The sequence below is a fragment of the Aythya ferina genome (genome assembly GCF_964211825.1).
Source record: "Aythya ferina genome assembly, chromosome: 2".
Taxonomy (NCBI): domain Eukaryota; kingdom Metazoa; phylum Chordata; class Aves; order Anseriformes; family Anatidae; genus Aythya; species Aythya ferina.
This window is the reverse complement of record NC_140297.1, coordinates 134,750,030-134,822,118: the sequence shown is the minus strand read 5'-3', so window position 1 is coordinate 134,822,118 and position 72,089 is coordinate 134,750,030. Positions and strand designations below refer to the sequence as shown.

At 39.1% G+C, this 72,089-nt stretch overlaps 2 protein-coding genes and 1 long non-coding RNA gene across 4 annotated transcripts; 1 reads left to right on the top strand and 2 right to left on the bottom strand.

The window, feature by feature from the left end:
• Positions 1–11,606: 11,606 nt before the first annotated feature.
• Positions 11,607–35,197, bottom strand: LOC311430924 (Y+L amino acid transporter 2-like). Of its 2 annotated transcripts, XM_084507886.1 has the most exons (11): positions 34,424–35,194; positions 34,252–34,346; positions 27,097–27,614; positions 24,400–24,525; positions 21,816–21,960; positions 20,723–20,846; positions 19,803–19,906; positions 19,260–19,356; positions 17,781–17,930; positions 16,009–16,192; positions 11,607–15,292 (listed from the first exon to the last, which is right to left on the bottom strand). In XM_084507886.1, exons 3-11 carry the CDS (start codon positions 27,596–27,598, stop codon positions 15,201–15,203), a joined length of 1,524 nt encoding a protein of 507 aa, XP_084364012.1. In that variant the 5' UTR covers positions 27,599–27,614; positions 34,252–34,346; positions 34,424–35,194; the 3' UTR covers positions 11,607–15,200. The 2 variants fall into 2 exon arrangements, with proteins under 2 accessions (XP_084364012.1, XP_084364013.1); XM_084507887.1 differs by lacking the exon at positions 34,252–34,346 and having other exon boundaries at positions 34,424–35,197.
• A 6,274-nt stretch (positions 35,198–41,471) lies between these two features.
• Positions 41,472–63,119, bottom strand: RIPK2 (receptor interacting serine/threonine kinase 2). Its single transcript, XM_084509654.1, has 11 exons — positions 62,801–63,119; positions 59,690–59,843; positions 58,425–58,580; positions 56,042–56,199; positions 53,184–53,233; positions 52,703–52,864; positions 49,423–49,508; positions 49,176–49,265; positions 48,419–48,524; positions 43,994–44,173; positions 41,472–42,292 (listed from the first exon to the last, which is right to left on the bottom strand). Exons 1-11 carry the CDS (start codon positions 62,989–62,991, stop codon positions 41,967–41,969), a joined length of 1,659 nt encoding a protein of 552 aa, XP_084365780.1. The 5' UTR covers positions 62,992–63,119; the 3' UTR covers positions 41,472–41,966.
• A 10-nt stretch (positions 63,120–63,129) lies between these two features.
• On the top strand, positions 63,130–67,386 carry LOC311431781. Its single transcript, XR_014689640.1, has 3 exons — positions 63,130–63,294; positions 64,215–65,331; positions 65,884–67,386. It is a non-coding gene; the product is annotated as an uncharacterized lncRNA (long non-coding RNA).
• The last annotated feature ends 4,703 nt before the right edge of the window (positions 67,387–72,089 follow it).

Sequence of the window (72,089 nt, the reverse complement as noted above, 5' to 3'; positions counted from 1 at the left end):
TTCATTGTTGATTTGGATAATGATTTATAACTCAATTATCTTTGGTTTATCTTAAGCTGTCCCATGATGTTGCTTGCTGTTTCAGCCAAAATTTTTTCCTTAAATTCTCATTTTTCATCCTCCAGATATGTATCCTGCCCTTACAGGATCAAATTATCCGAAAGAGGGAAGTCTTTAGAGTTTCATTTTACAGATAGTAAAGGTGGGTGGCTTACCTTTGCGTTGCTTTTAACATCAGTATTAAACTGAGTAATTGTAAAAATACTAGTACTAAACCATGGAAGATTTATTGAAGTGATGCTATAGTTACTTTTTGTTTGGTTTGTGTGATCTCAAAACTTCTTTCTGCTCTCCTTTGAGGTTGCTTATTACATTATGGAGAACATTATTTAATTGATTTGACTTGACAGCAGTCAATGCATGACAGACGAAACCCTAAAAGAATTTTTTTGGTAGTTTTTGTGAGCAATCCACATGCCAGCAGTGAATAGAAGATGCACAGAACTGTGTGTGCACATAGAGTCACAGAATCACTGATGTCAGCAGGGATCTCTGGAGATCATCTAGCTCACCTTTGTAGCTCTTACATACTCCTTGTTTTGCATATTGAATTCCATGTTATGCTCCATTTTTGTATAGGATATTTCACAATTCCATGCACTGCGTTTATTGTGTAGCGTTCCTTGCCCAGCTCATTCTTCCCCTTGCAGCTTAATGGTCTGGCTGGAAAATGGAAGTCATGAACCCTCCAGTTCTGCCCTGGGTGGTAACTCCTGGTGTAACTTTGAAAACCCCTAACTTTATTTTCTAATTTTGTCTATCTTTAAAATGAGATCACCAATGCAGAATTGCTCAACATTTCTGTTACTATTAAATGGTTAACCTTACAATTATGAATACTGCAAGCACTGTTGCATTTCTTCAGATTTGATCGAGTCGTGTTTTATTTTATTTTTAAGAGACATATTATTACGAATATTAGATAAATTAAAATGCTTGAAGAAAAAAAAAAAAAAGCAAAAAACTTCCAAATATGAACTATTGGCTCAGGAAAATAAAACTAATGGAAAATACTGTAAATCTTAGCCTTTGAAGCCACTAATTAAGGTCCAGGTTTTGGAGGCTTGACTGGAGGCATAATTCTTCAATGTTTGGGGATGACAGTATTTTATAAGAGAACTTCTACAAAGCTGTAGTATTCCATAACGGAACATAAGAGAAAAGAGCTATCAGTTATTTTGCAAATGACAGTGAAACTCGAACCCATTGTGTCCCACAGAAGATCTTGGCAGTCTCTGGTTACTGATCCCAAGAACTTCCAGCTTGGGGTTGAGTTCGGGAAGCGCTTTTTTCTGAGGATAGATTGGTTAAAAATTTAGAGTGGTAAAGAGGGTCTAAGTCACAGGGCAGACCGTGGATTTGGGAAGATGAAGAAATAACTTATTCACAGGGAAATAATATGAGAATAATAATAGTAAAGAAGCATGGGATGTTGTAGCAGTTCTTAATCTGTAGTACTTCCTGACCTGGAAACTGGATCACTCTCTGCTTCTCACCAGAAGTTAGCCACATCCAAATCAACTTTTTTTTTTTTTTTTTTTTCTCCATCCTGCACTAAAGTGAGAAATATAGAAGAGCCTGAGGAATTTAGCAATGGTATTGTAGTGTGCAAGTATTCTCAGCAGTTAGGGAACACTAATAAAAGAATAAAAGCTCTTATGACATGTGTTTTATAGTCAGATTTCAAAATACAGAGCAGATTTTTTGGTAGTTTTTGTTTGTTTGTTTGTTTCCAAAATCGCAGCTTATGTCATCACAAAGCTTCACATAGCATTTTCTATATTTCCCATCTGTCTCCATCCAGAGTTTTTTCATTCTTTCCAAGTTGAGACATACATTTTTGTAAACCATCTGTAAAGATAATGCTGTATATTTAATACAGCATATAACATGACACTAATTCATAATGCTTTTTGGAAGACTAAACAGTCTCTGGAAATCAGCAGCCCCTGAGCTTATAGCTGTAGTGTCCCTCCCAAGTGTCCAACAGTGTCAGAGACTTTTGAGGGTCCTCTTTATCCTCTGAAAGAACAGAGCTCAGGGCTTGGGCTCCCACTGCAGGCATTGCCAGATGCCAGCCTTGCCAAATATCCCAGACCAGGTGGGATTTCCCATATGGCATAGCCAGGTCCCATGCAGGACACAGCTCCTGAACCCACCCAGCGCTCTCTGGAGGACATGGGGCTCAGCACGTGGGACATGCAGCTGCCCCGTGGAGCTGCTGGGAAGGACCACTGTGCTTTGTCCATCTGCCCTGCACCGGCCGGCTGCCAGCATTGTGCCCAAAAGCTCTGCGATGGCCCTTCCCAGGACAACACAGGGCTGTTTCTGCTGAGAGTATGGCTACCTGTGCAGGAGTATCTTCTCTAGCAAGCTGTCACATGCAATTGCCACTGACCCCAGAGCACTGCTGCGCTGGTGAGGCTTTTTCTTGCACTGACGTAGCAAAATGGCTGCTGCAGGTACATCAGTCAGGGGTTCAAACTCTTCTGCAGCTCCAACTGATGCAGCTGCATTGATGGTTGTTGTCTGAGATTTACAGGTAGAAAATAGTAGGGAAAAAAAAAGAGAATATTGGCATATTTAATGCTGCCATACAGCTTCTTACATTTAATTTTGCCACTTAGGACTGTTGAAATATTATATAAAGAAATACAAATATTTAACTGGGCAAATACATCATAATCTTGTTCTTTTGCCAATATATATATTTTTTAATGCATCATTTAGCTTAGTGACAAGGTACATGTTCTTGTACCTTGTACAAGATTTTTTTTTCCCTCTTCCTGATTTATATTTACCTTTGGGCTCTAGAAATCGTGTTCCTGAATATGTTTGAGTGATTATTTCCTATCTGAGATATACATGTATTAAACAAACAAATAAACAAAAAAAACCCTCCAGTTGACCCATATAGTGCTATAAAGTGTTTGGATTTGTAATTTATAGAAGAGCTTTTGTTCCATGTTTAACAGTAATGGAATGTATAGTTTTGTTGTTATCTGAGTTCTGTCCAATTCTTCTGTAGTAAAGTGAAAGCTAAAAGCTATTTATTTCAGTGGGAGTTACACTAGTATTTCCTTTAACAAAAGGGGTAATTAGTAATAACAATTAATTAGAAAATGCAATATTAATCAGCAGTGTTTAAAGAGATGACATACAAATAGCCATATAGCAATTACCCCCCTCTCCAAAAAAAAAGGTAAAAAAAAGTAAAGGTTTCTTCATTATATTGTTTTTCATGTCTCCAGATGTAGACTACACATATTCAAGTATGGGTTGAATTTGGAGCAAACAAACTGCAAAACATCCTTGGTGAGAAGATAACAAAGTAAGGTTTTCATTACAGAAAGAAAATTTTCAAACATTCTTAGACCCAATTTGAACTTTGTTCATAATATAATGGGGAGGAGACAGACATCTTAAATGCTAATGTATGTACCTTTTTTTGTTTTGTTTTGTTTTGTTTTCAGTAAGCACATTCAGCTTATTTAATGGAGATTCACCAATTTCAATCGCTGTGAATCTTAACAGTCCAATTCAGCATCCATTGCTTGGTAAAATCTCGTTAAAAGTAGAAATCCCGACATGCACTGCAGAAATGCAGTATTGTGAACTGATTACCTAAAGAACGCTGGTGTAAAACCTGTAGAGACATAGTAAGCCAAAGAAAACTTGTTCAGTGTGCTTTAGGGGAAAGTGGTGACTCAGCTTGACTTCTAGCAGCATTCACATACAGATCTATATAACTCCATGTGAAAGTCCTCTACTCTTCTTTCTTAATCAAGCAAGTCTGTATTGCACACACCAGTGTTACTGCTAGGTATGCCAGTCACAGGCTTTCAGAGAGCTTTTATGGCTTGTACACATACAGCTTCAAATCTGTTGCATCATAAACTCTTCTGGTTACTTAACCAGTTGCCCTATTTATGCTCACAGACTGCTCAGACTAATGTCAATGTCTGAATATATAAAACTAATCCTGTTTTCTCCATCACCTTATTTTTCAGATACCAGGAAATTAGATTTTGTGTGTCTCACAGGTAGGAAGTCCTTGTCTGCACATTACAGCATGGCAAAGAAAGTCAAAGAGGTAAGTCATTTGTCAAGGACACACCAGGAGACGGTGAGATAGCTGGGAAGAGCTATTTTCTGCTGCTGAGCCTCTGTGCTTTAACCCCAGGATTGTACAAATGAATGCTGGCAGAAACCTGACCTGAAAATAGCAGATTTTCAGTGAAGATCACTAATGAGGATTTTAATTAGTTGAGTAAGCCAGTGTCAATACAACCAGTAAACCGAACTCCATGACCTAACAGCCTACTTCTTCCTGAAGGAAGCAGTATTCTAGACGAGTGTGAATCAGGCCTTTTAGCTATTTTTTACAACTTATTGGCACAAGTCTTGCTTCATTAACTTTTCTTATTTTTATTTATTTATTTATTTATTTATTTATTTATTTTAATTCATTTAAGTAGCATTGTTCTGTTTGGGGTGTAGATCCATTCTGAATGCGCTCACCTGGATGAGGGTGGCCAGCGATTTCCATCAAGGGCCTCGTGTTTCAATCCGGGGACCTTGCTAGCCCAGTGTCATCTTCTCCCCTGGTGGCTGGACTTTCCCTGCCCATCTCTCTCCAGTCTGCCAGCTTGAACTGCAGTGAACCCCCTCTGCTGCAAGGGGAACATGCAGCACTCTGCCAATGATGGTGCCAGTGCTCCTCCACAGAACTGCTGAAAGTTTTCTGTTCCAAGGATCTGGCAACAACTGAATAAACTTTCCAGCAAACCTCTCACTCCAGTATCTGATTTTTTATTGTTTTTGCACATTATTTATTGTGAAAGTCTTGGCCGTAGCTGCATGATTACAGCTTTAAATGTACCTAGACATATTCTGTGATGCAACAGGGTTTCTGTACATTTTTGAAGCATCATACTCACTGGTGGAAACAGATTATTCAGTTGGGTCAATTTGTTAGTACCATGGTGTGAAATCGAGGTTACAGCAAGTCAAGGACACATTCTAGCTGAATGTTTGTCAATATACAAGGAAACAGCGAACTTTTGGACTTGCAAATAGCTTAGGATGGCTGTGAGTGTTACACACAATAGTTTTGCATCAGTCACTAGTAACCACAAGTGCAATACGATGTGCAAACACTGAACAGATTTCCAGATCCCAGAGAGTTTATTAACATAGGAGATAGTAATATGGAAGATAGGGAGCAGGAAGGCTGAATTATGGCAGGATGGAGAATTGTGTGATAGCTGGCCATGATCAGGACAGCAGCAAGAAGGAATGAGCAAGACACAAAGGAAAAACAGGTAAATAAATTTCATTGCAAGCTCCCTAGCAAGGGAGGAGAACAGCTGGAGAGAAAAAGCGATGTGGGAAGGAGAAAAGAGCACCGCTTTGCTGGACTCTGCTAGACGAGCTGCAGAATGTTCCTGTGACAACTGCACTGAGAAAACTGTGCCAGCCTGGGAATGCACTGTATAAAATGGTTGTAGGACAAAGCTAGTGCTGGTAGCAAGATTTATTTTACCATCAGATTTGGCTGCCTTCCTCAGTAACTGTGCAGGAATAGCTCCCAAACAAATGGAGTCTGCTCAGAGCTAAGAAAGGCCTGCTGGTGGAAAAGATGTGTTGGTGAGGGCTATCAGAGGCCTTCACTACTCAGTTCCACTGGCAAATCTGCATTTCGTACAAATTCCTGTAAGAAGTAAATACAGTGCAGACAGAAAAGCACATAGAGAAGTGGAAATGTTCAAGAAACTTATTCCAGCACCACTGCTGGAATCATCTGCTGCATCTGTCCTTCCTAATCCCCTCACCACTGGGCAAGGAAGGAGTGTAGAGTACTTTTAGTGAATGAAATCCAACAATATTGCAAACGTCAGTTTTCTTTGCCTGATAGCTAAGGAGAAGGACAGACTCTCTCTTCCATGATGATTTGGAGATGAGGTTCTCTGTCAGGAGCAGGTTTGATCCTGCCATGGAGATGAACTCCTTGGGTCTGATTGAAGTCCTTTTTACCTGTTTTCAATGACTCCATGGCATGGCTTCTATTACAAAAAAATATCAGTGATGCTTCAATTTTTCAAGCTGGAAGGAGTTACACATAAATGCAGTTCCATTTGGCTAATGATACACACATGACAGTTGTTTATGCAGATCTGAAAGCAGATTTTGCTTAAATAGTTATTTTACTCTAGTCTCTAAATATATCTCCTTCTGCAGTTCCTGGGCAACTTCCATGCTGTACTGTAAAGGATGGCACAGCTGAAATCTGTTTTGAAATATGTTTATTAAGAGGGGTTGCCTGTGACTAATGGTTCTAGCTTAAATTTTGACCTTGCCTTCACCTTAACTGTGTAGGAAATCACAAAGATTATGATCCTACAAGTTGCTGTCTCTCTTTCTCCCAACACCTCTCGGGCCTGAGAATACAGAGCAAAATTGTCAGACTAGGTCTTATGATAAAGAAAAAAAGATTGAAATTAAATCAGAGCACAATGACTACCAACTAAAGCTTAATTAACATAGCCAATAAAGGACTACAGGTACAGAAACTAAGTCAATAATCTTTTAAAACCCTTCAGAAGGTTTCTAGGTGCTATTGGAAATGAAAAGCTAAATGCACAAGAGATGCTACAAGCAACAAAAGATAAAAAGTAAAAGATATTGTAAATTACTTCCTCATGTCTAGGTTATACAGGCTATTAAGTGGCAATAGAGCAGTGTCAATTTGTATGAACTTCTGCCATTTATAGAGGATGAGAACGTGGTTCTATTTTTATCCAGCATCAGTGGTGTTCTGGTAATTAAAAAATATCGCAGCTCCAAACAATTTTCTAACTCAGTAACTTCATTTCCACCCTTTTACCTGAGTTCAGAGTGAATTGCAGAAAATGATAATAAAAATCTCTACTGCTCACCAATTTGCTCTAAGCAAATTCTGTGAAAATTACTAGATTTATTTTTCATGTTTGAAATTTTATGCAGTGGCAGGATATTTATGCAGAAGGAGTGGCAGCTTCTAATGGCACATGTAAATGTGCTTTGCAGGGGCAAGAAGCTTGCATACATGTCCAGGTCTTATGCACCTTGCTAAATACAACCCACAAACCTTTGGGGCCTATTTTGTATCTTTTAGAGCCTTTTCTAGAGCCTTCTTTCACCTCCCACCTTATCCTTCCCTTCTCAGAGAAGGTCAGATCAATTGTTTTTGATTTTTCTCTGCCTTGTGGGGCTTTCCTACTGATTCACTAGCTCAGGTCTCAAACCACTCTCTTCATTGTATGGAAAGCTGCAAGGAAGTTAAATCACTGCAAGGAGGCCTATAACATCCACCAGATGTTATAGCACAGAGGACTACAGTTACTGCTGTAAGTGCTGAAGTGGAGCTGCCTCCTCAAAATATGCTTGGTCAAATTTTCAGCTCAAATAACACATTTTGGCTCTAAAACCATTGGTTTGATTTTTGATCAATTTCTTATATGCTCAAAGGTACTGGTTTGATTTCAGACCCTGTTCTAATACTTATCACACTCACCCAGCTATCAATGAGTAAGTTCTCTGTGTAAAAGGTAAAGACAGCATATGAAAGTAATATGAAGAAGAAATTTGAAGGAAAAACTTGGTCCTTCTTTTAAGAGTGTATCCTGTTTATTCTTAAAATGGAAGTGTCTGAGCTTCCTTGATTGTAAGGCTATAATGAAAACTAAAAGGGAGTTAGTAGGTACCAATTATAATGAACAGTCTGCATGGGCACCAAACCTGCAATTATAATTTGCAGGTTAAGTGATCACACCACACAAAATCTAGGAACATAATGAAGGATTTGTTCAAACTTAATTAGGGCAAGTCATTACAACAATTGTGAGGGGGAGGAGGGGAAGAAGGAGGCAATGAAAATAAATTGCTGTCCTTAAAGTTGTATAACGTATATTAACTCTCAAATGAGTCTAACTGTGGTATTGAAAAGGTAAGGAAGAAAGATTAGGAAAAAATAACAAAGAAAAGAAATTGAAAAAAAATAAACTGTTGGTGTATGAAGGGAAAAAAGGAAAAACAAAAACAACAACTTTCTTAAATCTTTGTATGTTTTCTGCTAGTATGGCTGCTGCAGAAAGGTTGGTATTGTCCTTGCACACCAGTGCTGATTTTTTCCCTGGTTCCACATCAGCTCCTTTACTGTTGGCTCTCTGTGCACTTCTATTGTGAGATTTGGAAGGACTTTAATGAAGGAGGTGAAGGGCAGTGATGAGAAGATAGGGCCAGAAGTGGCCATTAGCCAGACTTGAGAACTGCAGGGTGATCACAGCTGCACTCTGACTTTCCTCTCTGACTTTCATAATTAATGTGATGATTAAAATCTGTTTATTTCTGGCTTTAAACTGTTCCATGTTTTCAGTTACATCCTAACGTGACTCTTGATTCCGTAGTATTTTCTGCTTTTACTCCTTTCATTACTGACCATTGGAAACAAAGATAATAAAAAGAGAAAGGCTTAGGAAAAATGCATTTTTTTGGTCATTTAAAAAAAAAAAAAAAAAGAAAAAAAAATAAAAATGTTAATTACAAATCTCCATTGACTGTAATAGTTTTTAACCACTGTGAAATGGTCAGACTAATTCTTGCTATATTGATATATAAAAATCTGTTAACACTGCTCACCCCTAAGCTAAAATAGTGTTACTGTGAGAGTATGTTTGTCTGAACAAGGCTGGAATAGTTCCAGTAAAGCTGGCATGAGTTTTAACAATCTCCGCGCTGCGTTTCTTTGCAGGTTGCATCCAACAGTATGGCAGCATATTTCTTACAATGACTCACTAAACCAGATACTTCATGTAGTCTGCTTCTGAAATGCCTTAAGTAAAGCCAAAAGAAATTGTTTCCTAGATCCTCTTCTTTGTCCCACATTCCCACAGTTTAAACCTGTTTTGGCAGCCATTTATTCCATGACTAGTCCCACAGGCAGCAGCTAGATTACTTGTGAAGCCATTTGTAAAAGTAAATGTTTTCTGCATTCAAAGTCAAAATGTTTACTTATGTTGCCTTGATAAATTGTAGGAGCAAAAGTCTGTCTAACAAAGGAGAGGGGATAAATCTCAGTCACATTTCTCCTTATGATTCCCTGAAGCTGTCTTGGGCAGTTTGGTCTTAACTGGTTTCTAGCATTCTGTCTGTTGGGGGAATAAACCTATGCCTTGTTTGTTCAAGGTACTCAGTTGATTTTCTTGGTGTAGAATCTTATTGTGGAGGAAAATAATTGCTGACTGCTGAACAGAATTAATATTCTAATTCTTATAACTCCAGAGAGATTTAATCTCCCCACTTCTCATTCTCTGCTGCTCCTGAGCTGCCAGAAAAAGGAGGTTTACAGCAACATCTAAGGCTGGTCAGACTCTGCACTCTGAAAGCTTGTTGTCCAGGTTCTTACCTGGAAAAAGAACAAATTCTTGACTTGTTGCTCTATTCATTCTCACCTTCAGCCATGAGGTAAATTATAGGATATTTTCCATGTATATTTTGGGTCAGCTAGAATTGCTGCAGCACCAGTAACTTCTTCCTCAGATCAGTGTGAGTCCATGCCTGAATGTGGGTCCCACAGAAGAAGGAAGAGGCAAAGTTTGTGCAGTGAAAGGTGTAAGATGACTCTGTCATAACTAACAGGAGTGCTATGATGCGGTTAGCCAAGCCTAGCAAGCAACCTAACAGGGTTCAGAAACCACACAGCTGACAAACGAGGGCATGAATGGAAAGTGGGAAGACTGTCAAGTCTGCTACTACTTACTCATTTCTGGGAAAGAATAGCTGAGACATATGGAGTGAGGTCAATAGGCCAGTAGGCATCTCTACCATCCGGATTTATAGCAAAACTACAGCTAATACAGCTGCCTGAGAGGAAAATAAGCACAGTGAAGAAAGGAACATGAACCACCCACACCCTTCCCCACTTGCTACCTTTTGCTAGGAACTGCTTGCAGTTCTTGCCCCTTCTGTGTATACCCTTGTAACCATTACTGCCAGGAGCTAATTCAGAGCACCTTAATGTAATGACAGAACTACTGGCAGCAGGTGGATATGATAAACTTGTCAGCAGCTCAGGCGAAAGGCAAGGATAGCTTGATATTCCACTAAGTGGGTAGAGCTACGGAATTACTCTAGAAGGTAGTTAGAGCAAAATTTAATCTAACTATGATATGGAAAAATCATATATATATATTTATTTATATATGTAGAACAAAAGCCTTAGCTGACTGTGTACTGATATCACTTTGGCAGAAGTCTGCAGACAACTGATTTGAACTAAGTGCTGTATTTTCTGAAGAGTGTCTTTTTAAATAGGTCTTTACTACCAAACAGTAGGGAGACTAGGAGATTTCACAGGTTTTATTTGAGAAAAATAAAAAAATAATAAAAAAAAGAAAATGAAATAGGGGATCTCTGATGTCAGATAATGGCTCCAATGTTCAAACAGATCAATGTTTTTCATTTCCACAAAAGAGTTAATTTATTAGCTATTATTAGCTTTATTATATTTAATGTGGAAGTCCAAAAGCGGTGTTCATCATTCTTTTGAATTAGATATTTATACATGGTATTATATACTGGAAATAGTATTAGAAAAAAATCTTTCTTCTAATTCAAGCACAAAGGCATCCTATAAGGAGATGGGAATGTTTGAACTTTAACCTCGTCTTCATCTAAATTTGCAGCAGGCTGTTATACAGCATCACTCAGAATGTGTGGCTGACATTCTTCACTGGAGCTAAGCCTGTCCCTCTTAGGACTGTTGCTGTGAGCACGAATATACACACCGCTCTGATTCTACTGCTCTGAACATGTCTCAAAATCATGTTCGGTCTCCTTTTCGTGAGCGCATCAAGCAAAGGGCATCTCCCTCTTGTGGAGGAAAATGTAACACCACGGGAAATTTTACATTATGCTTCAGAGACCACACACACGTTGAGCCAGAATGAACCTAGCTCCTAAGACAGCAAAAGAGGTGTGAATTTCTTTGTAGCTTTCCTTTTTATGATGGGCAAGAGCAGAAAAAAAACAGGTATCATCATCCTAACAAGGATGCTTTGATTCAAGTTCATACTGCAACATTACATCCAGATTCTGAACTTTTTCTCTTGCATTACAGTAAAGGCATATATAAACAGGTTAGGCATTTTATTCAGCAGCTTATCTTTGAACTTATGGTCATTACCAGAAAATTTGCCTTTCTTCTATTTATAAACAGCTTTTTGCACTTCCACTGAAAAGATGAAGGATTTATTACAACCTTAAACCAGTGAATATTCCTTTCTTCATTCTGGTTTCTGTATGTCAGTAGTGTTCTTAAACAACTTCCCCCCCCCCCCCCCCCAATTTAAACTCTGCCCTATGTCCAGCAGGGGTGGCTCACAGCTGTTTTTAGCTCTGTGAAATGAGCATTTTTGAGCACTAATTAATTACATTGCTGAATTAATCTTTGTTCTGTTTATATGCTCAAGTATATTCAGTTGACACACAGCACATTTTCGGTGACCACCCCTTAAATGCCAAGTCATTTCTACTGTGTTTTTATCCAATTGTAGCATGAAACAGCTAATTTCTATGTATTCTTTCTGTCAGGAGAGGATCAATTCATGATCATTTGCTTTAATGTTAACCTCTCTTGTTTCAAAACCACGGCCACGTAAAACAAATTCCATGCGTTTCCTTTGACTATAATACTGACCTGTGTAGGTAGCTAATAACCAGATATTTAGTAGCCCACTCAACTTTTGTGTTTTTCAGTGACATCCATTACATTAAGTATGTGCTCCTGAACAAGCACTTCTAAATTTCTTGCGGCTTTAAGTCAGGCTCCCAGAACACAAGACAAATAAATTATTTGGCATCTTGTTTACTTTTTCACTTTATTTTGTTTATTCCCTCAGTCAACTTTCTTTTTTATTTTTAGAGCTTTTGAGCTGCAGGCCACCATGAGGCCTCCCCTCAGTCTCCTCTGCTCTGGACTGAACAAAGTAAGGGACCTCAGATGCTCCTCGTATGTCTTCCCCTCTAGACCCTTCACCGTCTTTGCGGCCCTTCTTCAGACACTCCATGGTAGTTTTATGTCCTTCTGATACTGTGGCACCGAAACTGCACACAACACCTGAGGTGAGGCCGCACAGTGCAGAGCACAATCCCTTCCCTCAACTGGCTGGCAGTGCTGGGCCTGAGGCACCCCAGGGCAGGGTCAGCTGTCCTGGCTGCCAGGGCACACTTAATTCAAATTCAACTTGCTGTCAACCAGAACCCTCAGATCCCTTTCCACTGAGCTGCTCCCCAGCCTCTCATACCACAGTCTGTATTTACAGCCAAGGTTGCCCCGTCCCAGGTGCAGAATCCAGCATGGAGCAACCCTGGTACAGACTGGGGGGTGAGGGGAAAAAAAAGAACTGGAGTTTCATTGTTTTCCCAATAAGCCAACTTACAAGAGGTAAGGTAGGGCAAGTTTCACTTGTAATACTATTTTTATGCCTTAAAACCACACAACTATTGCATTTGCCAAGGATCAAATGTTGATTTATTTAAATACTTCAGCATCTAGGACTTGGCTTTAGATATTTGAAAATAACTTACATATATTATTTGTAAGGAGTGAAAAATCAACAAACACATGAACATTTTTGAGATTCCAATGTCCATACACAATTTCAATAACATTATTCACATTTATAGCTTTGCATCTGACTACTGATATTCTTAACATGTCTCCTGTCCCGAAAGAAAGAAAATGGAGGCTTGTGTGTTATGCCCAGAAAGTTAACAGATTCATGCAAAAACAGATTCAGGAGGAAAAAAAAAAAAAAAAAAAGTTTATCAGCTCAGAATTCTCTATGGAAATGGTCTTAGTTCATAGACTTTATAGACTTAGTTCATAGACTACCTTTGGTACCTGCTATCTGTTACCACCTGAGACATCACCTCATTTGTCTCAAATCACTTAGTAGCTTTGGTCCTGTTATGAATAACTTCAGAGGATGGTGCAGTGCTGTCCTGGTATGACACATAGCTCAGCACTAAGCACAGCTTTGAACTCTGGGGAGACAGATTGTCAGATTTTGCTTGGTACTGACTTCTAGGGTTTGTACTCTCTGCGTGCTCTGATAAAATCTGAGACCTTGATTCCATTATTCACCCGATGCCTTTAAAAAACGAGGTGAGAATGCAGTATTTCTGTAAAACTGTATAGCAGGATCAACATAGTGCTATACTGTAACAGAGGCGCTTGTGTATGCATAAGCGGGAGTGTTCTGAGCTGGGCAAGCTAAATCACACCCTTTCCCTCTTAATGTTTTGTGACTGTGATACTAAAGTGATTTTAGTGCATGAAAGTCATAGCTTCGAAAAAGCAAACCATGCAGCTCTGATAGCTTCATGTTTACCTTGGTTTAGTGCATTTTTATCATTTGTACTCTGAATCAAAAGAAAGTCCCACCACAACTGCCATAATGGATGGCATAGAAACGCAAATAGAAGGTTTCACAGGAGACCTGTCAGCAAGCACAGGGCTGGAGATGCGTGGAATTATCATCTGGCAAACAACCTTAACATCATATGGAAGGGATGAAGAGAGGTTTCAGAAGCCACAATTGCCTTCTTCCATATTCCATTCGTCTTTCTCAGGGCTGACATAAATAAAAGACAATAATGCTAGAAGCTACAGGGATTTGTATAAGATTTAAAAAAGTACCTTACTTGGGATTAATTGAATAGGAATGATAAAAATTCAAATTATAAACAATATATGTTACATTCAAATATAATTACAGAAGAAGTATGACTTGCCAACAAGCATAACAAATGGTGTTATATATCAGCAAAGCAGACTAGAAATGGACCATCAATTTTTTTAGCCTAGGTGCCAAAGTTGGTTGTTTCTTTTCTTTTTCATGACAGTTATTTCATCTTCCATTTTGGGCAGCTAATTAGGACTGGTTTCACATTCTGTGTGCCAAACTGAAAAATGTTCAAGAGATTGAATGTAGTTCTTCACTGTCCTTTTATTTCATGACATATGCTGGTGGGTGCAATTGTCCAGCTGTGCGATGGGCATCTGAACGATGTGGAGAGCAGGCAGTGGGTGCAGGAGGCTCTCTGTATGCTGAAGAGCAGAGCTGCAGTTTGCTGTGCCAGCAGGAACTGCTGAGGCCAGTCCTGGGCAACCTGTGTTTGGTGGCCCTGCTTGAGCAGAGGGATGGACCAGGAGACTTCCAGAGGCCAACATCAACAATTCTGTGACTCTGATAGATCAGCCTGCAGGGTTGGGCCGTGGCTCAAAGGATTTTCTAAATATCAGTTGTTTTTAATTTCACCTTATGAATTCCTTAAATAAGTTCTACTGTGCAAAAAAAATGATGTGGTTTATGGGGCCACACTTGATACTTCTAGGCAAGCAGTGGACACTATGGGAATGTGTTTTCCCCAAATATAGATTAGCATTGAAAATACTGATTCTGCAAAAGGGTAATGAATGTGGTATATCACCAAAGGAAATTTTCTCACAAAACTTAAATGACTGAAAATTTTCATTTTTTCCATTTGGTACCATATATATGCTGGGAATTATGCATTAGAATAGTCTAATGCTAATTCTACAATGATTCAAAGAATATCTATCGGTATTAACTATATGTTTTTTATTTTGGCTAAGAATTTAATAATATTATTAGAAGTGCATTATGGTTTCTACTTCCCAACTCAGGTTTTGAATCTTGCAAATATTTGGTTTGATTTTTGTTAAATTTGTCAATTTATTTGTTAGGATTCTGATGGGATTTAATAGTTTTCATTTCACTTTTGCAATTATCTAATACTTAGCACTTATCTACTGATAAATATTTGTTCATAAGGTGCTTTATAGTTTCAAAATGTTACTCAATAACTGTTAACAGATGTTTTTTGTTATAAATTGTAAAACAGAGGATGACAAGTGGTTTATAAAACAAGAACAAATTTGTAGACATCAAACTGATGCATAGGACGATTGTTAGTGCTTTAGTTTAACTGAGGATACAGGGAGGACTTCAGGTTATAAAAAATGCTCCAGATAGGACGTGTCAAGGTGCAACTCTCAATGTCAAGGTGCAGATCTATTTGCTCTTGGCTTCTGTAGGTTCCATGTCTATGTCCAGGTCTGACAGTGCACAGAGAAAGAGCAGTTGAACGCATTTTGTTGTTTTAACTGTAACAGAGAACAAAAATGTGTAGCTGAGACAAAGTTATAATATCTTAGACATATATGTCAATTTTGAAGTATTGGAAAGACTACACAGATATTAGGAAAATCTTAAAAGAATAACGAATTGTATTAAACATATGTAATGAATAGATTAATGCAAAATAATAATAATAAAAAATAATTATACACTAAGTCTCTCTTATTTGGACCAATATTTCCATCAGACTGTCAGATTGACATCTGAGTTTAAAATGAATATAGATATTAAAGTTTTGCTTTTCAAGACCGACTGAACTTGAAGGGTAGAATCTAGCCTTCAGGCCATTTCATAATTTAGGAAAATGTATGGACTCTTCTGACTCAGATATTCCACTCCGTGAGGAGGAAGTGAAACAATGGCGTCCTGGTATTTCTGCCTTCCAAGATATCAAACTGTATGCGTTTATTCTTCACAATCCTAGAGGACTGTTATTGAGCCAACATTTTGAAATGGCTCAACACCATCAATGACCATATTACATCCACATATTGGACTGGTTTGTGCAATTATGCATAGCTTTGTTTTCAGGGCCATGTGAAGAAGCAAATGATCTCAGACAAGCTGTGCACAGCGTAGCAAAACTTAATAGGGAAAAAAGAATTTAGCAAAAATTGTTCTTTCTTCTGATCAAGAATTCAGGATTCTGGCACAGTGACTAAGACAAGATGGTATCTCTTACCAGAAAGCCACTGCAGACATCTAGGCCTTCTTTCAAAAGGCAGGTGGACTCCCAAATAATATGCAGGAATGCCTGAGAGGGCAATACCAATGCCAATAAGGGAATTGATTGTGTCACTGTAGAGAGGAACTATGACCAGGAAAAGGGAACATAAACAGTATATGATAGGGAAGAAGAGGTTCAGCTGTGGAAACAAAAATAAATAAATGAATCAACATTTAATAAAAGAAACAGTAAATATTCTACTGGAAAACATAATGTCAAGCTTTACAGATTAAAATTAGACAAGTCAATAGTAAAAATATAAATACTGACTACGTGACTACTATGTGCTGTCTATATCTTTTGAATGGTTACAGTCACATAAGTACAATTATGCTAGTGCATGCTGCTGAGAGCCTCTTGTTTGGTACAAGCCTGTGTATCTGACCATTTGGGAGTTTTCAGACCTGTACAAGCACAGCTCCCTTCCACATTAGTAAGAGACAAATCTTTGAAAGCAGTATTTTAAAATTAATAATAACGTAATGGGTAATTTTCCCTCTAAATTCAATCACAAATTTTTAATTGTAAATTTGAAATAGAAGAAACTCAGCTGGGCTTTCAGTCACCATTTTGATTCTACAAAACCTAATGGCTGATTTACAACCATTTTGCTGGGGTACTTAGCAATTATATCACAAATAAGGGAAATTGCAATAACTTCTTTATGGAATTCATTTTCACTAGAATGTTTTTCAGTGGCTGCAGTAATAAGCCTGCCTCAAGATGGCATTTGAATACTAGATGAAATCTGGAGAGTTTACTGGTAGAAATATTTATATTTCCTTATAAAAGTTAAAAATGGAGTAGGTGTTTAGCATACTTAACTCCTTTGTTTGAACCATGTTTTTTATAATCAGGATATTGCATTTAAACAGAAAAAAAAAGTGCTGGTAAAGAGAGCATGGGAGGTTAGGAAGACAGAGTAACAAGGAAGAAATATTTAGAAAGGCTTGAAAAGATGTGGTGTTCATCTGGATTTTTCATAATTTTGCTGCATTGCTGCAGGGCTGAGATGCAGGTCATGAAACTAGGAGAGTGCAGTGAAACAGGAGCCAGCATGTAGCTTTTTGTGCCTGGGGAAAGCTTTGGGTGCCCATCCCTGCTTCCCTGGGTTCCTGGATTAAACTAGAAACATACTGTATGTGTGTTTTATTTTTGTGCTGGCTCCCTTTCCTAACTGTTAGCCAGATGCCCTTCTGCAGGCAGTTATTAAGCTAGCATCTCACTGCCTATGACCTATGCAGCAGGAGGACTGAATGCCTATTATTCAAGCTTTTGAACTTCTGCATGAGCAGAATTTGGGCTGTTTATGGGCTTTGGAGGGATTCTTGCTGAATTTTTAAGTTTGAGCAGAGTGTGAACTTCCCTGAGCCCCCATCACATATTGAGTTTCCCTGTAAACAAAACCTAAAGGATCAAGAATGGGCCAAGAACCCCAAATATTTATTTAGTCTATTTATACTGAAAAGTCAGATTACATTTTCATGAAAAGAAAAAAGATAAACTGAAAATATCATTTCAACCTTACAAAGTAGCAGAACAAATGTTCTTGTGAAAACTCAGATAAGTTTTGCTCCTTTATTTCTTATCTTGTATGCTAACAGGATTTCTATGGCTGAAATAAATAGCCTATAACATAACTGGTAATGTTATGGTTCTGGTAGTATGGGTAACATAAACATGTGCATTAGCTGGCTGTTGCAGCTTATTTCCTCTCATTTACTTACTTTAATAGGCCGTGGCCTATGTGGCTGAGTATATCGCAGATATATTAGCCCTGCGATAGACAGACCCACAAAGAGCCAGTAGTTGAAACAGTAGTAGTTAATGAGGAGGAAGACATCTTCCACGAGGAGATATAGCAAAGTCATTAAGCCCTAGAGATAATAAAAAGAAAGACTTCTTAATGGGAAAATAAATACATCATCTATAATAAAGAGGTACTAAAGTTGTAAAAGGACCTGTTTCAAACACATTTAGCTATTTAGCATCTTTGTCGGCCACATGTACAGTGGGATTGAGTACACCCTCAGAAAGATTCCCGATAACACCAAGCTGTGTGGTGCTGGAGAGGATTGCTAAGAACCCTTCTGTAGGCAACAGCTTACTTTGCTCTTCTGGTTGTCTTTAGTTTGAAAACTAGCTTTTAATTTAATTTCTCTTTTGGAGGCACTCACAGTGCACTCATAGATTGAAACCGTTAGAGTAAATTCTGTGGTATGCAGGTGTGCTATATACTCTGCATGGCAAGGATAAAATGAAACCTAAAATAGAAATTCAATGCCTGCTTTTACAAAAACAAGGAACAGAAGTATACAGTCTTCTTCTGATGCACAGAAAAAAAAATCCACTGGGAAAAAGGGGAATGGTGGTGTACTACAGGAGTACACACAGCTCATCACACTAGTGCAAATAGAATTTGTCCAAGAAGAGTATCCATAACGAGACAATAACTATTAATAAACTATCTGGTGTCAAACAGGACCTGTATGATGCTGTATGTAACACAGGGTAAGGGGAGATACCAAATAAAATACACGTTCAAATAAAAAGCAATAAAACTCTCTTGAATGATTTCACTTTCTCTGCTTGTATGCACAAGCATCCTCCCCATCCCCCCCATTTTAATCTACTAGATTTATGGATTATTTATTAAAATCATTTGCACTAATTCTGTGGGCTACACTCCCTTGCTTTTTTGTCCTGACATTTATTTGTATTGTGAGAGCAGGAAAATGTAAATATGGGTATAGGCATCCAACAATAGGAATTTAAATTGAAATGCTTTAGCCCAAGTGTTTCTACAGCCCTAGAAAATCAGCCTATAGGAGGGTCTGAGAGATCTTTCTATCATTTTCTTCTCCCATGGACACTCTGAAGACTCACATAAAGACTTAATTCCTGTCTACGTGTTACAAAGTTAGACAATCTTTTAGCAGGGCTTCTGCTGTTAATTTTGATTACTTGCAAAGAGTGCACATAATGTGAAACAGGCAATTCTCTTTCCACTGAAGAAAACCCACCAGAAAAAATAACACCTCCTACCTCTACCCTCAATGAATTTTAGAAATCCTGACCAGTTGAGGAAGAACTCCCCACCCACCTCAAGAGAAAGCAGGGAGGATGTGGAGCAGTTCCCAGGGCTCCATCCCCAGTGCTGCATCCCCAACAAACCACACCAGGCACTGGGCCAGGCTTTCACTTACATTAAAGAGAAGAGCAGGGACTGGTGTGAAACACTTTATGTGAATCAAGCTCAGACTGTCTGGGAGGTGTCCTTCTCTGGCTCCAACATAAAAAAGCCTAAAAGAAGACAAAACCAAAACCACCACCAAAAACAAACACAGACACAAGCACACAAAACCCAGACAGTTAGCTGAGGAATATGTTATTGCTTTTCGACAAAGACAACATTATTTTTTTACTCTATTGTAAATGCTGCTTTTTTCTCCTGTGCCTTTAGTTTATCAGCTGGTGCTGATCACCAACTGCTGGCACAAGATAACATGCCAGATTATAACAACCCCTACAGAATAAATGAACAATTCACCATGGCAAAAAATGTCACTTTTATAATGCAAATAATTCAGATTAATAGCAAATGATTCACACAGAATCACAGAATCACAGAATTTCTAGGTTGGAAGAGACCTCAAGATCATCGAGTCCAACCTCTGACCTAACGCTAGCAGTCCCCACTAAACCATATCCCTAAGCTCTACATCTAAAATATATCTTATATTTCATACCTAGATGCTGCAATTATTGAAGAGTTTAACCCACTGTAGCAGGACATGGCCACAGCTATAGGAATTATCCACTTAGCATAACTAAGGGTTTCACTGCCAAACGTCTGCAATGGAAAAAGAAAACAATAGTGAGGCCCATTACATTAAACATATGGACAATCCTGGGAAGCTCTTATGAGAACACAGCAGCCTAAATATAGTGTCACAGCCATTGCTTTTCTCTAACGCTGGCAATGACTTGGAAAATTAGAAATTGGATAAAATGATCAATATAAAAATGAAAATGACAGATAAATTAAAAAAGGATTTTGGAAAAATCAAGCTGAAAGCAACTTAATGGATGAAGATGTATTGATTACAATGTAATCTGACAAATCCTGGTTTCATTAATCCATGATTTATAATTGCACTTTTGTATAAAATATTGAAAAGTTTTTTTTTAAAAAAACATTTCACTGCATATTTTTGTGTTGAAAATATTGCTGCAGTCCTACAGCACTCAAAGTCACCCGATGTACATTAGAATTAAAACCAAAAAAAAAAAAACAACCAACCAACCAAAGAAACAAAAAAAAAACCCACACCCAAATCCTGGTTCTTAAATTACCAAAATTTTCCAAAGCTCTTTCTCTGCTTGGCTTTAGTGAAAACATCTTTTATAGTGAATATTGTTATGTGCAGGATTTACAAAGTATAAAAGAGTATTTTAAAAGAGCAGATGAACCTTATATGCAACTTCTAATATACCAGGACTCCTATACATACACACATACAAATTAAAACAAAGCAAAAATCATCAATGTGGAAATACTTCAATTGTTTTGCTAATAAGTATGCTACCTGAGATTTTTCCACAGGGGAAAAGTATGGAGCTTACTTACATACAGTAACTTTTGTTTTTATCATTTTAGTTAACTTACGACAGCCACTGCATCACTTGTGAGGAGAGCTGACATGTCCAGCACTACATAGTATGCTATATTAGTCATCAAGTAGATAATAGTCACAATAGGCATGGAAATTGCAATAGAAAGTGGTAAATTCCTGCAAAAGGAAAATGGCAAAATTATTCCACATTTTTTCAATAAAAAATTGTTCCCAAATTCAAACATTTCTAAATGTATACCTCCATCACTTTTGTGCAATCCAACATTTTTTAATCATGAGGTTACAAAATAAAGTGCAGCCATGTGTAGAACAATTCCATAAGCAGCTTAGTTGGCTGGTTGTGGGTCTGTCACAAATTTTAGAGAAAAATTGTGCATTTGTAGCTGAAAACTATAAACTGTTTTTTATATAAAGCAGTGTAAGAGAGCACTTAAGCAATGAGATTAATATACATGCTTAGGTGTTTTATTGATCGTAGTATTTTTTCCTAACTCATAACCTTTGTATGTCCCAAAACAAGGTGGACTATATCAGTGGGGTGGACATCCCTACAGAGAGGAGCAGGTGGCATTTCCAGTGCTACTGTAGACTTTTTTCATTTCTTGGTTAACATTTCATCTTTAGCAAATTTAAACAGTTAAGCTGTATTTCACATGATAAAACAGTCATAAACTTGACACAGTCTTACTCTATTAGTGGCAAAAGCAGCCCTGGAAAATAAAGTAATGGCTTTGTCTGACAAAGTAATTGACAAAAGTAATCTGACAAAATAAAGTAATTGCTTTGTCTGACAAGTGGGAGGTTTTAGAAGGCTGGGTGGACCCACACTTTTCTCTGCTTTCAGCAGAAATTTATTCTCGTCCTGCTTTAAAAATTCTGCCCGAAAGTGTAAGGTGTAAAATACGTACGTGTAGGAAAATGATTTATTCGTGTGATACAGTTGGTGAGAGATTACTATAATCCATAAGAGTTCTTGCACTTACTAGTACTTTTGGAAATAAGAGTTTTTGTAGAGAAAATGGTTGGAATAACTTCCATCAGAAACAAATAGAAAGCAGCTTGTCCTACCGTTGCCTGCCTTAGCAGAACACTTTCCTGTGCTCTGAAAGCAGAACATGCATTTACCTCTCAGGATTCTTCATTTCCTCGGTGACATAATTCAGGGTGTCCCACCCCGAGTAGGAAAAGAGGGCAGAGTATAGAGCCAGCGCGATCATTCCTGGGTCTGTTGCTGAGCCCTCGAAGGGAGCTTTCAGGTTTTCTGTTTCTCCTGTACAAAGAGCAGATACAATTTACCTATTACTCGTCAAAGGTTAGGACCTAGAAAGACCCTATACTAAACGTCTCACCTGCCCCCCAAATAAAACCCATTCAATGCTTGTTTCATTACTATACCTCAAAGTTGCATTTTTACTTGACAGATAGGAGAGGCATACAGACATTCAGACAGCAACAGGGAGACAGCAGAACATGTTTCCCCATGCTTGTTATTAGGACGTTACTTGTGAAATTCTACCAGAACTCACAGCTTCCCCTGCCTGGCACTGACCCCAAGGAGGGTGATGTGCTGAAGTGGCATTACACCCTCTCAGCCAGGGAGAAATGGTTTGGAAACCCAATTTTAATTCTCGAATCTGTCTCACATTTCCTCCTCTCCTAACCATGCCTTTATTGTCACCAGAGGAATTGTGACCAGTGGAGTGAGAACTTCTTGGGACACCATTCTCAGTAGGATGCTCTCTCCCACAAAGCAGTTCCCTAAAATTAAGAGAAGACACAGGAAAATCTTTTCTTTCACAATTGTCCTCTAGTTTAGATCAATCAGATGAGACAACAACCTGCATAAAGCTGCAAAATAGAAGAAATGTTCATGAAACTGCATGAATCTTCACTGCAGTGCTGAAAAGAGGAAGAAAGGCCTGTCTGAATTTGCAGAGGAAAGCGAACTATCTAACATAAATGGAAGTGGGTTTAGGTATTAAGGAAGACAGAAATACACTGAAACCTCTATTAGGGAAGAAAGTAAGGTCTTTCCTATAAAATGAAGCAACTTCACCATGTGGTTAAACTAAGGAATATACTGATACCACAAAAGCAATGCAATTGTTGAAGAACAGTAAATAGCAGTTTTTCACATTCATAAAAGTCTTTTTCTCTGGAGAATGCAAGAATCAAGGAAAGTGAACCTACACTACCCAAACGTGCTTCAGCAACATGGCTGAAGAAAATGGCAGGAAGGAACAAATAAAGGAAAAAATCCAATAGGATCAAGAAAAGCTTTCTAACTGTCAAACCTACTCAAAATTAGATACATTCACACTTTTTTTTTTTTTTAAAAAAAAAAAGAGGCATATCTGAGCACATCAGAAGGAGTATGGCAAGGCTAAAATGTGACAATTGTTCTTTCCATTGAATCATAGCATCACAGACTGAAGCAGCTGTTGAGTTTAAAAGAGGGCATTGACCTGGTCACAACTTCCTCCAGAAGTCTAGATCATTTCTCCTGCCAGTCCTTGCTGTATTTAAACGCCTGGTTCTGTTCAGACAAAGTAGAGATGAGACCTTTACCACTATTACAAGCCCTCAGCATTTTGCACTCCTTGCAGGATGGCTTCCTCTCTGCCTTTTTCCCTCCTGACCCCAGGTAACAACGTAAAGGAACCAACCTCAGGACTGCATTTATTTATTCAGATTTCTTTAGGCTTGAACAAATGTATGACAACTGACATGCACCACTATAGCTAAAGAAATAAAACAAAAACAAACAAAAAAACACAACACCCTCCCTAAGTCTGGTGTAGCTTTACAGTATAATAACTGGAGCCAAGGAAAGGAGAAGGCCAGAAAATATAGGAAAACAAGCTCTCTTGTTAGGTTTTACAAGCTAGTTTCTGCAGAAGAAAAAGACAATTCCTAAACCAAAGAGGGAAAACCATCTCTGTTTTAACTGAATAAAGACACAATGGCTATTTAGGGATTTCTTGGGAAAGGAAAATGAAAAAGAAACCTTAGTAACTAAGCAACAGAGTTGGAAGAGACTTCACTGCACCAGAGCCCAAACTAATAAAATCAAATCTGTTGTCATATGCAAAAATCAGAAGTAGCACTGGAATAAACGATCATTTTGCTGTTATGCAAATACAGTTCAGCCCAGTTACTGCTCATAAAAGATGGCTCATCCATCCTGTGATGCCTTACGATACCACAGTGATTCACAGGAGAGCAGTATTACAGCATTGTCCCCTGTTTCTAGGAATGAGCACACCCTCTCACCACTGACTAGGGGCTCATTCCTGTAGCTGAAGAAAAGAGCAAGTTCCTTCTTCCTCTGATATCTGCTATGCTGCAGTGCCCCAGAAGAAGGAGCAACACTAGTCTACTAACTTTCACTAGCATGAGACAGAGACACTGAGGCTAACTTTAATCTGGTTAACACCAAACTGATGTTAATTCAACTGCTATCTGCTATTCAGCCTTGCAGTGTAGGACTTGGTGTGCACTGGTTTGCCACAATAAGGACAGAAGAATAATTAAACCACTGGTGCTTAGTGAGCCATAAAATTTCTCTAATCTTCCTATGACAGACAACTTTTTCTGAATAAATAATACTTTGTATACAAGTCTTATAGCGTCTGATCCTCCTGCGTGGATTCTGAAATTCATGTATGGTTCATTTTTAAGAATTTGCATAAAGTAAAAATATTCTTACCTTTACCAATTTTGTAAAGGCCAACAGCTATCACCAAGATAAGAGCCATAACTTTCGCATACGTGAAAACATCTTGTACGCGAGTTCCCCACTTCACATTCACACAATTAATAAATGTTAAGGAACCTGTAGAGAAATGTAATATGTATGAGAGGAGCACAGTATGTTTGGCATCACTATTTCAAATGTTCCTTACAGAGAGCACTTTTCTTTCAAGAAATACAACAGAATCAAATGCCAACATTCCAGGACCACCTAGATTTATGAAGATGAATGAAATACCTGTGATGCTTACTCCAAGACAAGAGATAGGAAGAAATTACCAAATTTTGAATTTTAGGATAATCCCTGTTCCTTTTAAATAATCTATAAACCTTTAAATTTTCTTAAAATTAACAGGGTTGCTCACATGTAGATGTGATTTCTTTACATCCATTTTTTGCACTGAAGTTCTCCTTGAATCAGACTGAAATTCTCCTGAAGCTCTCCTTGCTGATTCAAGCTCTAGTTACATAAAGAGTAAGGACAGCTTTTGCACCAAGGGGTTTGGATGCTCTTTGCAGGACACTGAGCTCAAAATGAAAATGCTCAAAATGAAAACCACTTAGAAGCCTTTCTTTATAGTGAGGAAATTAGCATCCAACTGCAGATGCTCATAGGACTTTTGTCTTCATTGTCACAAGCAGCTCTACATATTTGACTGGGTGTCCAGCCAGCTGTCAAAGTAATGATGCACCTAACTCTTTATGGAATCAGGACCTGATTTGTCCTTAGTATTCCGTATTAACATATCAACATTGTGCAATAGGAACAAAATTTTATTTTTATTCTGGTGTTAAAAACCCCAAGAGGTCATATAATAATTGTTCCTACTCCGTGTCAGGTTTGAATATAAGTTAAACATGCCTGTAAATAAAGGACTGCTGAAAATCTTGCTCTAGTAAATGTGGCATAGACATTGAAATATGTTTTATGCTCTGTAATTAAAAAAAAAATATCTCTTTTCAAGGATTTAACAACATATGTCTCATTTAAAAATAAAGTAATATATACCAGTAAGTGCTAGAATTGGAGCAAGTATTTCTAAAAAAGCATAGAATATGTGTTGACTGAAGTTTTTAATACTGAACATTTATGCATCTTTCATGATGCTATAAAGTGCTATTTGAAACACAGCAAAGGATACATTTACTTCATATGTATGTAACACAACATGTATTATGTGCTTCAGTGTCATTAAATTCAAGGCAGCAGTATCTTTCCATAAGATTCCCAGTAAATCATACAATGTACAGATGTAAATGTTCTCTGCACTGTCTTGGTGAGGTGCCAGCTAAATCTACTGCTCCCAAGCCTTATCAAAATTGTTCAAGCTAGTAATAAGCTTGCTATCTGACACTGCATATCACAGTCAATATAATAAACTGTAATTTTCCCAGCAGTCTGGGCTGCTACCCAAAATGCTGGTTGTAGGCCTGGTCAGCTAATTTTCTGTATGAGAAAGCAGCAGCTGCCAGCCACACCTGGTGCATGAGCTCATGGAAATCAGAGGTACTAGAGTACACTGCGGATGATTCACATGAAGACTACAGCAGGAATAACTAATAAAAAAAAAAAAAAAAAAGGGGGAAGAAAAAAAGGCTTGAAGAAACATCAGTATTTGAAGACTGGTTTTCTTAAGTGACTTCAAGAGAGGCATGTAGAACACTGGGAAAATTAATTTTGGTCTAATAAATAAATGCTTTCCTGTGCAAGTGGAGACTTTCAGCTGATAAAAGTTTTTTTTGGAAAAGGGTTAGTTGCCTTTTAGAGTGTGGAGTGGCCACGATGGTCTCAAGTTATATCATGGAGCCTTCTTCAGAAGTGAACTTCTTCTGTACCATGCTGGTGAGAGTCGGGGCTACAGAGAGAACATCTTTGCAGAACTGTCAGTATACATTATACTAACTTTAAATTACCCATCCCTTTAGAAGTTTTTGTTGCTATACAATTTAAGCCATTTAAAAAAAAGATCATACTATAGCATAGTGGGGAAGGGAAGGGAAGGGAAGGGAAGGGAAGGGAAGGGAAGGGAAGGGAAGGGAAGGGAAGGGAAGGGAAGGGAAGGGAAGGGAAGGGAAGGGAAGGGAAGGGAAGGGAAGGGAAGGGAAGGGAAGGGAAGGGAAGGGAAGGGAAGGGAAGGGAAGGGAAGGGAAGGGAAGGGAAGGGAAGGGAAGGGAAGGGAAGAATGACCTATCTTGACAAATTTTATGGAAAAGAATTTGAATACTGTCCATCTACTGGAGGATAGACTTGTTAACACTTATCCCTGAGGAGTATGTGGTCGCTACTCAATTTTTCCTGAGACAAAACTCATATTAGGCAGAATATTTTTTAATTTCATCTTAAATGATTTGCAAGATATAGGGGAGAGAGGACATAGACCATGCATGGGCTGCAAATTAGACCCATGATTCACAGAGATATGTTTAATCGGCAACCACAATTTCCCTCAATTTGTTGGAATTCTCCTCTTCCTTCTAATAATCTCAGCCTCAAATAAAATACAAAACAAAAAGCATATGAGTTCCTCAGAATATGTTCTATGGAGGCAATAATTATTTTCATGAAAAATAAAGGCATAAAAATTCTGAAAAATATCCCTGTGCACCTACAATTATATATATATATTTTTCTAGCAATCATAACTTTACTTACAAATACAAGCAGCTGCAATCAACCTAACTGCATCATATGGTGGCTCGCAATGAGGAAAAATTGGTTGAACAATATAGTTAGCAAATGTGATTGCTATCACGGCCTGAGTTGTTGGTTCGATAATTAGCAAAGAAGACCACAGTCTGATGAAGGCCACAAAGGCACCAAATGCTTCCAGGATGTAGGCATAGCTGGCTCCAGATTTAACAATGGATGTTCCCAATTCAGCATAACACAAAGCTCCAAACAGTGAAAACATTCCGCCAAGAGCCCAGATGATTAGAGAGAGTCCGTAGGAAGCACTGTACATTAAAACCCCTCTGGGAGATACAAATATCCCAGAGCCAATCATGTTCCCGACAATTAAAGAAACTCCATTTAGTAATGTAATTTCTTTTTTCATCTGCATTTTATCACTTGTGTCTGCCATATCGTCCATTTCAGCTTTTCCAGTCTTGGATTTGGATTTTTTATTGCAGCATATTCGCCAGGGTGCCGGCATCTTCAACTACCATTACCTGGAAACAAGAGGAGAGGACATCTTTGGTAAAGCATGTGGCATCAGAGACATGAGTAAGATAATTACTGTACAAGACACAAATGGTACAAAGAACAACTGTTTTGCCTGCTTTCATCTTGTAGTCCAGGAACCACATACTAGTGGATCTTCGTACCTTTCACCCTTGCGTACCTTTTTAATGGATGAATGAGAGGTCACTGTCCTTGGTCACAGATCCTGTAACTTTCCTTTCTTCATTTCACATTCCTGAAATTGAACTCTGAGTTCACCTTTGTCATCTGTATTGACTTGTAAGTCTACATGATGCTACTGAATTAATCTTAGGGAAGAAAGAGATACCCTTCCTATGGAAACATCCTCTAATAGAACTGAAGTGTCCCACACAGGTATACCTCTCCCTAAATTATGCTGATATCCCAGGAAGAACTTTGTTTCATTATTCATATATATATATATATACATATATATATAAATCAAATCATATACATCTGAAAATTGTCTACTGAAGAACACAGGAAAAAGAAAAAAATATATACTCAAAAGCTCCAGCTTCAGGTGGTTAATGTTAATGTGAGGATGAGGAAAAGAGCTTTAGCTGTTTGTTCCAAGAGATGAGATTACGGCTGCAGTGAATAATGCATCTTGTTTAGTTATTAACCTCACTTGACTTCTGGGCGAAAGCCACTCGCATGCACAGGGATTGAATTTTGAACACCCTGTTCCTGGAACACGTTCATACAAGGGAGCCCAATATAACATGTTTGTGAGAGCTTCCAGCACCACTGCTCGCAGGGCAAGATCCAAATGCAGCAGGAGCTGGGGAAAACTACCCAACTGTGTAGTTGCAGAGATAAATCAGCCTCGTGCACACATCACACCCCTCAGGCACTGCAGTGGTGAGGGATGCGATGGGGAAGGGAAATGTAGCAGCCTGGATGGCAGTGATTGTCCCCTGACTACAGACATTCTTGGGTCAGGCTTACTCATACCAATGCTTGCTTAGAACAATGACCTTTTTTTGGTGCCTGCCTCAAGAGAAATTAAATTCTCTCTCCTTTTCCCTCCCTCACTACAAAGCACTTCCAAAGAAAACTTCCTCAAAATCCTATGAGATAAAGCAAAGCTGTGTGTGTAGTGCAGAACAAAACTCTTCCACATGACACTGGCTGAAAACATTTGATTGCAAATATGTTGTTAAACTGTGGATCAATAACCATTAAAAAAAATAATCCTAAACCTGAAAATTTTTCTTTCCTTTGTAATGTATGTCTGTTGTAGCAGCCCTGAATAATTTATAATGATGCATTCCTTTATAGCTTTTTTTGGGGGGCAACTCCTTTGCCCCATCCCTGGAGGTGTTCAAGACTAGGTAGGATGAGGCCCTGGGAAACCTGATGTAATGGGTGGCATCCCTGCCCTTGGCTGTCACTGCATTTGAATATTTATCTGGATATATATCTGATACATATTTTAATATATCTTTGAGATCCCTTCCAACCCAAGCCATTCTGTGACTCTATGAACTCAGTCTCCTAGTTGATCAAATAACTAATGAGGCCTGATGAGGATTAAAGATTAAAAGATGTCAAACTCTCTTTAAAGATTAAATGCTTTCCTCATCCCAAATGTACTTCTTTAACCGCAGAAGCACTGGGGGAACAATGAAGTAAAATTAAATATTAATTTTTGCCATAGGTGTTCAAGCATGACAGCTGAGTCTTCCACCCTGTGCTGACCTTTTCTTCACACACAGGTGGTTCCTTTTACTTTTCACTTTGTCCCTCGAAGAACAAAAAACATCACCTTGGTCTGGGGGAGAAATTTCAGGCATCAAATACACCAGTCATGTGTTTCCCTTAAAATTCCTAATGAGCATACCCAGTTTCTTACCACTGACACAAGTTTTATGATGTTGGGAAAAAAGAAAGAAGGGAAAAGGAGAGAAGAGAGATGGGGGTGGAAAGGAGAGGAGAGTTAATATTTCCAGAAGCTCCTGTCTCTGTTTCTGTTCTCCATGGCTACACAAGATGTTGGCAGGAGCCCTGTCCTGTGACTGCAGCTGTCTGGACAGCCCATCAGGACAGCAACACACTGGAACTTCAGGCAGAGCTTGGTTTAACTCTTAAAATCCACAATTTGGCAGCATACTTGGTATAAAATTACATTGTGCTTTTTCTGCCTGATCTGGGCTTTTTTATATGCATTTTTTTTTTTTTCCTGGCTCATTCACAGCTCTGGGTCTGAGCCAAAATGCACAAGTGTGGGCACAGCTCAAAGGGAGTCAGAATTTGAAATGCAGCTGTTCCTGAGATGATCTGAACGTGGAGCTATGCAAGCAGAGTGATCAAACCAGCGGCTATCTGTTTTCCTTAAATGAAGTCTCATTGATAATTGAGATAAAGTTGTTTGCCTGTAAAGTAAGACACATAATGCAATTGATAGGTTGTCAGTAGTACAGGTAACTTACGTGCATGATATCAAACCTGAACTTTGATGCTTAGTTAAAGATTAAATTATTTTTTTCAGTAACAATGTTCTGCATATTTTTCTTCTCTTGTGCTAGCAAAAGATTATTTCAGATCTCTAAAAATGTGTAACCAGAGCTGTGCAGGGAAATATTTATTTCATAAATAAGTGACCTTGGATAAAAACATTTTGAAAGAAAAAAATTAGAACAAGAAAAAGTTCAAACTTCTGTACTTTGGGAAATGCTACATTAGCAAAACTTTTAACCAGACACTGAGTTAAGTTTACAAATAGGAGCAGCCTGAGAATCAAAGGATAAGAGATTCATTTTCCATATTGAAGAGGTGTGAATGTGCTTGAGCTCCCCAATTTATGTCAGCTGAAACTCTGCAAGAAAGTAGCTCCCTAAGGACAAAGCCTTTTGGGGAGCCTTGCTCCCTCCCTGCTCCAAGTCGCAGTATTCCCACTAGATTTGACAGTGCACTAGTCTCATTCAGTAGGGTCATGATATTGAAGTTTTTCCCTCTTTCTTTCCTTCTTTAGGACTATGTCTTCCTTAAATAAACAAGGTTTTACTTAGGACTCATACTAGTTCCCAGCAAGATATTAAGAAAATTAGGAACCGTTTTCCTGTACAAATGTTCCTGCAGAATAGCAGAACTACGACGCTTGTCACAAGTGCAAAGATTTTACTGCTGTTACAATCCAGAGAATGGCAAAAACATTTGAAAGGGTGCCATGGTCTATTGCCATGGTCTAATCCTTTCCCATATTTATAGCTTCTGTTATTTTATTCCTACCAACCCTGACCCACAGTCTTGTCTTTTGCCTTGCCATACTATCATTAATGTCACTTCACCTTCATGTGTCATGTACTCTTCAGCCTGTTGTCTCCCCCTCTTGGGACCATCATTACTGCTTCTGCCTTGAACTGCTGAGCAGAAAAGCTTACATTAAGACTCACGGGTCAAATACGATTCTGTTCACTGTCACTTAGGCATCTCTGTAGGTGATATTTCAAGGCACATAATCCAAGCAAAAGCCAGTACTACCTAATGTCTGGGAGGGCTTTCATGATGGGGACACCTATCACAGCTATACCAAGTTGACTTCTTACATGGGGTGGCCATATTCAGTTGCAAAAACCTTCATTATAATAGGCAACAAATCCTTACAGTAAATTATTTAGCAGACAGGAAATCAGAATGGCTTCCTAAAAGTGCCATTCTGAGATTTAATGTATGCAGTAATTAAAAAAGGGAGGTTCTTTCCATTCTGGCATTCCTCTTTAACATGGCAGAAAGTGCAAAGACTAACTTCATTGCAATAAGAAAACTTTATGACATCGAAAATGTATGTACAGGTATTTCAGTCACTCTTGTGTTTGACATCTGAAATGCAGGGCATAAAGGCTTCATGGCATGAGGGGAAGTCCATACTTTATGAGTCCCTATGGACTGTGGAAATTAGAGGCTCAGACAGGTATGAGCATGCTGATGCGCCTCAGAGGCTTCATCAGGCAAGTGAAACAGCTGCAAACACTTGCTTGTGCCTTGGCTGGCAAATCATCTCCACCACAGAACTCTAAAATCCTGTTTGCATACAGGTCCTGTTCTTTCTTAGGGGCAAATTGAAGAAAATTTTCCCCTTGGAGAGGAAGTAAAAAGCCTTGAGCACAAATAGGCATGATGGCCCTGAATTGTTTGCAGTCTCATGTAAAGGAGCACAACAACTATCTGTACAAAAAGCAGCAGAAAGGAAATTGTAGACTGTCAGCTGGGAAGTTAAGAAAAATGATACCATAAAGAGATAATTGTCAACAGACAATTTTTAATTTTTTTTTTTCACCTCAAGTCACCACCAGAATTCATGTAAAAGTGAAGAAGGAAGGGACAGTTTACTACAGCTTACTAATAGTTGAGAACCAAAGCTGAACTAAAGCCAATTCTTCCATAAATTACATAAATTAGCTCAGGACTGGTTTGGCAGGGTAGGATTTTCTCAAACACTTCCCCATCCTTCAGGGATCTACAGCCTAATGAGTGACTGCCTCCTTTTTGAGGAGATAATTAACCTTTGCCAAATGATTGAGCAAGGCTTGGTCAGGTGTTATGGAAGTGTGACGTCTAAAGGACCGCTCACAGAGACTTCCAGAGGGACTGAGCTGCATTAGGCTGCTTTGAAATTCCCAGCTTTTAGTTCAAGAAATACTAGTAGATAGCTTAGAGGATCTTTTTGATGGCCAACATAGTTCCCCTTAACAGATTCCCTTACAAAAGGAGGGCATTTAGAAGGTCATATCCTATCAACAATGCTGGAAACATGCTAGGCATCAAATTTACTACTTAATGCTATTTCAAATAACTTCACAGTCTTTAAAGTACTTGATTATCTACTGCCATGTAATTTCTCAATAATGAAAGTCTGCTATGCTATCAATAAACACAGAAAATTCAAACCAGGCAATAAAACTGAAAAAAAAGAAAAAAAAAAAGGTTTCCTAGTTTTCAGTTAGATAATGAATGATGTTAAAGATATCTAAAAACAAAATCTAGAATATTTTAAATATGTCTGCATTATAAGCCAATATTTGTGTAGAAAGACATTAAAAAAATTGTGAGAAGTCTCAGTATCTTCTTCAAGTACATTCTGGCTATTTTTTTCCTGTGTGTAGTAGAACAATCAAAAATGAGGAAAACAAAACAAAATAACATCAAAAATACAGAATATATTAAAAAAACAACCAATCAAATGAAAAACAACAACAACAACAACCAACATATACCTTTATATTAATAGCTACTATGGAAGGAAATCAGATGAGCCTGAAGTTTTCATCATGACCAAAAATGTGTGGATCAAACTTCAAAACACTGTTCCTAGGCATGAACTTCAGCAAATCTTAAAGGGAATATTAATGATAAATAATACTGTCGAACATTTTCCAGTGTGAGGGAAGATGAAGCAAACAAAACAACATTATGCATTAAGAAGGAACAGCATGAAATAAAACAGCAATTGAAAAAAAAATCACTTTGATCTCCTCTGAAGAAAACATCCCACTCAGTAGGAAGTGATCAGCTTTCCTTTTGTTTTTTAAATTTTATGTTTATAAAAATATTTGATGAATTAATGCTTCAAATGCTCCAGCCACATTAGCATGCTCAGAGGCTGATTTTCCCAGATGAGGAACCTGCTCCACCCCCAGTACTCCATTCCCACCCCAAAGCAAGGCACAGAGGATATTTGAGAGAGAAGCTACTCTAGTCCAAATCTAAGGGAGAGATGAAAAGAGAAAGTGGCAGCTTACACGTTTGCTTCCTTCATCAGAGAGGCTACTGTAATTGAGTAGGGACTGCCTACCGCTGCTCTACATAAGCACACATCTGTTTCACCAGGACAGCGTAGTTATTTCTAGTATGAATAGCCTCTTCTCTCACTCTCAGTTTATCCCTGAGCTGCTATTTTTATTATGGTATTACGTGAATGCTAAAATCAATGAGAGCTTTCAAGAAAGAAGATCCCAGACTCTCCTGGAACGTGGTTTCTCCAAACAACCTCAACTGAGGTCATTAGCAGGCAGAAGACAGCTCACAGATCAGCTGCTCTCTATTCCTTAGAAAGTCGTGACAGAAATAAGACAACAGGGAAGGTGAAAAACCAACCAACCAACCCAAATAAAAACAAAACCCCTTCACCCACATGCCACTGAAGACAAGAACAAGTTTCCCAGACATTAAGAGTAAGTGAATGTAATCTAATTCCCTCCTGTTAATTTAGAAAGGCACAATGAGACATGTTTCTAACACCGTGCAAAAAGAATACATTTATTCTTCTTGGATGAGTTGGCAAAATAGAAGTATATTCAGAGGAGTAATCATAGTTAATTGAAAAACCTATGTATTATTTCATTTCAAACAACTTAATGTTTACCTGTGCACTTTTTGTTATATTTTCTTCTATTCTATTCAGTATTAAATTATTTAACAACTCTGTTATTTTTCTTAACCACAAAGTTAGGTATCTGTGGACTTTCTGTAAGATTTCTGTAATAATTTCTGACAAGATGCATGATACATAAAACATGCTGATCTGGTATAAAGATCTTATTTAAATTAAATAAGCTTTAAAAAAGGGTAAAAAAATAAGCAAAGACAGAAATAACTTACCCAATGTATTCACCTTTGTCTTCTGAAAAAATATATTGCTCTCCCTTTGAAGTACTTTTGGAAGAAAGGAGCCAGTATGATATGCAGCACAGTATCTACCAAAATAAGTAAAACCTCAGAAAATAAAGTCTTCTGGGCAGATCATATAGTTAATGAATGCAAGAACACTAACCTGGGATTTTTGTTTTCCATGAACAACAAGACCAATAGTAAGGCATGGATTTGTATTCTTGTGTCAAAGGGCATTTGGAATGAGCTGATCCGGCAAATCAAGAGTCTTCAGTCGCTGGACTGAGTTGAAGCACCAGATAACAGGACTTAATAAGAATGGGCTACTAATCCAGAGAGGAAAGTGAACTAATTGAATTCAAACACAGACATCCCTCCAGTCAGCCCCGGTAATCCCACTGGAAAATGAGCAGGAGAGCTGCATCGTGTTGCATGTTCCATTCTGTAACCCACAGTGACACAAAGGAAAAATACTAACAACCCAAATCTTTCTATCCTAGGTCAGTGCTCCTCCTATTTCTTCCTTTTAAAGTAACATCTTGTAAAAACATGCTTTCAGGGATGGTTTTTTTTTTTTTTCAGAGACCTGAGAGAGGTCTGCAGTTAATGTTTACATGGAAATGGCTGCTTTCTTTTTTTAAACACTATTAAACACAGGTACACGTTAAGTATTATGAATAAACAGCCTCCAAGTGATTTTATTTGAAGTTATTTATCCCTGAAAGCTCTCTTAGCCTGCATGGAAAGATTGCACAACTTCAGCTGCCTGCAAGCCTCTGGTTATGTATATTATAATATATCAAAACACATTTTGGCAACAGAACTGTTTTGCAGGCATGTTATTCTCTGCTGGGAGAGCAGAGAGGCTGAGTGCCACATTCTTTAACCAGAGCCTCTGTCATTTTAAACTGTTTTTTGCTCCCATCTGGGCAGTATTAACAGACTATAGCCTAAAAAGTAGGGCTGCAATCCTGTTTTCAAGAATGTATAGTTACTTTCACTCTGAAATTTGAACTTGTCATGCTTCTCAGTTTGGGCACTGTACTGTTTTTTTTTTTTTTTTTTTTTTTTTTTTTTTTTTTTTTTGTGCTACTTTGAGGGCCTCTGTCATCAGGCATTTGTCCCTTCTTAGAGCTGGCGAGCACCTTTACATTGTTCATATACCCACCACTTGAGCCAGCTTCAGTCCACTGCTTTAGTTCAGTAGAGGCTGCATGTTGGAATATGAAACAAAATGTTTTCTTCATTAATGCTTCCCGTATTATTATTGGCCTTATTTGACATTTCCCACAAATTTAGAGCAACAGCACACAGCTTAGCATTGTGCAATCACTAAGCATGCAGCCTGCATGAAAAACATTTTTTTCTTGAACATTGCCTCTGTGGACATAAATTCTAGGTCCTTTGCTAAGGAGGATTACCCTTACCTTGCATTTTAAGTAAGCGATAGATAACATAAAGGAAGTCACATTCACTTCTTTGTAACATTTTTCTTATTCATTTTTACAGCCAGGCAGACTATGACTAGTCCTTCAGCAATGAGGGTTCCCCTGTGCCAATTTACTGCACGTAGCAATTCTTTTCTGTGTTGTAGCTACGCATATACACAGTTGCTTGTGGAGCAGCAAAGGGAAGTACACTTGCCTGAAAAGGCTGTAACATCCTCTGGTTTCTTGCTTACACTTCTATTTCTGCTCAGGAAGGCTCTACACTGCAAGCAAGAACACTCCAGCTATTTCTAGAGCCCTCTTCATTCATACCACTGCCCTGATGCAGTTAACAGCACAGCCAAGCCACTGCCAACTCCTCTTCTTCCTCCTATTTCCTACTTCTGTGCCCTTCCTTCTATTCCCACGAAACATCTTGGTGTTTCAGGCAGTGTAGATCCCCACAGTCCTTGTCTACAACAGATGCACTTACAGTTAACCCCAATTGGAAAGATGCAGCTGAATGTCTTCTGCCATTAGCTGCCATTAACAAAGCAACATCTGGCCAATATTTGTATTGACCTGGTAAACAGATCTTTATATAAAGTTCACACAGGACAAAGCATAGTGTGCAGAGTACTGTCAAATGCATTAACTCAAAGGGTGGGAGCAGAACATGAGGATCAGCAAACTCTGTGGCTGGTCAGAATTGTATCAGAGAATCACAGAATGGGTCAGTTTGGAACGGTCTTTAAAGATATCCAATTCCCACACCCCCTGCCATACAGGGATGCCACCCACTAGATCAGGTTGCTCAAGGCCCCATCTGGCCTGGCCTTGAACACTTCCAGGGATGGGGCATCCACAGCTACTCAGGGCAACCTGTTCCAGTGCCTCACCACCCTCACAGTAAAGAATTTCCTTCTATTGTCTAGTCTAAATCTCCCCTCTTTTAGTTTAAGACCATTCCCTTTTGCCCCATCATTATCTACCTGAGTAATGAGTCCTTCTCCCATCTTTTTTATAAGACCCATTAAAGCATGGAAAGGTCACAATGAGGTCTCCTCAGAGCCTTCTCTTCTTCAGGCTGAACAGTCCCAGCTCTCTCACCCTTTCTTTGTACGAGAGGTGCTCCAGCCCCTTGATCATCTTTGTGGCCTTCCTCTGGATCCATTCTAACAGATCCTTCTTGTGCTGTGGGCCCCAGACCTGGACACAGCACTCCAAGTGGGGACTCACAAGGGCAGAGCAGAGGGGCACAATCACCTCCCTTGACCTGCTGGCCACCCCTCTGTTGATGCAGTCCCAGATGCAGTTGGCCTTCTGGGCTACGAGCATGCACTGCTGGCTCATGCCAAGCTTTTGGTCCACCAGAACCCCATGTCCTTCTCTGCACGGCTGCTCTCAATAAGATCTTCTCCCAGACTGTACTCATGTCCGGGATTGCTCCAACCCAGGTGCAGCACTTGTTGCGCACCTGGACTTGTTGAACTTCTTTAGGTTCACATGGGCCCACTTCTCAAGTTTGTCCAGGTCCTTTTGGCATCCCTTCCTTCTGTTGTATCAACTGCCCCACTCAGCTTGGCGTCATCTGCAAACTTGCTGAGAGTACACTCAGTCCCAAGGTCTCAGTCATCGATGAATATATTGAAAAGCACCTGTCCCAAGGCAGACCCCTGAGGGACACTGCTCATCACTGGCCTCCACCTGGACATAGAACCATTGACCACCGCTCTCTGGGTGTGGCCACCAAGCCAATTCGTTATCCACCAGATGGTCCTTCCTACAAATCCGTATCTCTCCAATTGAGAGATTAGGACGTCACATGGACCACGGCAAAGGCCTTACAGTCTGTTAACGATTCAGCAACATATTCAGGACTGAGCTCTGGGCTCTGGTTGGGGTTGCTCCTCATTGTATGGGTGCAACAGCTTATATAAAGCTTATATAAACTATTTAAAATTAAAAAAAAAAAACACTTTATATATTTTTTTTTTATTAATCATGAAGACCAGATGGATTCTGGGTGCTGTGAATGAAGACAAGTATAGTAAAGATGATAAAAAGTAACCGAAGAGGACATTAGGAAAAGGTTTTAATCGAGAAGGTGGTTGGGCACTGGAACAGATTCCCTAGGACAGTGGTCACAGCCTGCAGTCTGCTGGAGTTCAAGAAGCACTTGGACAACACTCTCAGACACATGGTCTGATTTTTGTGTGGTCCTGTGTGGAGCCAGGAGTTGGACTTGATGACATTCTTGGGTCTCTTCAATTTCATGATAGTCCATGATTCTAAGAACACAAATTATTCATTAGAATTAAAACTGAAGATGACTGCAGACAGTTGAAGCAGTTACAATAGTAATGGGCTAGGTGCTAAAAAAGTACATGAAATATATAATGGTAAGAAGTACAAAATAATTTGTCTTTTGTTTCCTTCCTTTCCAATGTGCGTATAAAAAGGCTGTCCAAGAACTAGTACTACTCAGAGGAAAGCTCTCATTGTCAGTAAGAATAGCATTCTGAAACAGCAGCAGCATTCCTCCTTGCGAGTGAAAGCTGAAAAAGCTCTTAGGAATTACTAGTGAAGAGGTAAGGAGTGCACAGAATACTGTTGTTCAATGGCAGAGCATGTGTGTGTGTTTGTGTGTGTAAATCAATCAATCAGCTAGTTTTTCAAACAGCAGTCTTCCTGAGCGCTTGCAACCATTTTACGCACAGACCTGGGTCCCACTGAGCACGACTGTAGCAAACACACCAGACTTGGATTTCCTGAAGAAGCTGTGCGTGAACTGCATGACTGTGCCTGGCTCTTGGGCCATCCCTGTACATGCTGCTGCAGTCAAAATCAGTGCTGTGTTCCAGCTGCACAGAAACTCTGTTCCTCTTTCATACTATGGGAATTAAACAACAGACTCATCAGAGGCAGACTTTGACTTATTAACTTTCATGTCTAATCGTCACTTCCATACACCCTTCAAACACCCTGCATGGCTTGGGCACACAGACTTCACCTCCCTTTCCCCATGCCTACCCCAAAGCTTTCTCCCTACCCTTCTGTATCCCTCTAGTCCAGAGTGCGGCTGCCCCCTCCTCTACCTCGCTCTTGATGAAATCTGCACATGCGTAACGTGTCAGAGAAGGCAGGTTGATGGATCCTACTTCCTCAGGGAGGAGGCCTCATGGTCCAAGGAAAGAGGAGGGAGATAAAAAACGGCTCAGTAAGTGGCCTCAGGGCTTCTTTGGAGTGCTGAGCTTTGGCCAGAACAACACTCACAAACCTATAGATGCACATACATTTAGGATTGGGGGTAGAAAATTACTTTTTCTGCAGCTGTGTCACCTCCAGGTGATTGCACACGAAGGGGGCAGCCCACAGTGATTACAGGAGCATGACAGCCCCATTCCTCAACCTAATGCTGTAGGCCAGACCTATTGTTGTTATTATTAACTGACTCCAACCCTATTCCCTACTGACAGGCAAGGGGCAGAAGCAGGAAGAGACCTCGGAAAGCAGTAGGACACTCGTTTCACTCAGCTGGGTGTCCTACCTGTTGGTCCTCATCTTCCATGTCTAACATTTCCTCTGCACTATGAAGAGATTGGAGGGAAAGCAGCTAATGCAGGTGGTTGGCAGTACCCGGAATGGCTTTAGGATCTGTCCCATCCTTCCAGGGCTCCATCCATACATCAGCAATGTTGAATCAGCAGCTCCCCAGGTGCTGACAGAAAAGCTGCTGCAGGCATACAGGAAAGCTGCAGAGCATGTCAGAGCATAGGTGCAAGAGTAGTACCAAGAAGAAGTAGGAGCAAAAATCACAAATTCGGAACAGAGCCTGCCAGCTTGCACACAGACAGTTGCTGCCTTTTTTAAAAAATTATTATTTTAAAGTAAGTCCTGCTGACATTATCATGTATTGTGCACAGCATGGAGAGCTATGAAGCACAACATCTCTCATATGCTCAAGTTTTGCAGGGGCAAAGCACTGTGGCATTGATCTGAGCCAGAGGTTGCAATCATTTGCAAGAGGCATTCATACTGTTTTTTTTTTTTTTTTTTTTTTTTTTGTGGGGGGGGAGAAATGGGAAGGAGGTACAGACCCTGACCCCTCCAGCTGTGTAGATGTATGAGACATCAGGTGATAGATACATGGCAGGACAATGAGCGCCCTGGCTTATCTTTTGGCATAGCAGGACTGTCTTTATCTTCTTACACACAATTTAAAAAAGTTTGCAAGTCATGCAGACCCTACTACAAGCACAATGCACCAGCTTGTAAAAAGGTACTGACATAAAAGCTTCTGTTTTTCTAGTTACTAAAACTGCAATTCAGGAAAGCTCTTAATACACATCAGATTTTAGATTTTTCTAAGCAGCAGGATTTTGCTACCTTCCATGAATCAAATCTTTCTTTGGGCACTAGTAATAATGAGAAAATATGGCTGAGAGTGTGATGTGCAATGAAATGAGCAGGTCTGGCACCAAATTCCAAATGGCAAGGCTGGTAGCATTCCTCAGAGCCTGTTCTTGTTAGACATCATTGGGTCAGCTCTACAAAAAAGCACACCCATTCACTGCACTATTGACCTGTTCTCAGCTATCTAGCTAGAATTTTACAGTCTTCAGAAGGAAGCATGATAAAACGTAAACTCACAGCTTATGCCAAAAACTTACTTAAATTGCAAAACTTCATTTCCACCCAATAATTTATACATCATACTTGTGAAGTTAATCACAAGAGTAAGTTAACTTCAGTAAGTTAAGATAAATATTGGAAAAAAAAGTAAGCTAAAAAAAGTAAGCTAATGGCAACCAACAATGCTGAAAACACTGAGGCCTGAATCATACTGAAATGGAGCAGACCTCAAACCTTCATTGGTTTACAATTTAGGACTTCTCATTTATCTGCCCCTTTTTACGAGGGGTAGATTTCAGCTTTCTTGCACCAGATGCTTGGATTTTCCCAGATTTTATAGTAGTGACAGTATTTGAAATTATTTATTAGTGCCTGTAAAAATCATTTGCCTGTGCTGTGTTCTGGCAAATTAAAATCATTTTATTTTACAGGATTTAAAGCCATCAAGGTAATGAATTTTTAATAAATAAATAATAAAACCAATACATACCTTTTGCTCTCAGGTTGCCTAACTTGCGTCTCAACATGTTAGCGCCATCCTTGAGACATAAAAGGTTAACAGAGATGTTGTCCAGAGAAGATTAATGCAGCTCAGGGTACAGCATCTACCCCTCAACAGTTGAGCACTTTGCTTCTGCTGCAACACTGGAGAGGCTCACGTACATCATTTCCAGCCTGCCAGCACAGTGCACGTTTGTGGTATTTGTACAGAACTGAACTACTGCTCATCATGTAAACATGAAAAACAAAATTGAATTAGAAGTTTGATCCAGCAGCACGAACAAGAAATATGTACACAAAACCATGACTGTAAGTGAGGCTTTAACTTAGGGTTCCCTTGTACAAGGTGGATGTGGATCTTAACATACTCTAATTTCAAGAGGAATTTAAGCGGGTGTAACCAAATAATATAAGGTTCGAGCTCCACCCTTTCTAATGTATCAGTTCTTAGGACAATGACGATCAGCACAAGGTGTTCCTTGCCCTGGGGCTCCTCTTTGGATTCACATCCTTCTTTTGCAGTGGTCTGAATTACCCTGTCAACAAAATAGGGAAAACAAAACAATAAAAGAAATCCTGTAAAAATACAAATGTAAACTTCTACCCACCTACCACTCCTCACAGGTATCTTGGGAGGAATACTCAGTATAGCTGGAAGAAGATTTATTTACAAACACAGTATACAAGCCTGAAAATAGAGCACCTAGTTTTTTCCCCCCATCTACAGGAAAGATCAGACAGAGGGAAGACAACCAATACCGAGTTAAGATGTCTCAGTCCTGTGAGATGATAGGAAAAGCTATGTATAAACAGAAAATATGATATGTATAAGCATTAAATATGTAAAACAGGGATCATTTAATGATTTTACTTTGTCACATATAAACACAATACTTGTATGAATTCAGTCAACAAATGTCAAGTGTTCAGCTTTCTGGCTGCACTCTAACTGATTCAATTGGCAACTCACCAAATGCAGCCTAGATGAAAAGTCTAGTGTCTTTTCCGAGACTCTACAAAGATATAGTAAAGATAAAGCAGTACAGTTATAAAACTTCTAAATAGAAACGATGGTTGTGTATTAAGAAATATTCACAGGGCTTCAAAAAAACAAACAAAAAAAAAACAAAACACCGAACAGACTTAAAGATGCAGTCTTAGAGAATTAGATACAATGTCTGGATAAGGTTGAAGTCCTAGCTGTTTGTTGTCTTTCAACTTTTGTATTATAATTCTGGCAAATTCCTCTCCGTGGCTATCTGAGGTATCGAGTAGTTGTCGGACTTTTGATGTCCTTGTTGGTTTGGTGCTTATAAGTTCATAGTCTTCTTTCATGAGTAAAAATCTTGATAGAAGAGCATCCAGTGACTGATTCAAACATGCTTCGGTCATCTGATCAATAATTTCTTCTCTTTTACTTTGGATCCATTGATGAGCTACATTCTGTTGCATTGTCTCCAGAACAAAATCTGAGATTAAGGAGGATTAAAAAAAAAAAAAAAAAAAAAGATTAATATTTTCACACTTCTTGTTAATAAATAGTGCCATAAAACACAGAACGAGCTGAAGGAGAGCTGGTAAAAAGCTTTTTTTTTTTTTTGATTAGATATTCACTTAATTATTATCTTACATTCCACATTTAAAATGTTGTGAGTTGCCAAATTTGCTGGTTAGAATATAATTTTTATTCCAAATCACAGAATAATTTAAGTTGGAAGGAACCCTCACCTGGTCCAATGTTCTACTCAAAGCTACCCAAAAATAAGTCAGGTGTCTCAGGGCCTCCTCTGGGTGAATTTTGAGCACCTCCAAAAATGGAACTTCTATAGACATAGACAAACTATTCTAGTGTTTGACCCAATTTGGTAATAAAAAGAGAGAGGTGCTAACTTAGCTTCAATAAAAATCCCTCTGGGAAGTGTACTGAAAAAGCCTGTGTAGCTTCCAGCATATATTCCTCAAGTTGAGGATTTATACAGTGAAAAGGTACAGATCCTCGTATTCCCAGGAGTCCCCCACCACAGCGGATCCAAGATTCTGTGCAGAAGGCTGTAGAAAGCTTTGTCTCTTCCCTTGACATTTTTCAATTGTTTCTGGTTTACTCTCAGAAAATAATTTTTAAGTAAATGCGTCCAGATAACCCACTCACAGTCTCAGTCAATGTGTTTTCCAGTCTCAAGTGCCCACAGTAATCCTAACTACTCTTAGTGTTATATGGATGAGAACCCCTACGCTGATAAATGCCTGCCCCACATCTGTCTGTGAATTCAGACAACCTCTCATACCCCTATTCCTTTCCTCTAGTTTCACAGGTGAAAAGGCTTAATGAAACAAAGCACATGCCACTTCTTATAAGAAGTTATAAGCTCCATTTGAAGCAAATTTAAAGGAAATAGTTTAGGTCATGACAGACTGCTAGAAGTATGAGGCATTTAAAACTGACTTACAGAATTGTCAAGATTTGGATGAATTTAGACGGCTTCAAAAAAAGCACTTCACATTTCAATGTGGAACTTTATTAGCAATTGTAAGTTTCAGCAGAGGGATGATGCGGCAGATCTTTATAAAATTCCACGTTATTGTGTGGCTCGTAAAAAGTTCTCTGAATAACTTATCAGGTATTAGTTTCTTTTTGTTATCACTCTTTTGGAAGCACACTTTTTGCAGTTACTTGACGCACACGAAAACTATCCAGTGTATCTCAACTAACACAAAAGATTGTTAAAGGTGAGATGCTGCTTCTATTTGCCCCAGTGTTACTAGGCAGAGTGGCAGGCCTAAAAAGTGGCCGTGGCAGGCCATGAGATTAAAAAAAAGCTAGAGTTTAATTTTTTTCTTCTTTATTCTGCTGGATTGTAGCACTGCTACAGCAGTAGGGGAAAGGAGAAACAACATTAATAAAGAGAATGCTCCCAAGGCAGCAGGAATTAAGTTTGCTTAAAATGAAAGGAAAAAAACTAGGAACTACAGCTACATCTTCTATGCCACAATTTACATTATTTTTACTTATTCTGTAATAGAAGGCTACAAGGACAGAATCACTTGCATTCTTGATTTGCAGCATGCTTTGTTTGCATTTTACAGATGAACACCAGTTCCAGTTTCCAATTCATACATGCATATATTCAATATTGCTATAGGACTTAGAATTAAACCAGTGTTTGCTGTACCTGAAGGAATTGGTGATGTCCGCAGCATAGATGATGAGGAATTTGAGGGAACTGAAATACTCTTGTCAGATGAGGGAAGGTAACTGTATGGGTGCACAAAAACCTTGGCACTTTGAGTTACGGAGAGATTTTCATCCACGCTCTGACAGCTGAGAGAGTGTAGACTACCAGAATCTCCATCTTAGGAAAGAAGAAAAAAAAGCTGTAATACTTCTACATTCGTTATGCTTGCAAAATACAATATTTAGAGCAATTCTATAGCACAAATTGTAAACAACCTAACATCATTTCAAATACAGCACACTATTCCTTCAACTCAGCTTCTCAGCACATTCATCTCCCTTGTCTTTTACCAGGGCTTGTGTTTTTGGGGGTCTTGTTTTATTTTCAAAGAACACAGAGAATAACTCCAGTAGATGTGAACTGTCAAAGCTCTGATGGACAGAAATTTGATGTGGGGACTATAAGAACAGAGTAATTCCTGAAGTGTTTGCAAAGAAGTCTGAGTCAGCATGAAAGCTGACTAATTTATTTTTATGAAGTTTGGTAGTGTAACAAAAGTGGAAAGATTAGAAATGATTCAGGTGGAGGGAAAGAAAATGAAGACCAATGAAGACATTCAGTGGAATGTGAATGGAAGGTTTTGATAGTCTGATGAAACAGCATATGATATCAAGAAAGCTTTGTGTAAAATTTTTGAGAAAAGGGAAAGAAGGATTTTTATCAGGTGGGGAACATAGTTTCTACTTTTGGATTTTAATTGAAGAAAAAAAGATGATGATGGATACAAAAGCAGCAGTTGGAGAGAAGAGATGACAAACAGCTGATCAGAAACAAATTACAGGGCATATACCCCATTCTGCACAGTTTTCATTACAGACTTCCACAGTCTCACTTGACAAAGAGCTTTGGCGATGTGAACTAAGAAAAAGATACTGACATAAGAATTCATGAAATCATTTAATAAGATGTCGCTCAATGCGCGATTTGGGATTTATGGTTATATAACAAATGTGGGACTCTGAAGGTGTATGCTTAGATGGGAATGTTGACCTGTCGCTGTAAAGAGCGGGAATAGGAAAATGTGAAAAATACACTAATTATTTAAACAGAACTAAAACTCATGATTCTAAGTGGACTAGAATTCATAGTAGCTAGTATTTTATTTCGTGAAAGACAAAGAAAGTAAGCAGGGCAGAACTATGTACTGAGATGTGATATATCTGCTGCCTGAATGAGAAATTATAAGGAGAGAACTGATATGAGAAAAAAACTTCAGAAAAGGATTTTAAAAAGTCCTGCAGGGCTAGATTGTTCTAGATCTCTAGGCAAACACATATCTCTAATAACAGAATAACAGTAGAGACAAAACTACTGGAATTGTACCAGTATGAGAGAATGACCCTGACCAGCAACCACAGCTTAAAACAGAAGAAAAAACATGCTAATGAAGTTTGCCAATGTTATTTAGAAAGAACAGGCTAACCTAGGTTATTCAGAAAGAACCTACTTGTACACAGAAGTAAAAGCAGTGGAAATTCAGTAGCAAAAAATATGATATCTAGCTTCAAGCAGTGCCTGGTGATTTGCAATTGATGTGAGGGGAAAAAAAAAGAGGTAATTATTCTGTAACAGAGGACAATGTGAGAAAAGAAATTCTAACATATATTAAGCAAAGTTTCTATTTCAGACAGAAAATAGTTGTTACACCTCTTTTATAATATTAAGTACAGAGGTCAGGTAGCTGTCTTAGTTTAGTAATTTAAGTTAGAAGATGCACAGAAAGTACTAGCAGGATACAATGATAATGAAGTGTTTTATTTTACAAAAGGACTTCAGAAGTGTTTATCCTGTTTATCTACTAAAACAAAGTGTAGTAAGAGATTACTCTCTACATTGGAAGTAAAATGGGAAAAGAGGGAAAGAACTATTTAAACCTAAAGCAGTACTCAAGAACACATGTGTATAAGCTGACTAGAAAAAAGGCTATTGGGCAAAGTAATAACATACACTTTTACTGGCAAATTGATTGGTTTATAAATGTTGTTCTATGAAATGAATGCCTGCAATTATAAAAGAATGAACTTGAAGGCCCAGGAGGTACTTTCTAGACACCATACCAAACTTATGTACAGGTAGGTCTTCAAATTCTAAGAGTGACTAGGAAGTTGTAGATGGAAACATAATTTCGTTTTCAGAACATACCAGTGCAGAAGCAAGTCATAAAATGAGATGCTGCTCCTGTCAGTATCTGTTTATATGGATGCATGGTTTGAAGGCATTATATAATTTTAGAATATAGAAAATGTCCCACTTAGAAGGGACCTTCAAAGATCATCAAATCAAAGTGCCAGACCACTTCAAGGCTAACCAAAAGTTAAAGCACACAAATAAAAGCATTGTCTCTTGAACACTGACAAGCATGGGGCATCATCCACCTCTCTAGGAAGCCTGTTCCAGTTTTTGACCACGCTCAAGGTAAAGAAATTTTTCTTAATTTGAACCAATCCAAAGAGGCAGAGCTTTGTGCCTCTCCCACTCGTCCTGTAATTGGCTCACAGAGGGAAGAGACCAGCAGCCCCCTTCCCTCCCCACTTCCCTTCCTCAGGAAGTTGCAGAGAGCAATAAGGTCGCATCTTGGCCTCCTTTTCTTCAGACTAAACAACCCAAGTGTCCTCAGCCTCTCCGCACAGGACTTGCCTTCAAGCCCTTCTACCAGCTCTTGTTGCCCTTCTCTGGATGTTCAAGTACCTTAACATCCTTTTTATATATGTGGGCACATTCATCAACTGCAATATAAAACCTCATTCCTGAAAGGAGAAAATACCATGTTCCCAAAAACGCTCAGTAGAATCCTAGAACAATAGATGAATTCCTTGAATGAAATAAAGAGACCTGCTTAGATTTGCAGTAAACATGCTCGCCTGAACATGAGCCAGCAATGTGCCCAGGTGGCCAAGAAGGCCAACAGCACCCTGGATCAGGAATAGTGTAGCCAGCAGGACCAGGGAGGTGATTGCCCCCTTGTACTCAGCTCTGGTGAGGCCGCACCTCAAGTACTGTGTTCAGTTTTGGGCCCCTCACTACAAGAGGGACATTGGGGCCCTGGAATGTGTCTAGAGAAGGGCTACAAAGCTGGTGAAGGTCCTGGAACACAAGTCCAGTGAGGAGCAGCTGAGGGAACTGGACATGTTTAGCATGGAGAAAAGCAGGCTCAGGGAAGACCTTACTGCTCTCTGCAACTACATGAGCGTTGGCCTCTTCTCACAGGTAACTAGTGATAGGACTAGAGGGAATGGCCCCAAGTTGCTCTATCAAAATACATTGGGTTTGAACAGTCATTGTCACAATTCCATTGATTCTAATTGCTGTTAGAAAATAGGGGTTTTGTAGCTACAGGCATTACAGTATCTCTACACACATACAGCAACATCTAAGCAGTAACTCTATAAAGGACCACCAACTGATCAGTCAGTTTAATTGTACCACCACAGTCGATCTCCACAGGAAAATTTGGCAACTTAGAACAAAACCCAGCAGCAACGAGGGCTGACATTTACCATTATGGTCAAGTATTGAAATGGGCTGCCCAGGAAAGCGGTGGAGTCCCCATTCCTGAAGGTATTTAAGAGACGTAAAGACATGGCACTAAGGGACATGGGTCTTGGTAGAATATCTCCAGTTTTGCAGTGTCCCAGCACACTTTTTGATACTCTATAGCAGTACAGTTAATCGTCTCGTCTGCTTTCATACCAATGGTCCCCACAAAGCCAAAGGATGCCCTATTCTTTTGGAATATAAGTTTACTTTCTTTCAAAACCTAAATGCAGTTTTAATTTCATAATGTATTGCTATTCAATCTGAGTTCAAGAGCTTTTTTCTGGCTTCTGATGTCAGCAAAACCTCAAAACTGAATTTTGCCTAGGAATTTTGCCAACTTTTAGTTGGCAGAGGTGATAAATACAAAAGATACATGTATGTGCAGACACTTCTGCAAGCCAATCTCTTTAATAAAGCCTTTTTACTGATTGAATGAGAAATGATCTGGAGGTTGGGCTGTATTAGAAACTTTCAGTTTACTCAGCTTTAAGAGCAGCTCACAATATTTAGCCTTTTTATATTTAGAAGTACTTTACAAATGATTAACTAAACTGCCAAGATGAAGAGACAAGCAAATGCTATTGCTGTGATCATGGCCCTGAAAAGGAAAACTAGTGCTGTGAGGATTTGTCAAGTGACAGGAACATAAAATCAGAGCTAAAATACATTAGTTTTTCAGCCAGAGTACTAAGTTGACAGTAATAAAATATGTCTCTTTTCTGATATAAACAGATATCCAATAATCTACTATGCAAATTCAGTGTCACAAAGGGAGCATAAAGCTGTGATGGCAAATTAAGTTTATATGAAGTCATGAGCATCTACCTGATGAGAGGATATTATACTTGGGAATAGACTTGAGTCTTGATATATCTGGAGAGATACTTCGAAGGGGAAGTGCATCACAGTGTATGGAGGCAGAACATGTTTCCTGAAACAATTCCAGTTACACAATGAAAATTAATACATTTAATAAATAAATGTACATTAAATAAATAAAAAGATGCAATGATTTACCAAGTACCTCCTCATCACTCTTTTCCCTATTCTCTAAATACTCAATAGACAGCACAATTAGAATACACTACGACAAAAGAAATATATGTAATCCTAATACTTCTGTTTTTCCAGAGCAGACAGCAATTTTGTGTATGAGTTTAACTATTAGTAAGAATCAAAAGAAACAGCACTAAGAACCAAAATTTACAAACAAATCCATATGACCCTATGTAAGCAAGCTACACAGAGGTGTAAGGAAGCAGAAGACAATCACTCGCAGACGCTGTGCTGGATTCATCCTGGAGCAGATAGATGCTTTTTCCACACTTAGAGGATATACCAGATGTACCCTTCTTTTTTCTGCTTATTGAGCCTTTCCTATCTTCACTTATATGGCTGTGTACATGACGCATCCCAGCTCAGTGAACACATTTTACACCTTTCCTGACTGCACAAGAAAGTAAACTGCAAAACCATCCCCCTCCCCCGACCCTTACTAAGATATCCGCCTTCGAAGCTCTCAGGATTTTTAATGATTTTGACATACCAGGGAAGGTCCAAATTCAACATGCAAAATATTTACCTCTTGGGGATTCAGAGGTATATTTAGAGATGTTTTCTCCACATCTGTTTTCTTTCCACTCTTGTGAATACATTGCGATTCATACTGTGACTGAAAGAGATGTTTTTACTTGTATTAAGTTTCTGATCTGTTTAAGCTTGATACAGGACTAGTTGAATAATAATGGACATTATATTTCGTTTAGCAAAGAAAAGCAGAAGTTGCCAATTTATTTTACCAACTCATGACTGTAACAAAAGCTACTTACCTTTGATCTCTTTAAGAGAATTACTGCTTCCAGCATAGCAATTTCATCAAACGTTCTCAGGACTGGTTCAAGGTCTATTAAACACTCTAAACAAAGAAACAATGATTTGCTGAATGATTTAATATGGAAGTCTTCATATTGCTAAAACTGCTTCCTTATATTTGTAAAACTTATTTCTTTATTAATACATACCAAGCTACACATGATACTAAACAGAAGTTTCTTGCTTTCACCTGTTACAACAGTTTTGTATCACTAAAACCAATCCTGATTTGGCCACCTCAGCAGCCTGGATTCGGGACTGTCCCAGAGTCCAAGTCTTGCATTCCTGGAATGGACAGAGTGATGGATTTGCTGTTTAGAGCTTAGTGATATGGTTTAGTGGAGGACTTGTTAGTGTTAGGTCAGAGGTTGGACTAGGTGATCTTGCAGGTCTCTTCCAACCTTGATGATTCTGTGATTTCAAGACAGACCCAACAAGCTTGATCTGTTAAATGGGACCAAAACGTGCAAGACCTCAGAATAAGTTGTTCTACTCCCATCCGAGTAGTGGTACAAAGAATTATGAGGAAAAAAAAAAACAAATCAAACAACAAAACACCACAGCAATATTCAGAAAAGATGCTGTGATGGAAGACCAGAGGAAATGGTGATAGTCAAAGCACTGACCTACCACATCCAGTGAATCCAAGTGATAGCGTCTGCATGCTCACTAAAGGCAGTAAATCACAGAAGCTAACATCATCTGTCTGCATAGGGAGCCACATGACAATTCAATAAGCAAGTGACAATACGTGCAATGCTCCCTTGTCTTTCAGTGCTGAAAGATTTGTGAAATTAAGTATTTCAAATTTGAGGATGACTACTATACAAACATCTCTGAGACTGGGCAAATATAACAAGATGTCAGTGAAGGGGGACAGCATGTAACAACTACTGCATTTCTATAAACTCCACTGATTCAGCAAAACCCATCTGCAGTACTAGAAATACATTACACTGCATTCTTATTAATGTATTTTTATTTTTTATTACAGTTTTACCATACTCCTCCCACATTAAGTGTTTTTCACTGGCAGCTTCAAGACATTAATTCAGTAGTGGGATTCTTATTCTCTTGTGTCAGCTAACACTGAGTCTAGAGGCTTGGCATGCCATTTTCCGCACTGAGGTACAAGGATTGTTAATTTTTATTGATTTTAATTAAAGTGCAGGTTTCAAGACTGCAGAATCAACAGAATTACAGACCTGTGCAGAAACATGACGATAAATCCTTGTCCCTTCTTTATATGGGTAACAGTTAGGTTAACCAAGCTTTTCTATTTAAAGTTTATTTTAAAAAGTAGGGCTTGGGTGTTTCTTTTTCCCCTGTTTTATTGTAATTGCAAAATTTCCCAATCAGTGAGCTTTACTTCCCTTAATTTTGCAACAGTTTTGTAACTTCCTCTTTCTTTTTATGATAGTAAAGTAGAGGAAAAGCAATGTATGTTTCTTTCAAAGACCATCTTACTACAGGCGCTGCACTAATAACAGAGCCGAAGACAGCTCATGCTGTAGTCATATCTTAGGTAATTATCCCTTCTGTGTGACCACAGACTTCGGCTGCTATTTTATTTTGGGTATGTGACAGAGGAAAGCAAGAATATCTACGTAAATGCTATGATTTGTTCTTTCTGATTTTAGAAAACATTATAAGTTGGTTTATTTACTTGGAAAAAAATCCACAATTTAAAATTATACAAACCAGATACACAACAAAATACACTAACCTTTCGTAACGTTCTTAATGCAAAAACAAAAATCGTTTTAAAGAGGACATGTAATTAATTCAAACTTTGAAAATAAAGATACTCAATTTGTTTGGCTGTGTGTCTTTTTTTTTCTTCAGCCAAGCTGATCCATAAAAGTGAAGTTATGGACATTTCTTGTTGAGCTGTCTGACCAGCAATTTTCTAATACTTTCCAATTCAAAGGAATTATGCCGACTAAGGTTTTAAAAATAACAAACTTCTATTCATCAAATCTTCAAGTGAAACATTAAGATTGCTGTCCTGCTTGTAAAATAAAATAAAAATTTAGAAAAAAAATAGAGGTATTTCAGATGGGAGTTATTGCATTTTCAACCTAAGCAGTGAGAAACTCAAAATAAAGGATTGCTTAATCCAGAGCTCTTTGTGCTGTTTTACACTTGAATACTTTTAGTAACTCTCATATTGTATTTCTTTTGTCTCTCCACAGTGATCCAGCATTCCCTGCATAATTAGGATTGCATTTTCAAAAGAAGTAGGAAGGCACTTCTTAGAGCACACTCAAATTAAACAAGCACAGCTGGGCAGCTGCTTGAACCACTGCTAGCTTTACTACAATGATATATGTGACTACACCAACCTGGTAATGACTTTCAGCCAGTTCTCATGGATTACCTTTATGTAACGGCCAAACAAGAGCCAAAAGTCACCAAAAAATTAGGCAGCTTTTCACGTAAGGGGAGTAAATCTGGACCCAACATACACCAATCATGCCAGTTAAGCATAACAAACCTGGGGTTGCTATATCGAAACTGAACTTATTCAGTTCATATACCATGCCACTCTAATCTCTGCAAGCTTGCCCTTCAATCTTAGGTTCTAAATTTCGAAATTTGCTGTAGAAAGGCTGCAAGTATCTATATTTAATCTCATAGACAAAAAGCTAAGCAGAGGAAATATGAAAAGAGAACATTACATGTGTGGCATCAACCTGCTCCTTCTGAATATGGGAGGCGGAAGAATCAAAGATAAAGTCCCAGTGACAAAGATTTATACATGCAAACACAAGGTGAAGGCACTACAGCTCATCTGATGAGCAATGATTTGCTGGTATGTTTGCAGGCTGGCTTACAAATCCCATAGTATTCACACTACATATTTTACCTTTTTTCCCCCCTTCCTGTGAATAAAAAATTAAAATGAAGTCTTCCCTTCAAAATAAACTGAAAAAAAAAAGAAGCAGAAGTAGTAAACCATGCTACCTTTTCCTACAGGAAAATTAGAGACAGCAAATGCAGGAGACTCTAACTAACAACTCAATTTTACTGCACATGTAGCTCCATTCACAAATTTGTTTATAGGCATAATGGAAGCAGACAAGTATCCTATCCCATGCAACGTGACTGTGCAGATGCATCTTTTGTCATCTTTACCATTTCCCTCTCGAGACTATAACCTTGCTCTGTTAGTACCACGTGAGACAGAAATCTGCCAATTTAAAACTATTTCCTCATTACTCAAGACAAACTTACTTAAGAATGATGGTCTTTCATCCGGGTTTTGTGCCCATCCACTTACTATCAATCTTATGACGAAAGCTCGATGAGGAATGTCCATTGATAAGCTTTCTTCACTTAAGTCTAGTCGCTGTCCTTGTGACACACTATACATTATCTGCAAGGGGTTTATAACTTCTGTCAAAATAGACATCGTGCATTCATTAGAAATATATGCAATATAAATAGCTTACTATAGGAGGGAAAGTTTAGATTTCAGCCATAGTATTTACAGTTCAACAAAATAAGGCTATGGTTTTTTTATTTAAGAAAAGTATTTTGAATTTATTAAATCAACACAAATTGGAAGAACAACACAAGGATGTTCTTCAACAGTCTTACAACCTGGATTATTACGAAGTAACCACTAAAACGTATAAGCTCCCAGGTACCCAGGTGTCAGGTTTAGCCTTCACACAAGGCCAGAAAAATAAATTACAGGAAAAGATGGCCTTACCTTCAAATGGCTGTTTCCTTGACATCACTTCCCACATAATAATTGCATAACTGTTTAAAGTGTAAAAAGTATGGAAGATATTATTTTAGATTGTCTACACTGATAAAACAATGTACTCAGCTTAGTATTTTATTAGAAACATTTCACTAAAATGATCCTGCATGGAACAAACTGGTCTGCCTGCTGATAAATACAATGATGCCCCAAACCTATGCAAACAAGCAGGAATTCTAATCAATGACTTCAGCTGGAACTAGTCAATAATTTTCAAGTACAGAAAAGCTACAAGGCAAAGCTACATGCCAGCCTCAGCCATTCTGTGAAGACTATTTTGAATGATAGCAAGACTGAACGCATATCTGCTCATTCAAACCAGTGATATTCTGTTTCATTCACATCAATGGGCCAGTGCATACAAATCTGCTCCATTTTTAGTAGACTAGTTACTCTCTTCAGTCGTCAGGACATATTAATATAAAGGCAATTCTAAAGAAGTTTTTAACTTAAATTAGATTATTTAAGTGCAACAGTGACATAAGTTATATATAAAAAAAAAAAATAAAAATCAATGCAGGTAAAACAAGTGAAAAAAAATAAAAATAATGTAAAGAAAACAAATCTGGCTTTTCTGTATAATCTTTTAAAATTAGTAATTCTAAGCCTAAAGTGAGGAAGCAGTATTTTTGCTCAAGAGTGTCATTTCCAATGTCAAACATACTTATAAAGCTACCTTCTCAACCAAAGTTTCTCATCATGTTTAAAAATTTTAAACATTTATTTAAAAAAAATGTAGATCTGAAATTGTAAAGCTTAATATTTAAAAAATGTAATCAAATTTCCATAGAAGCAGTTTTACAAAAATCGTAAGAAAAAAATGATACAATGCAAAGAATTATGTTTGAGTAAACATTCTTTTTAACTGCTGAAATAACTTTACACGAAGATAGTATCTTCCTAGATCACCAAGAAGTACCAAATTTTGGATGCGGGCTGTATTTAACTTCCTTGATACATTATAAAATTTAACAACTGCCACCTAGGCAAAAATGAAAAAAATTAAGAATGAAATAACTGAAGCTTAAAGTCAGTTGTTTAAACTAAGCTTTCCTAACTACTTATTCCATTCACAGTGCTTTGTTTTCAACGTCAATAATAATTTCAATTACTCTCAATAAGAACAGTCCTCCTTGTCAGAAAGGCTGCTTTTGATGCAGTCCTGAGAAATTCATGCAGGCTGATTTATTTGTAATGGCAAATTATTACTTGTAAAGGTTAATACTGCTTGGACGCTTTTTCTTTGAACATTTTTTTTTTCCTTTAGAAAGATCACAAATTTGCTTTAATATATCACCAACATTATTTTAACCGCTGTAGTCTATTAATCAGACACCCAGCCTTCCATTCAATTTGGAATCTCTCTATAATGAAAGGTTATTCTCTCTGTTCTGTAACACCACAGCATACCAATTCTTGCTGATATTCCCTTTACTGTATTCATGCTCTCCTTTCTTATTTCTGCTTCACAGCACTTCCTTCTGACCCTGGGCACATTCTGACCCGGGTGATATTCCTGTTGGTCATTTCCTTCACTGGCTCTTTACCTTCACATTTTCCTGCCTTGAACTTCTATCTGTTTTCCCTATGCTTTCTTACTTTCTCTCTCCTCAAATAATCTCTTTTCTTCTTAACAGTTTTCTAAGATCTCCTTACCTTTTATCTCTTATTTTTTTCCCACTCATTTGTTATTCTTCTGCCTGCAACTTTTTTTTCCTAACATTTATCTTCCTCATCTCCACTCCCTCATTAATACACAATCCGTACTTTCAAATCCTCTAAAATCAGAAGCTAGATTAGATAAACTTCACACTGCTACTTCTTTCTCCATAATACATTGGTATTCCTTTTCAATGTCTAGGGTGAGGAAAGCAGAATGTCAAAGAACTTTGTGTGCTCCTCAAGAGTAAAGGGATAATTTAAAGAAATAATGGTCTCTCTGGATGTCACTAAGTCCCTCCGAGGCTGATTTATCTTCCACCAAAACACAACCGTCACAGATAGCTGAAACTAAAGATGGTAAAGCACAACACAGATGGACTTTGTCACAGTGGTATGCCTCTTCATACCTCCTAAATCTCCATCTGCGTATGATAATTCCTTCCACAATTGCTCAAATAACCTTTGAGCTCTCTGAACCTCTTCAAATTAGCTGATCATAACTCTTAATATCCTAAAAGCCATTTCTGTTCTTAAACAGGTAGCCACCACTCTGCTACTTTCAGCTATGACTCAGAACTGACTGAAACAAATCTACCAGAACAATCATAAAGTAAGCTACTCCTTAAGTAGATCTCTATTTGGAGATAGTGAGAGACAGGAGATCACTACACTTCCTTCAACCCCATTACCCTGTTTTTTCTACCCCCTTTCAAAACAAACAAACAAACAAACAACATTTTTCTTCTTTCCTCCAAGTACATTTTGCCAATATGTTAATTGATACACACAAATTACAAAGGCATGTTAATCAAAGTAATGGAGTGAACATCTTTTTCCTCCCTACATTGCCTGCACGTATATACTCTCATTCAAAGGAACCAGTCTCCTCTGTCTCTTTACACAGCTTAAGCTCTCTTTCTAGTTTAAGCTCTGGAGTATTACACTTCTCACAGCGTTTCCTAGAGAAATGGGTGATCAACAATTCCACCTACCAATTGATTATTTTTTTCCTGATTCATTTTGCTTAGACTCTTTCAACATCACTGAAAATAATAAAATTGCTGAGAACATGTTAAAACTTAATTTCAGCAACTCAGATTTGATTCAGATTGCAAAGTCCCCTTGAGGACAGCACGGGTTACCTGTAGATATCATGTTTCACACTTGCCCGGGTTTTCTGACTGGGATTGTAATCTTCAGGTGGCATATAGATGATGGTCCCTCCTTCTGGCAAGGAAGTTTCACTGCGTGATTGCGACATGGATATGACACGCCATTTTGACATGCCAAAATCTGCAATCTGGAAAGGACAGAGCAGCTGTTCTAAGAACTGGATTTATCTGTTAACCCTTGTTACAAATTCCTCAAATACACCTGAAAGAACAGCTTGTTTAAAATCCTTAACCTGACACATAAAAAGTATGTGGCTGTCTTAACAACAGGAAACACCCGCTCCAGTGCAGAAAACATTCCCAGTTCATGACTCACACTATTCCTACAGCACTGCCCTGTCCTGTTGTTCTTTTAAGGATGGATTCACGTCTCTGTGGCTGGGGAAATCTATGGTGGAAGCCTGAGCTATATGAAAATCACTTTCTTTCACGGAAAATAAGCAAACCAAAAGACACTATTTCCAGCTCAGTGGCTGTCTTGATTGCACAAAGTTAATAAAGGTCATAATAGCTCTGTGCAACTTAGCCTGCACATATCCCAGGACAATTGCTTGTATGAAACAATTTTAGGACAGCCCACCTCATCCCCAGAACTATGAAGCATTAATCTCAGATTAACAAATTTGGTATTCTGAAATTCAGTGCTGCAAAAAGTCACCAAATATTCTGTTTATTGTGACCTCTGGGGCCATCCCAAAATAGTCTCCTTGTCCCTTTCTGCAGAGTTTACAGTACAACTACATCAAGAATTAACTGACTTAGTTAACACTCCCAGACATCCACCAGGCAGGATGTCAGACCAGGTTACAGGCAGGGAGATGCACAGCCAGAAGAATAAGACTGCTGGTGGACCTGCAGTGTTCAGCATACAAGGGAGAAAGATATGTATGTAGGCAGCAATGAGCTCTGGACTTGCCCAGCATTTGTATCAGAGCAAAATAATTTTCAGAGATGCCTGTGTGAGCAATTAACGTAATAGAAATAATCTTTCTGGAGAGTATAAACAATGCCCTTGTTTTCTTTACAACTCATGCACTGAACTTGCTGTTACAGGTCAGGTTATCTTGTTCATTCAGTTGATCTGATACAGTTGGAAGCACTCTATGAATGGTGTTGCTTTTATACACATACAACACTTTTCCTATTTAGAACATGTGACTTCCTTTTTTGCAATTCTTGCCAGCTGTCCTAAATTAGAGAACTGTGCTTCAGCCCAAAAAAACCTTTCTTCCAATTACTCTAGCAAAGCAACTGTTTATATGTGGTCAGGCAGTGAACCAGACCGCACCAGTGCTGCTAGATTATAAAAAAACCAAAAGTGTGGATTACTTGGGCCAGTTCCCGGTCAGGTTTATCAGGAAGCTCTAGAGATGGTGACACTGGCACAGCTGAGTGGGAGGAGGTATGAGCTGCTGAGGGCGTGAGTGAAGAGAATGCTGCGTAAGCTGCCTTGCTGCCAAGGAAAACGTCTTTGCAAGGGAGAAAGAAGAAAATCAACACTGCATCTTTGATCTTTGCTCAAATGACCGATGGATTCCTTTCATGTTAATTTAATCTTGAATGGCTACTGCTTCAGTTAAGTGTAATGTATCTTATTTCTTGTGTACATGAATAGTACATTCTACCAATGTAAAAAACAGAGGATCTGAAGGGAAAACAAAGCTTAATTTTTTGTTATTTTCATTAACAGAAGACCTCTTGCAATTATAGAATCACCTAACCGTTTTGTTAGAAGTACTTTTAGTCTCTTTTTCACATCATGGCAATAATATTTTGAAAGACAGAATGCAAGTTTTAAACTCATTACTTCTTCATGTATGTTTGCTTGTTCTAGCAGCATCAAAAGACCCATCTCAGCATGTTCAGATTTTGAAGTAGTTTTACATGTTCTTACACTACACTAACAGAATAAACGTGCATTTTGAATGATAAGCATCAAATGGTGTTAACATTAGAGTTTGTTTTTTCTGACCTCGAGAACTAACCTGCCTAAGCATGTCAAAACTTTCTATTTTCTACTCAGAAAGGGCCAGACATAGCTACCCGTGGGAGGCTGTCATCAGAAAGTGTCGCCACTATTGAGTAACACTGCTATAGTGGAAGCAGCACATATTCTGGAGTTCTAGTCTGTGTTTAGATGGATCAGAAATCCACACTTGAACAAAACAGAGCTTTCCAAAGAATTTGTAAGTTCTTTCTGCAAAGATAAAAATCAAACATCTGGCATACAGCTATGTCCCTTCTGCATGGCGACAACCCCACTCTTCTCCCTCAAAGTAATTAAATTCTCAAAGCAATTAAACACTTCGGCTCATTCTGGATGCTGAAAAACATAAGAATTAAATAACTCTACCTTGACATGAAACTCATCATCCAGCAAAATATTCTGGGTTTTCAAGTCATGGTGCAGCAATGGAGGATTCATGTTGTGCAAATAGTTTACTCCCAAAGCAATTTCATAAAGAATGCGGTATCTCAGGCACCAGGGAACGTCGGGATACATATCTTTCTGCCAAAATAAAACCACAAAACCAGAATATAATCCTCTGTTCTGATCTGACAAGATAACACAAAGGCTTTCATAATAATAAGAAAGTGAGTTGGACAAGCAGTAATCTTTTAAAACATATATTACATTAACTGCACATTGATACTGGCTAGCTGTTAAAACAAATACATAAATATTAATCATGCATGTTATGATGTTACACTTCCAATCCCCTAACATTCATACAGTTCATGACTGCTATACATAACTTGTATATAGGACATTTACCGCATTACTCATAATTACTCATATGGAAATATGAGTTACAGATGAACTGTACGAAACCTGTAAACCATGGCCTATGAGTACTGCACAAAGAAAGACACAAATCATACCTGCTACTAACATTTGGGGAAAAAAAAAAGTGGTGAAACTAACCACAAAACACTGCATTTGGAAATATAAGTACAGCAAAAAAGCGGGGAAACTCAAATCTTAAAAGTTACCTAAACACTATTGTATTTGTGTAAAATACAGAGCTGAGCTCTTTAAGGCATAGGCAGGCACTGATTAAGGGTACAGAAGGGACTGCAGTGCTATTGATACACAGCTGCAGTAGCTTTACATTAGCTTGGACCAGACTAATTGCAGCAGCTGAGTTCATTTCAGCCCAGGAGAAATTACTCCTGAGAGTAAGACCTGGTAGAAATATCTGTATCTGTTTAGATTAGCAATATTTGACTTCTATAAACATTTTTTCTTTTTTTAAATAAAGATTTAAATTCAGGAAACAAAGTAATCTTTTTGTGATATTTACCCTGTCAACAGCTCTGAAAGCCAGATTAAAGTAAGCACAAGTATTTCAGCTTCTAACTACAGAATAACTGAGATATTAAACATGAATATACACAATAATTCATCATTTAGCCTGTTGTAGATTACAGCATTACAGGAAAAAGTGCAATATAAATAAAGACTACTGAGTTTGGTCGCCCTTTGGGGGTACAGGAAGTCCATCTGATTTGAAGTATTACTAATAATAAACTTTACTACACTACTTCCCTTAAGTATGGAAATCACAGTCTATTTAAAACAATCAGGGACAATTTAATGACTTTGAGTACACTTACCCCATGTAAAAGCTCGTTTAGTGATCCATTAGTCATGTACTCCGTTACTATCCCAAGAAATTCAGGCTCATTGCAAATTCCCAAAATTGGCAGAATGTAACTAAACCTGGCTTTGTGCAGTATCTCTGCTTCTTTTAGAAGGTGGTTTCTATCACTTAAATAAAAAGAAAATAAAAGAAACAAAGAAAGAAGGTTAACATACCATTGCTAGGAAACTCCAACCAAATGTAAGCTTCCCTATATTCTGTTTAAAAAAAAAAATAAATTTATCTATATGCAGCAGCACCACCACCTTTCAGTATTGTTTCTGCACTGTGCTTTGATAACAAGATGCTTGCTATAAGACAACTCAGAATCTGCAAATACCAAACAACTTCCCTACTTTTGCTCTTCTATACAAGTATCTCTATTTCCACAACACATTTCACCCATGTTTCCAGTAAATAAGGATACAGTCAGAACTCCAGCTGGCACCATCCTGAGCAACCAGAACAGGAACAACCAACTACACCTGTCCTGTTTTACTGTCCGTCTTCAGACAGTGAGTGTCCACTATGGCCCACTATTTACCTCCTACAGAGTAGAGATCTTAATCTCATGAGTTTCCAGTATTTTAACTTAGAGGACGCTGGTGTGCACTAAAACAATACTGGTTAAAGGGATACACCTTTACCTTCTGAAGGAAAAGGAAGGACCAGCTATATTATGTTTTTGTGTAAATTGTTCCTTCAAATTTGACTCCTGTTTTGAATTGCCCTCTGGAAAAAAAACACTGATTGCATGGGGGGCAGAAAGAGACCAACACCTGAATTTGGTGGTGTGAATGCCCTTTGTTATTGCCAGATCTCCTCACAGGTGTGAATTTGATGCATCTTTACAACTTCAGACATTGTAGCATATGGTATGTGAGGGTCAAGTTATATTAAAAAATAAGTGTGCTTCTATCTCTGCAAATGGAAAAAAAATATATATATTTTTTCCATATTTTATATTTCAAATCATACTATATCTCGAATAGTATATTATAACTCAGAGAACATATATCTCAAACATACCACAGTGAGCATACTCAGACCACGAAGGAGCCTAAGAAAAAACTAATAAAAGATTTAGACTTTACACTAATGGGGGCTGGTACAGGTACAAGTACACATGCAGGATAACCAAACATGGGACTTTTACAGCACATCTAAGACTGAGCCGTTGGATGAGCCAGCCTGATTCAGCAGCTGTATGGCTGTACTGGGACAAGGCGGCATCCAAGCCAAGTCCATGCCCATCAGGACTCAGCACAGCACCCTACTGACCTGGTGATACGGCTCCCAGGTGAGAGCTGCCTTGTGCCCATCCAGCTCAGAGCACAGACCGACAGGTCCAAAGGGATGTGGACTGCTCAGTGTAGATGTAGCCCTCGCAAAGAAAAGGCCTTCAGAGTATATGGGGAAAAATGGAAGCCTAGAGAACTAAAGCCTGCTGCTTTTATGACAGCGAAAGTTAGAATTTAGTGGTATGTTAAATCAAGTCTGCTTGTTGGTCCTGGTTTTTGTGATGGAAAAAAGCTTCTATTTTGGGAAACTCTAGGTAGTGATCAAAGTAAGAAGTCAGTCTTCAGGAAAAGCATGGGACAAAACACATGGCTCCCTCCCTCTCTCTCTCTAGTAAAAAATAGGTTTGAGAAAAATTAGGGGTTTTCCCAGACCATGAGGCATCCCATCTGCATGGGATTCTGCTGTAACCGGGAAAGGAGTTGCAACACACGGAGGTTTATTCCTGCACCTCTATGTCACTTCACCTTTGCCTGCTCCATACCAGAGGGGCATTGAGCAATGCCTAAACCAGCAGGAGCCCACAGCGGCTCCCAGGCTGCCTTGCTGTTGGGCAGGTCGCACGCCAAATTCTGCGATACGCAGCACAGGCTTCCTGGTTGGAAGGATTAACTGCACCGTCAACTCTCTGGCCTTCCGTTCTCACGGCAGCTTTTTCAGGATGGTATGTTACACTGCCTACAGTACAACCCACAACTTACTCGCTGCAGAGACACAGAGCAGGTTTACTGCAGCTTTTGGTTATTCTTACGGTACTTCTGAGCTTTGTATGGTATATGGTTGTTAACTGAGTGGTTTTGATTACCTTGGTTGCCCTTTTTTGTCAAGTTTTCACAGGTTAGATGTCACACTGATCTAGATCCCAGCAAGGCTAAAAGTAATATTTACTGTTTTCTCCCAAGTGAGTTCAGAGAACGAATACTGCATTTCTGATTTGTGGGGATATAAGACTACATTTACATTAATGAAAATGAAACCAGTAAACTTAACAACAGCACAATGCTTCTGCTTAAAAACATAACTGAGATTTCGCTTCATTCTAGCAAGATTTCAGAGGTAAAGCCTGTGCATTACACACACCTGGGAAATAAGTTGTTCTAAGCCATCTAACCTCGTGTTTCATATTTTAGCATATTGAGTCACAGGACTAGAAGTCTTCTGGGCTAGCTTGTAACCTTTCCAAAAACCAAACCCCAAAAATTTGTTAACTGAGGAACAGCCGACATGTTTTTACACCCACATCCCACAGGTTTAAGTGTGCAAGCTCACAAGCACACACGTACACCCGTGTGTCTCAGCCACCTATCTGCCTGACACCGGATCAAAAAAACCTGAGGCAGCAAAGATGAAAGACACCTATAGAAAAAACAGGAGGCTACACCCTAAGGAGAGGCAAACTAGCATCGATACGGTTCAAAAATGGCATTATAGAGAGTGAAGGAGGCAGGAACAGCTGGAAAGCTGCTCCCTGCTGCTGGGGTGACAGCTCGGCCATAAACGCGCTGCCACCTGACCCCCGGGAAAAGGGAACGCGATCGCTACCAGCTGACGACCCAGTGAAAACCAGCAGTATGTAGGGGTCTACAAACCCGATATTTAACATTACGGCGAGACCTGGGGCGAAATCACCACCACCCCCTTCAGCACCCCAAGGGGAGGAAGCAACGGGGCCACCCCACGCCCCCCCCACCGCCCGGGCTGGGGCGGCCCCGCCGCTCCCCCCATGTCCCTCCGGACCCTCCCCAAATCCCCCCAACCCCCGGCACCCCCCTGGCCGCCCCGCTACCTGTCCAGCAGCGGCCCCTGCAGGCACTTGAGGGCCACCGGGACCCTCCAGTCGGCGTGCCGGGCGGCCGACACGGTGCCGTAGGCGCCGCGGCTGAGGAAGCGCAGGTCGGGCAGCTTGCTGGAGGGGACGGCGGGCAGGGAGCAGCTGATGGCGCCCGCCCGGCCACCGCCGCCCTCCCCGCCGCTCATCCTCGGCCGGTTCCAGGGCCGGGGCCGGCTCCGTGCTGCTCGTGGGGTGCCGGGGGCGGCCACGCCGTGTCTCGGCCGGCAGCTTGCGGAGCCCACAGCGCCCCAGCACGGCCGCCCCGGCTCGTCTCGCCGCCCTTCCCCGCCTCCCCCCACACCCCGGCCCGCCTCCCCGCCGAGGAGCGGCTTCCCCTAGGAGAGCGGCCAGGCCCCTCCGCGGGGATTTATCGCGACAGCGGCGATACAAGGAGAGGCACAGCCGAAATCTCCAGAAAGCCATTGCCGGCCGTGCCCGCGCGGTTTGAGGTAACCTGACGTGAGGGTTAGCGGGAAGGTGCTGCACGGCTCGGGCACCGAGTCACGTTTTTCGTTAAAAGTGATTTATTTCCCCAAAGGAGGGGTGGTTTCACAGCCACCCTTCTAACAGGGTGAGCGGAGCCGATGCCTCGCCTTAACGTGGATGGACCTCGGGCTGTGTGTGGCTCTCACCTGCCCTCTTCTAGCCCCATAGTGGATAGGGAGCAGAGAACAAGGGAGAGAAGCCAAGTTTTCAGGCTGTGATACTGGGTGATATGTCACAGTGTGCGGATGGAGGCATGGCAATTATTTCTCAGTTCTCTATTTAGGCCTAGAGCCCAGAGAGTTGTAGAATCACAGAACAGCTTGGGTTGGAAGGGACCTTAAAGATCCCCTATTTCCAGCCCCCTGCCATGGGCAGGGACACCTCCCTCCTGGCCAGGTTGTCCAAAGCCCCATCCAACTTGGCCTTGAACACCTCAGGGATGGGGCATCCACAGCTTCTCTGGGCAACCTGTGCCAAAAAGGAAATAAAGCAAGTCCTGAAGTGTCCTGTTTTCAGCTTTCATTTGGTCTGTATCCTTCAGGCACACTAGATGATTACACAGAAGTATAATTTCAATGCCATGTTTTCGATACATAAATTTTAGACATTGATATAAATATATGCCTTTCTGTATTTACCATGTCAGTAGTTGTAGTTGTCATCCTATGTTGGCTTTGTTATATAAAAGAGATTTTGCTTCCTAAAGAAAATGACATGCAATGGACATATACAGTGAGTGTGTGCTACGAAACTCCTCTGTAACTCCATACATAAGGTATTTCCCATTAAGAGATTATGATTATCACTATACTAAAACTTTTAAGATACCATATGAAAACAGGATGAGTAATGGGAGTAAGTAGCTAGTTGCTGTTTTCTACAGGTCCTTGGGAATTTTGTCAGAGCTTGAAGACAAACTTGCCGGTAAGGGTGGAAGGGGAAGAAGAGTCGTGTGGTTCACGTTCTGTGACTGTAGCCCTGTGGTGAGCTGCCTGTTTTGTGGACACTCTAAAACAGAAGTTTGAAGAAGATAAACTGGTGACTCGGAGTTCCCAAAACGAGAGTCTGGCTACCAAGGGAAAAATCAGAGTATTCAGTATCAGAATATCGCTGCTTCTGGAAACCCCCTTCTTTTTCCTTTAGTAAATTTAGATTCATTTTGTCAGATAACTTAAATGACATCATTACTGGCTTAAATTTTCATCGTTCAAGTGAAGTGGCATAAATTGCAGCTAAAATACAAAGTAATTGCAAAATAAATCTTTAAATCATTCCTTTGAAATTCTGCTGAAACTGTTAATGGTTGCAAAACTCAAATACATCGTGTATCAATTGAAATTTTGTCTGTGGTGTCCTGATTTTTAGATTAACAAGTGCAATTGTCTTTGAATCTATGTTGTAATGGCTTACAGAATAGCTGTGTAACAATACCTGTTGACTTTGTTTCCAACCATAAATCGGTTCATGGCCTTGTGCCTGAAAGACTTTCATTATGCTCAGTCACAATACATGCAGTTGATTTTCCTTTTAATCACTCAGTTTTAACCACTGTTGAGAAATACCTTTATAATTGTTTGTTTCAATCAATACAAGACCTAACTTGTTTCAGCAGTTTATTACATGTAAAAAATTCTAAACCTTTTTGTTTCCTTTGCTACTGATTAAGTTAAAAATCACTTTGGTTTCTCTAAATGTAATCAAGAGTCCCTTTTTGCAGTAAATGCCAAGTGACCTCCAGGAAAAATCTTTAGCAGATTTAAGGATAATCAGTTACTGCATGGTGGACTCCAGTTAGCTTCTACTCTCTGAATATGGTGAAGATTGAGAAAATAAACATTTTCAAGTAAAACTCCACATATCTGCTTATGCAACCATAGCAGCACCTCAGACTTTGCTCATGCAGGACACACAACTCCTGTCAGTGACGAACGAATGTGCGATGGACTTACCCTGCACGTGGTCTTAGAGAAGAAAAGTGCGATGGGACTGGACTTCTGGAGGTAATGTGTGTTGAAGCTGCTTGTGCCAGTCCAATCTGTGTATTCCCATCAAATGTTGTTAGTGGGATGCAGTGCTTACCTAGAAGAAACTTAAGCACATCTGTCTCTAAGCTCTGGTATTTTCTACCCTGGTACACTGGAACCATGTGAGGTATTTAAATCTGTAGGAAGTTCTAAAGCAGCAAGCAAGTAAACATTCTGGGTAAATTAATTTGGTTGTTTCCATCTGAACAATCTCAGGATAAAGAGGGTCAGGATTTAGGTCCTGAGCAGGGGACCAGGGAGGAAAAGTAGGTTGGTGCTTTACTCCAGTTCCTGGGGCTGGCTGTCAGAACAGCTTTGCTTGTTATTGCAGAGGCCCTTAGCAAACATAAGCCCATTAAACTGTGATTTGAAAATGTGCAGTTGGCAATAGAGAAGATGCATAAATAATAAAACAACTGCTAATAAAAACAACTGCTAGTATATATGATAATAAACTTTTAATCTTTTAATACATTATTTCTGCAATAATGCAATAACCTTTTTTTTTTTTTTTTTTTTTTTTTTAAGCCTAATTAAGTCTACACTGTTTCTGACAGTGCTGCTGCCACATTTGAACGAGCAGGTGATGTAATCCGTAATTCACCATCTGTCTCATTGTGTCAGGTGATAAATGACCTGGTGCAGCAAGCTGTGCCTTTCCCATTGCTTGTTATCTAATGGACATAATAATGAAAAGGTGCTCTGTGATACTAAAAGAGAAGTCTCAAAATCCTTCACTGTGCCTATAGACAGGATACCTCTTCATGTGGGCTTCTCAGGGTAGATCAGCTTTTTGATAAAACTGACGCTTTTGTTAAATACTGTTTCTAAATGATAGAGTATTTAGGCCATGGAGCAAAGAAGCAGCTGCCTCTTGGTTTCTTCTTTGAGTTTTTAACTTGCTGATTATTTGTGAGAATTCCCATTGATCATTTACATTCTGAAGAAGTCTGTGGTCTGCCTCGCTTCTTCACATGGGAATTTCCACACAGATAGTGAGATAAGTGAAGGTCCAGAACAAAAAGGGTATTTTATTGTATTTTTCCTTATACCTTGATTAGTGTTGTAATAAACATAATTCTTTGTCATGAATTTAAGAAGTATCGACCTTCTCATTTTTGTTGGTGTTGTTTTTGTTTTTTAATAACTACTTTTTTTTTTTTTTTGGTGGTATTTACAGGTACTTTGCAAGGAGGATAATGGCAGGATTTAAGTGGCAGGGTCTTTTCAAGTAGGATTTTATGGCAGGATTTAAAATGGTAGGCCCAGTAAAATGGAATTGTTATCTGGCCCACAAAGTCTGGGGAGGATTGTATAGCAAGCTGCTGTATTTTTAGCAAGGTAGTAAAAACAAGTAAGTGGTAAATGATTAAAATCATATAGCAGAAATGGCTATGTCTTATGAAGATAATTAAACACTTACTCAGGTCACTAATGCAATTTTCTGTGAACATGTTAACATTTAATATCCATTATCATGATGTATTGCATATGACTCACCTGAGGACAGGAAAATGTTAATCTTAAGTACACTAATCTGTATCACTTAGATAAAACTATTTAGATGAGCATATGAAGTAACAGAGAAGTGTGGCAGTAGTCAGAACATGGACTTCTGTATTTTGCCATTATATCGCTCGTTAAACTTTTGGCTATTGGACTTAAGCATGACAGACCTCATTACCTACAGTAGGTAGTAGTCTGAAACACTCGAGAAACAGATGCTATTTTTCTCTTAACTACTCATAGGTCCTGAATTTTATATGTATATTTAGAGTTGAATAAAGGATTATGTTTCAGAAAATGCATTTTCATTCAGTAATATAGGAATCTTTGTCCTTGCTTTTTGTGGTGTTTACAGCCTTTAAATAAAAAGAGAATGCTTATTTAACAGGCTTTTAAATTAAAAGAGAATGTATATTTGTTTTATAATAGGTTTGTTTAAGGAGTATTTTCTCTTCAAAATATTTCGGTATGTTTTGTACTACCCGCATACAAGGAATAAAGGAGTTTGGTATTGACTTCTTCAAATGTGCTTGTTCTTATCAATGAGATAAAATATTTCCAGTCCTGATATCTTCCAAAACAAAATGTTGTGTGTTCAGTTTCTGGCTGGGATCGCTTTGCCTGCTGTCACCCTGGCAATATAGTGGTACACATGCACAGATCTGTTTTTAATGAGTGTGACAACAGGGGAGCACTGTGGAAGCCCATACCTGTTGCAATCACCTTTGTGGTTTCAGACCAGCCTTCACTCCTCCTTGCTAGCACGTGCCAGGCATAAGCTGGGCTGTGCCTGAATGGCAGAACATCTGAATTCTTTTGGAAGCGATTGCATATTGTTTTAGGTGATTGTTTACACAATTTTACATGAAGAGATCTGCATGAAAGTACATGTACCCAGCTATTGCAACATGTCGATACTACCTAGCTGACTGAGCAAAGGGGCAGAGCTGCTCTGAGCTTTTCTTAGCAGTTTGGAGGGAGGGAGCCCTTGGGAGAACAATAGTTCTGAGTCACCCATTATTTCCATGCTGTGCTCCAGCTGTGGTGGTGCCCATATGGTGATGACAAGTCCCAGGTATAATGTCAGGATAAACTCAGGAGCTGTCTTGAAGACAAATAGTATTTCTTTTCAGCACTAATAGTTTGAAAAAGCCACCCCACTCTTGAATCATTTTGCTGTTTTGTTTGTTTATTTTGCTATTATCACCTACACTTCCTTTTTCTCCTGTTGCTTGTGGGACCCGTCCAGTTTTATGATGCTAGCCCTCTTCCTAGACAGTAACACTGTGGTAATTCCTTCTCTGAAGCCTTTTCAACATGTGCTGTGTTGGATTCTCCGAGGCCAAATGGAGCCCAGGTCTCCTCATAACTGCACCCATGCTAATAAATGGAACGTGCCCTGGACCATTTCTTAACGCCAAGGCCAGCTCGTTTGGGATGACTTTCACACATCCAAAACAGAACCTGCACCAAAAAGGTCTATTAAGAACAGTTCCTGTCTCTAACACCTGAAGCATTGGGATTGCTTAGGAGAATGGTATTTGTAGTGAGCCACAAGGGATTATTGTAATAGATCAATCTTCTGACAGCAGTCTGAGTGCCTGGGAGCATTCCTTGACAACTCTGAATTTACTAACACAAGTAATCTATGCTAATCTGGTCTCCTACATTCAGGATCATGCTATGATTGTTACTTAGGTGGTGTATATCCTCAAATGCTTCAACTTCTGCCCCTCTGCCTCTGGGTTTTAACCTATATTATGATTTTCAGTCTCAAATGCCAGTGTTCTTTATGTTTCACACAGAAGGTGGCTAAAAAATTAATAATGACATAAGCCAATAGCAAACTGGAAAATTTACTTTCAGCAATTCCTTGGAACAAAATTTGTGTCTTTTTTCCTCCTTTTCACAGAATCACAGAATCACAGAATTTTCTAGGTTGGAAGAGACCTCAAGGTCATCGAGTCCAACCTCCAACCTAACGCTAACAGCCCTCCACTAAACCATATCCCTAAGCTCTACATCTAAGCGTCTTTTGAAGACTTCCAGGGATGGTGACTCCACCACTTCCCTGGGCAGCCTGTTCCAATGCCTCACAACCCTTTCTGTAAAGAAGTTCTTCCTAACATCTAACCTAAAACTCCCCTGGCTCAACTTAAGCCCATTCCCCCTCGTCCTGTCACCAGGCACGTGGGAGAACAGGCCAACCCCCACCTCGCTACAGCCTCCCTTGAGGTACCTAAAAAGAGCGATAAGGTCACCCCTGAGCCTCCTCTTCTCCAGGCTGAACAAGCCCAGCTCCCTCAGCCGCTCCTCGTAGGACTTGTTCTCCAGGCCCCTCACCAGCTTCGTCGCCCTTCTCTGGACCCGCTCAAGCACCTCGATGTCCTTCTTGTAGCGAGGGGCCCAAAACTGAACACAGTACTCGAGGTGCGGCCTCACCAGAGCTGAGTACAGGGGGACGATCACCTCCCTAGCCCTGCTGGTCACGCTGTTCCTAATACAAGCCAGGATGCCGTTGGCCTTCTTGGCCACCTGAGCACACTGCTGGCTCATATTCAGCCAACTGTCCACCATCACTCCCAGGTCCTTCTCTGCCTGGCAGCTTTTCTCTCATTTAAAATCCAAACTATTACACAAGTGCTGGAAACTTCATGCAAAACACTGTAGAGTGCCAAAATCTCCCAGGTCGGTAATTACATAAGTACATAATCTGCTGGAGCTTTGTCCTGCCACTTGGGAAGCTACAATTCTCTCCAAATAGCTGTCAAGCTGTCAGTCATGACAGAGTCATCAAGGATAACATTCATTACTACAAGACTGGAGAAGTCCAAAAAATCAAGTGGGTGCGTAGAACAAGCTGGTGAAGTAGGGGCTGAAAATATTAAACATTTGCATTTGCTTTGTTTACATTCTGTTTTGGCCCTTCAATAAGGGTAAAAAATTGTCATGTTTCTTTGAAAATGCACCTATGCACCTTGAAATCAAATTAAGATGCAGCTTATTGGTAGCTAAAATTAGAATTGAGCATGTTTAGTGCTGTACAAGACCGAATTCTTAATAGAAGCATCCACCCCCATTCCCAGCTCCAGGTTTGAAACCCTTCAGGCTTTGAGCACGTTTAAATCTTGTCCAAATTCTACGATTCTGAACCGTTTCCACTATGCCCTTTTTCACTAAATGTCCTTCTTCATATTTCCAAATTTCCATTTTTCACTTAATGTCCTTTTTCATATTTCCAATATGTACTTTTTCACTTAATGAGATGTTATTTTACTTACATAAAGCTAATGGTTATGCTAACACTCTTCTTCTCTCTCCTTTTTTCTTTTATTTTTTTTTCTTTTCTCTTTTTCTCTTCTCCTCCTTGCCTTGCCTTGTCTTGAGACATAAAATCTCTGATGTTTGTTGACTACAACATTCCTCAGCATTCCCTGATAATCCAAGCTTTAGTCATCTTGTTAGTAGGTGCAGATCATTCTCGCTCATTTAAGAGCAGGTGATTCCCGATGACTATTCTACTGAAGGTCTATGGCTTTTAGAAATGATACCTAGGTACCATTATGCTGAGGAATTTATAGTAAGGCAAAATGAATCAACTATATTAATCATTTCCTTGGTTTTCAGGCATAAACACATGGCCCTCTTTTCCTGTTTGCATTCTTAATTAGCATGTATCATCTGGGAAAATTTAAGTCCTATTATACATAAGCCCTATGTATAATAAAATGTTATATTCATCAGAAATATAACAGTATGGGAGAGGTTAAATCCAAGGAAAAGATCGTAACAACAAAAATGAAGAGGGAATATATTCATGAACAGCATATATATAAAGTAGATATTAACTTGGGACCCCATTTTTCAGTCCGCATACACAGAGTACCAAACTCCAGTCCTACAAGTCCAAATTGCCTGGAATCATACAAGTTTAAATTGCCTGAAAGTTTAGGTATGAGCAGGAGTCCTTGCCAAGTCCCCTGGCCAGGGCACGTGGGGATTTTGTGTAGGGGTCTTCCACCAGTTTACTGACACTTGGCCAGCATGTGGAATGCCCACAGGGATCTAACAGACCTGGAATTAAAAGAGCTGACCGTCATACAGGTACATACTGCAGACAGGCTGGGATGGTAGTTTGGTTGGGACAGAAAGACATTTTTTTTTCGTTTTGGGCATGCATTTGAAATGATTTTCAAATAAAGGTCTTTCTCTGGAGTACAATTGAGAAAACTAGACGTGTCAACATAATACACTCTTAATTGGTAGTGGCCAAATATGGTGTTGTCATCTCGGATGAAATATATGAAAAGGCACCCCAACAATGGCTCCTAACACCCTCACAGCTTTAAGTCATCCAGAAGATTTCTGCTGAATCAGCTGAATTCAGACATGCATAAGTGAAAGATATTTCACTGTACTCAACCAGACATCAGTGTGAGCAAGCTCAGACCTTCCATGGTGTGGCACAATAAAAGCAGAAGTCATTTTGCTGCTTTTAAAATATAATTTATGGTTAAAAAAAAACAAACAACAACAACAAAACAAACAAACAAAAACTTTTAATGGAGTTTCCATTAAAATGACGATTTACCACACTATAATTGCTTACTCTATGGTCTGTTCAGTTCTTATGGCTGTTGAATGGAAATCATGGAACAAATTTTCTTAAGTTTACAGATTGTTCTGAATTTGCCTTGTGGGTAACAAGACCCAATTCAGAATGTCCACATATACTTTTGTATTGGAAAGAAACTTTTCAGGGAGCTAGGTTTGCTCCAGAGCTTCTTCCAGCAGTCATTCTGGATGCTCTTTGAATTATCTCAGGTATATTTACAAACTTCTGAACTGACAATGGAAATTCCTTCAGCAACAGACTGTCATGTTGATAAAAGACCCGTGCACTTCATTCCTTTTCCAATGTAAGGAATTTGGACTGGAAAACACAACACCCCCCTCCCCCTCCCCCCCCCCCCCTTAATTTAGACTGCTTTGTAAATTGCTTGAATTTTCAGGTAATGCTCATCATCTCGATAGAACTGCACGTACATTTTCTCCTGCAGCCTTTCTAGTCTTTCTAGTGTGCTTACTGCATGCTTCACATGCCACCTTGTGGTCTTTAATGGGAAAGAAATTTTGTCAGGTTCAGTAAACTGCAGGTATGTTCCTATGTAAATATTTTAAATAAATAAAACCTCTAGTGTAGGGCCATGTCTCTGCAAATTTCCGAG

What these genes read in the sequence shown, in the direction of transcription:
- LOC311430924 (XM_084507887.1), bottom strand. Translation starts at nt 27,598, where the DNA reads ATGCCGGCACCCTGGCGAATATGCTGCAATAAAAAATCCAAATCCAAG. An exon ending in CCTTTACAAAATTGGTAAAG is followed by an intron (nt 21,961 to 24,399) that starts GTAAGAATATTT and finishes CTCTTTGTACAG; the next exon opens with GAGAAACAGAAAACCTGAAA. An exon ending in CAAGTGATGCAGTGGCTGTC is followed by an intron (nt 19,907 to 20,722) that starts GTAAGTTAACTA and finishes TTTCCATTGCAG; the next exon opens with ACGTTTGGCAGTGAAACCCT.
- RIPK2 (XM_084509654.1), bottom strand. Translation starts at nt 62,991, where the DNA reads ATGAGCGGCGGGGAGGGCGGCGGTGGCCGGGCGGGCGCCATCAGCTGC. An exon ending in TAAACGAGCTTTTACATGGG is followed by an intron (nt 58,581 to 59,689) that starts GTAAGTGTACTC and finishes TTATTTTGGCAG; the next exon opens with AAAGATATGTATCCCGACGT. An exon ending in GACATCACCAATTCCTTCAG is followed by an intron (nt 42,293 to 43,993) that starts GTACAGCAAACA and finishes CCTTAATCTCAG; the next exon opens with ATTTTGTTCTGGAGACAATG.